Source organism: Sciurus carolinensis, chromosome 19 (assembly GCF_902686445.1).
Source record: "Sciurus carolinensis chromosome 19, mSciCar1.2, whole genome shotgun sequence".
Taxonomy (NCBI): domain Eukaryota; kingdom Metazoa; phylum Chordata; class Mammalia; order Rodentia; family Sciuridae; genus Sciurus; species Sciurus carolinensis.
In genome coordinates, this window is record NC_062231.1 from 27,142,371 (window position 1) to 27,212,703 (window position 70,333).

A 70,333-nucleotide genomic window follows, 5' to 3' on the forward strand; every position below is an offset into this window, starting at 1 on the left:
TGGTGGAGAGCAACCAGCAACATGGGCTCTCCTAGACCTTGGAAGGAACTCTCTGCTACTGCCCTCCAGGTATTTTTGCCAACACAGGTCAGATGGCCACACCCCAAGTCAGGGGGCTGGGAGGCACCCATGGCCACTGTGAGGTCACTGCAGAGATGTGGATGCAGAGATGTGGGGGTGCAGGATTGAGGCCACATACCCACAGGGGGACCAGTGTCTTCCTGGTGTGATACTGAAAGTCCCACATCCTAGGAACTCCCTCTGTCCCTGGCAAATTGGAATCGGTGTGGTAGCTTGGATCTTAAGTGTCCACCAAAGGCCCATGTGTTGGAGGCTTGGCCCTCAGCGTGGCACTGGGAGGTGGTGGAACCTTTAAGAGGCGGGGCCTAGCGGGAGGTCTTTAGGTTGTTGGGCTGTGCCCTGGGAGAGAATGGTGGCACCCTTCTCTCCTCTAGTCTTGAGGAGGTGAAGATCTTTGCCCTGCCATATGTGCCCGCCATGATGCGCTGCCCCACCACACGCTCAAAGCAAGAGAGTCAATGGACCATGGACTGGAACCTCCAACACTGTGAGCCGAGATGAGCCTTGTCTCATGGTAAGTTGATTGTCCTGGGTAACCATCTAACACAGTTGACCACCTTAACTAGTCGGCACTACACTTGAAGTTCTAAGCAGGGAGAGAACTGTATGCCGTAGGAGCTGCTCTCACTTTAAAAATGTTCTTCTCTCTCGAGCACCGAGACCTTAGATAAAAATATTCAATGCAAAATCTTTGGTTATAATGAAGAGGATGTCACAAAATGCATCTTTCACAATTATCTTAACCATCCATTTATAGAACACACACTCCACCTGTATAGGATCATCAGATCACATGTGAATATCATGCATTTTGCTCGCATAGATTTTTTAAACCGTGGTATTAAGAAAATTCAGTTTTAAATATGTGCATCCTGTATCATTTACATATGACCAAGTATGGTCGTAATCCTTTATATTTTGCAAATATCTTTTGCCATTTTCTTCAATTTGTTCATTTTGATCCTTCATCATGAAACCGTAAAAGCAAGATAATATCGTTCCCAGCGCCATGTAACTGACCTCTCACTGGGCCAGGAAGAGCTCATTTCAAGGAGTGGCGTAAACCAAGGATGCTTGGGGGGTATTAATGACCTTGCACATCAAAGCCGAGAGAAGAAATGAATTTATGGGGTTCCACTGTCTTTAGCAGTTACACCGCAAGGGGGAAATCGTCCATCAGCAGAAAGGTTCTGCGAGAATGGAACACTACGGTGAGATTAGTAGAACTACCTGGGAATCAAGGGGCCCGCGTGCCTGTTGCTGGGAATGGTAATGAGAATATCAGAAATGAACAGCTCTGCATCGCCCTTGAAATATCATTACCTGTCGTTCAGAGAGGCGCTTTCCCATTGGTGCTTTTCCCTGAATGCCATACATTTGTCTGCATCCTCCTTCAGTGAAATTGTTTGAAACCTGTCAGACATGTTCCTTAATTCCAGTGGAAAATAACAATGTTGCCCCAGTTCAAGAGACTGTAAGAAGCCACTGGAGCTTAAAGAGACACCCTTTAACAAATGGGGAAGCGGGTAAATCCACTCTCACTCTCAAACCAAGAGGAATATTTATTAAAAAGATACAAAAAGGCATCGATGGAAATTTATCAAAAATGAAATAATTAAGCACAGATCAGGCTTTGAGCATGTTGTCATTCACTATCACTCTGCCACGAGTGATTGAATATTTAATGCGGAAGAAGAAAACCTCACTGCCCCAAAACGACCGAGATCTCCGTGGAACAGGGGTTGGTCGCCCGCCTCTGTTTATTTAGACCAACTTGAGGAGCAGCGTGGAGCCAGCAAAGGCTTGTGGATGGGTGTATAAACCTCACCTCAGCCCGAGAAGTTAGTGAAATACTTGTGCTCACGTTACAGATGAAGCAGGCTCAGAGTGGTCGGGCGATTTGGCCAAGGTAGCACAGCTTGACCTGTGTCGGAATCAATGCTGTGACCCTGGATCCTAATCCAGTGTGCTTTCAATAGGGTAGCAAATTTGCCCCCCTCTGAGGCTTCCTCTGAGGGCCTTTGACATTTACCACTCTCACTTTTTGTCCATCCATGATTCTTCTAAAGGGAAGCTCCTCCCTGCTGCTGGAGTCCTGGGGAGGAGGTGACCAGGGCACCTGCCACCCCCGCACCTGCTCTCCCTGCAGACTGTGCCCACGTGGCGCACAGCTCCTGGGGCCCAGGCCTGCTCCCGTGCTACCCTTGAATTTTCCAAACTGGGATCAAAGAGCAGCTTGCTGCGCCCTCTCCTGCGGCCAGGCCCAGTCGCTCCTTGGAAGGTCACCTGTCTTTGTCCCATCCCCAGACCCTCCGCATTGCCACTTAGAGCCTGTTGACCTAAAAGGAGCAGAAGGGCCCAGGAGCAGAGGCAGCGATGGGAGATGGGTGGAGGGAGGGATCCGAGGATGCCAGAGGGCTCAGCTGCCCGGCCACCACGGCTGCGCTTGCGGTGGGTCCGGCTCCATGTGGCCCTCGGCCTGCGTTGGGTGGAGGGGGCTCCCGCCCCCTGGGCTCTGCCTGCCCTCTGCGCGTCCTGGTCGTGGGACGGCGCGGGCAGGTGTGTGCCCCTCAGAGCCGCCGCTGCACGGGAGTCCCCTCCCACAGCAGCAGGTGCGCCCCTGTGATTGGCACAGCCGCTGGGAGAGCGGAGTGGACAGCGAGCCACTTAGGAAGCCCCTGCTCGTGCGTCAGCGAGGGACCCGAGAAACCTGCTGAAATCCCGCCACCAAGGAACCAGCCAGTGGGGCGGAATGTTTCAGAGCCGTCAAAGTCAGCAGGAGGGAGCGAGGGTCTCCAGGTGCATCCCCTGGGAATGTGACCATGGCGAAATCCCTACCGGCCGGCCCAGGGGACGCGGGCCATCTGCCAGTGTTGAAAATCCCCCAGCCAGGTTGGCGTGCGACCCTTCTGCATTTTGTTTTTGTTTAAAATGGTTCATGATAAACTTCAAAAACTGCTCTGTGACCTGGGTCTTGCACAGGGGGCAGCTGCAGGCTTCAGCCTGGGGAGCTGGCAACAGGCGTCTCCCCTGAATCTCTGCTCTGTCTCTATGGGGAGAAATTCATCAGAAGGAAATCCTGCAAAATATTAGAGTTGTTAGGTCTCGGAGAGAGGCAGATACTTTCCTCAATGCGGAAAAAAAACTTAAATAAACTAAAAATATTAAACACTTAGTTTTTAAGAGCAATTAAAAATTAACAAGGGACCATTCTTCCCAACACCTTTTGCTGCCACCAGAGGAAGCAGGTTCTCGTCTGCAAGCACATGGACTGTGGGAAAGAGGCCAGGTGCGGAGTCCCTCGCAGAGTTTTGGCCGTGGTGATGTATGGGTGTGTTGTAGCCAAGCAACTGATAGGCATCTGGAATGTTCTGCGGGTTCGCCGACGTGAGAGCCATGAGAGCTGAGTTTCCCTCCCTTCTTCCTTACGCCCACAGAACTTCCTTCAGTGGAACCTGCGTCACACACCTCCGGGAAGCTCTGAGGACCTGCTGGCCCGAGTGGCCCCAGTGTCTGAAGCGGCAGGTTGGTGGAGCTACCCGTCCACTGGCCTTTCTGTGATTCGTGTGCAATGCTGGTTTTACGTGTGACCTGGCGGTCTGACCTGGGCAGCCATGGCGGCACCCTGTCCTCTGTCTACGTGTTCTAGCCGGCTTTTTCGCTGCTGTGACTAAAGGATCTGACCAGCACAGTCATAGAGGAGGAAAGGTTTATTTGAGGGCTCATGGTTTCAGAGGTCTCAGTCATAGAAGGCCGGCTCCATTCCTCGGGGCTCCAGGTGAGGCTGGACATCATGGCAGGAGAGCGTGGCAGAGGGAAGCAGCTCACATCATCAGGAAGCAGAGAGAGAGACTCCACTCTCCAGATATAAATATATACCCACAGCCACGCCCCAGGTCCACCTCCTCCAGCCACCCCACCTGCCTCCAGTGACCACCCAGTTACTCCCTTTGGGGATCAGTGCACTGACTGGGTTAGGGTCTCACAACCCAGTCCTTTCTCCTCTCAACCTCCTGCATTGTCTCGCCCGTGAGCTTTTGGGGGACACCTCGCATCCACACGGTAACACTAGGCCACTGAGGTAGGAGAGAGGACAGTCCACCTGCTGTGAGCGGTCAGCCTGCCAGTAGGACAGGGACAAGCTCATGTTCCAGAGTCAGAGTCCACCGAGTGGATGCCCTAGGAGGCATCTGGGGTTGCTTCACTGTCCCCCATGAACCAGGTAGAGAAAGGGAACTCATGGGGGGTTGCCTCTGCCCAGCCTGCCCGCCCACACGACGGGCCAGGAACCCGGAGGCCTGTGGTAGGGCAGTGGACCCTCTGGGCCTGCAGAGCCGGCGTGGGGACGGAAGCTGAGCCCGTGGGCACGGTTTCTCTCTGCCTGGGAAAGAGACAGTCGGCCTCTGCGTCCCAGGAGGAAGAGAGGCAGAAACCAGAGGTGCGTGGCCACGTGGGGGTGTGAGCTGGCAGCAGGCGGGGCCTTGGCTCCAGGCTGGCCGTGACCGTCACCAGCCTGGAGGCCTGTGCTCCTGGGAATTCTGCAACCCAAGTCAGAGGGGCAGGTGGCTGCAGAGAGCCTGAGGGAGGGCCCTGGGGACAGCCATTGGTCCCGGAGGGGCCTGGAGCCTGGCTTGCGCGGTGCAGCGTGAGGGCTGACTTGGTCCTCCTGAGATGAGGTCCGCGTGCTGCTCCCCAGAGGCTCAGCTCCCTGTTGGGTCCTGAGTGAGGGAAGGAGGCAGACCTTGGACTGTGGCCGCCCTCACCAACAGGTCCTGCTTCACAGTCACTCCTGGCTCGCTCTTGTCCTTGGTCTCACCTGAGTGACAGGGAGTGCAGGTGCCGCCCACTGCACAGTACCCAAGGTGACCTTCTCAAAATACAAGTCCAGCGACATCCCCCTGCTCAGAACTTCCCTACGCCAGTTCATCTCGTGGGGAGCAAAGCCGCAAGTCGCCAAGTGACCCCCCAGGCTCTGCAAACTGGCCCCCATCGGCCCACTCCGTGCCCCTCTGCCTCAGCTTCCTGGCTCTCCCCAGCACCCTGCTGGGCCTGCAGGCCTCCCTGTGTCTAGAGCACACCCGGCACAGTCCTGCTGGAACGTTCTTCCCCCGAGACCTGGCGGGTTGGCTTCCTTCCTCTCTGAGCCCCGTCTCTTTCTCTTCCCTGACCACTCTCCAAAAACCTGCAACCCCCACACACCTCTGCCCTTTCCCCCTCCATTCTTTTCCATAACCTGTATTTCCAGTGACCTTCTGGAAGCTTCTGTCATGGGATTCACATCTGTCCCTTCTCGCCCAGTCTTCTAGATTCTAAGTTCCATGACTGCTGGGGCTTCGGCCAGTGTGGCTCACGATGCCTTGACCAGGGAGAACCTGGCACACGGAAGGGGCCCAAGGAATAGTTACAAGAACCAATTAGAACCAGAGGGAAAGGCCTGCAGCAGGTCTCCAGCCCCTCTTTCTTCTTCTCTCCGCCTGTCTGTCTCCAGGCCCCACCTCCCCCAGGGTTCCTGCTCCGTCTCACATGGACAGGAGGCCCACTGCTCCTCCGGGCAGGGCCCCCGCAACACTGTGCTGCTTCACTGGTCACCATCCGTCTCTGTTCTGATGTCTCAAAGACCACGTTCCATAAAGAAAGGGTGGGGGTGAGATGGCGGCTCTGGGCCTCAACTTCACAGAGCCGCAGACGCAGCTGCGGCAGAGTGCAAGGGGGCCTAGGGGTTTCAGGAGCAAGGCGTCCCTAGAAAAGGGACATTCAGTGTCTTTGATAGCTACCCAGATATGAGGAAAACACTTGCCCTTGAGGTCTAGCACACGTCTCTGCGCCCACCCCCTCTGCATACACACACGCACACACGCATGCACACGCACATGCACGCACATGCACGCACACACACGTGTTTCTGAAACAAGCAGACATGAAACAATAGCCATCAGTATTTGTGGTGTTGCATTCTGGCGTTTCCCGTCCTGTTCTATGTCATCTTTTTAAACGTCAGTCAAGCCGACTATAATGGCTCGAACCATAATCCCAGCTCCTCGGGAGGCTGAGTCAGGAGGATCCCAAGTTCAGAGCCAGTCTGGGCAACACAGTGAGACTCCACCTACATAAATAAGAGGAAAGGTAGTCTTGATATCTTCGCTGTGCACCCTCTCCTCTGGGACGTAGCCACCGCTGAATCTAGGCCTAACGTGAGCCTCCAGCTAGAGCGTCCTGCATGCTTCTGCAGCCCAACCCCCCGGAGGTGTGAAACCCTGGTCATTGTGCCTGGCACTTTCCTGCTCAGGAACCTAGGGTGGTTTTATAAACAGCAGTGCATAAACATGGAGGTACTGTTCTGCACTGCACATTGTTGGCTTCTTTAGTAGAAGGATTAAAACTGATGGTTGCAGCAGGTTAAATGTTAAACGTACTCATCTGCTCTTTCACCATCTGAGCCGCCCCTGAGGCCTGCATGCTGGTGAGCCTGTCACTCAGTGAGTTGTATATCAAGCAAATTTACTGAGTGCCTCCCCCCACACTCACATGCACCCACACCTGTGGACCCCAGCCCTTGATCCAGGTCCTGTACCATACAACACTCTGTAACTAGGTGCCAATCACTGAAAGGTGTATCAGCTACCCAAACAGTGGCAATGCCCCCTGAGAAGATGCCCCAGAGCAGAGCAGCCCGGGACAGGTGTGCAGGTCAGACTGTGCAAACAGCCAGTGCAGAGGCTTTCAAAGGCTGGAGCTCGGCTTCAACGGGATTTGGGGGACCACCCTCCTCATACCCGCCATACCCGCCGCGTTGTGGTCAGAGGCTGGCTCAGGCAGCACTGACGTCCACAGGGGAAGGAGGCTGGGACAGAGGTTGTGACTCTCGAGATGCAGATATGGAAAGTGAGCCTCAGAGGGCTGGCCCAACCCTGCTACCCATCTCCCCTCGCAAGAGGGAATCCAGCCCAGAGCTGTGGGTTCTGGGGTGTCGAGTCACCACCATTTGCAGTGACAAAGGACCGGAAGCCCCGTGGGGTCCTTTGGAGAGAGATGGCTGGACCAATCTTCTGTGTCTGCCTATGAACGACCATGCAGTTATTTGGATTAAGGCCTTACGTCTACAGTGACTCAGAAAAGCAAGTTGGAGAAAAATATGTGTAGCATGATCCCATTTTTTGTTTAAAAAGAACGGAAAATAAATATACTTGCAGGTGTCCACAGGAGGTGGGTGAAAGATGCAGATGGACAGATACTAAACCATTAGTATTATTTGAAGACAGATGAGCTTTAGGGACAATCAAGAGAGATGGAAGGGTAGACAATTGGATTTTCATTATAGGATTTCATTTGTTTCCAAAAAAACAATGTTTTGCCACTTAAAAATGTAACAATCATTAAGACAAAAATAGAAAATAATTTTTTCTTCTAGTTCTCTAAGTGCATTGACTCTCCCAAGGTCACTTCGTTTGAAAGACTGGAGTACGTTCTGACCCCGGGGTGTGCCGTTGCACAGAGACACACCAACTGTCTCTTCTACATCAAGCATGTGTATAATTTTGCATCCTTAAAACCAGTGTTGAGTGCACACATATAGCAAAGAACAGAATAATGTCATGTAAGAAAACACGGCCCAAATCATTGTTACTGCAGTGTTCAATGCAAATTTAAGGACGCGAATCAAAGATCGCCACATTGAGGGTGCCCTGCTGATGGAATTTGGCAATAAAATAATGATCACCATGTGTATCTCTGATGAAATGAGATTTAATCCATTTGCCTTCCCAATCGTCTGCCACACTGCATTAGACATAGATACCTCTATTGTCTCCACTACTTGGAAATAGGAAATTCAAAGCAATATGCCCAATGTCTCGAAATAAGCCGACTTAATGAACCAGCAAATTAGACCTTTCTATCTCTTTATTTAACATCCAGTCCTGTGAATGTATCTGAGTTCATTACAAAGGTACAAAATTTTAAAGAAGTGTGACTAAATTCATTTGTGATTAGAACTAATGACTTTGAAAAGGACGGCTCATATTTTTAGAGGGAGCGATTATTTGTTATTGAATTTGTATGAATTGGGGTAATAAACTTTTCATCTTTTCTCAATTCTGTTTTATAGTTTGGATTTGGTAATGAAGTCACAAAAACATCATCCTTGGTAAATAAATCAACTTTTCCCCCCAACACAGCAATGAGATCAGAAAGACATTGGCAAACCATCCTTTGTGACCTGCGTCAATGGTTCTGAATGGGAGGGAGAGGACTTTGGCCCCCAGGGGTCATTACAATGTCACACTCTCTCCAGGTGTTGGGGGGTGCTGCTTGTGTCCCGTGGTGCAGACCAGGGATGCTGGTAAACCCCCTGCCATGCCCGGGACAGCGGTGAAGCACAGGATCATCCCACCTGCAGGGTCCCTGGGGCTGGACCAGGAAACCTGAGCTGGTGAACGGCTGTCATTCAAAGAGCGCTTCACCTACTTCAGTGTTTTCTAGAATAAAATCACTTTTTACCTTGCCACAAAGGCTGAGAGCAAGCCCGCATCAAGCAAGGATCTGGTTCAAATGATTTTCCCCCTAATAATTATACTAATAATGACTTTCGCCTCTGCACTGAGGATGATAGATCACAGTGCTACTGTGGATCCCTTAAATATGGATTAGGGAAATGACTTTAATTGGCCCAAGCATTTGTATTATCTTCAAAGAGCTATCTTTCCCATTTTAAACCCAAAGCATCTGATTATCAGGTTTCAAAATGTTAGCATATGGGTTCAAGGTGTTTCAAAGAAATCTATTTGGTTTTCTGATGCAGATGAGAGGGGCCAGTAATCAGAGGGTCTGTGCGTACAAGGTGGAGGCAAAATGAGTGAAAACCGTGGAATGGCCCAAGTCTGGTTCACACAAGCCTGCGTCTGCCTCGCAGTAGAAATTCCACACTTTCCATAGAGGTAAGTTTGATGATGACAGTATCACAGAATTTCTCTTAGTATTGTGGGCTTGGCTTAGCTCTTGTTTTAACCTATCTCTCATAGGTATGTGTGATAGGTATGTGGTTAGTTTGATAGAATTCAACAATGATCCAACTTTTTTGTGTTCTTCATTTTTTATTTTGATTCACTGTACACAAATGAGGTACAACTGTTGTTTGTACACGAAGTAGAGTCACACCATTTATGTAATCATACATGTACCTAGGGTAATGATGTTTGTCTCATTCTGTTATTTTTCCTTCTCCCCACCCCCACACTTCTTTCCTCTATACAATCCATCCTTCCTCCATTCTTGTCTCCCTCCTACCCCACATTATGTATCATCATCCACTTAGCAGAGAGATCATTTGGCCTTTGGTTTTGGGGGATTGTCTTATCTCACTTAGCATGATATTCTCCAACTGCATCCATTTACCTGCAAATGCCATAATTTTATTCTTCTTTATGACTGAGTAATATTCCATTGTATATATATACCACAGTTTCTTTATCCATTCATCAATTGAAGGACATCTAGGTTGGTTCCACAATCTAGCTATTGTGAATTGAGCAGCTATGAACATTGACGTGGTTGTGTCACTGTAGTATGCTGATTTTAAGTCCTTTGGGTATAAACCAAGGAGTGGGATACTGGGTCAAATGGTGGTTCCATTCCAAATTTTCTAAGGAATCTCCTCACTGCTTTCCAGAGTGGCTGCACTAATTTGCAACTGATCCAACTTGTTATAGGCCTTATTTATTTAAGGAAAAGTTCACCAATATGAAATAGTATCATGAAGAAGACTAAAAGAATACTGAAATCATCCTCATCCAAAAGAAAATAGCATCAGTATCACAAATAAGAAAATATGTGAATCTTAATTTGCTGAACTTCCTAGGAACTAGGTCGTTCTGAAGGCAACCTGGCTATAAATACTTAACATGTGTCAGTACATTCTGTCACCTAACTAGAATCAATACGATGGAAATGTTCATGAAGTCAGGGTTGTGCAAGCCATCTCCCCCACCCTGCGAGGTGTGGTTTAGTGGTTATATGCTTAGGGTCGTGTACTTTAGGAAAATAAATGTTAGTAGCATGTCAACAGCTAGCTTCACCAGTATTACTGCACTCAAAAGTAATGAAGTCAATCTTCACCTTAGACCCAACTCTGTCTAAAAACAAATCCTAAGTGAACAGTACAGGTGGTTCTCAGATGCAGCAAAAATTGCAGCTGGCACACAAATGACTGAGATCCTGGTTCGTCATTCTGAACGTTTTCACTGCAAAAAATCAGAGGTGAACAGAGAATAAGGATACAGCCTGGGTGACCTCAGCACACGTCTTCACGGTAGATTTGACAATAACAGCAAGAATTTACTGACCCCTCGTGATGAGCCCAGTGACATCATATAGTGGTTACTCGGGGGCATTGCCAGGATTTTACTGTTGGTGGTGATCCCTTTAATCCATGCGACAACCCCGCTTCACACATCACAAGCCACAGTGTTGGCGAAGCTCAGATTTGCAGCCGGGTGTTGGCCTCTAGGGTTTACTCCCAGCCATTTGGGATCCTGCATCTCTTGTGATAAAAACAAGCTCGCCCTGTGTATGAAGCCATGTCATGTATTATCTCATTTAATTCTGCTGTGCTCTTCTGCTGAGCTGTGTTACCTCATGGTCGTAGGGGCAGGCCAGTTCAGTTCTCCGTACGTTATATGGAGGGAAGAATTCCCAATTAAAGTTCACTGTGTGTGTGTGATCATGCTCCTAGGCATTGAGTCCGTCGTGTGCGATGTGAACATACGTGTATTAGGAGTGCCTGGTTGAAAATTTCATGCTGATGGAATTTTGAAACTTAATACATACTTTACAGTAACTGCAGATTTTCTCCCCGCTGGGCTATTTCCTTGCAATGGGCAAGTCCACTTGGCAACTTAGCTTCTCCCCTTGAGCCCAGATACACTCCTAAAGGAAGAGTGTGTGCACGCTCACCATGCACACCTGAAGTCCTTCACTCGGCCTATTGTCATCCATGGCTGAAGGACATCGTGGACGTGAAAGTGTGTCCGCCTGGAGCTCATCCCGGAGAGGGAACCAGCAACAGGATGGTGGGTTGGTGCAGAGTCAGCCTCACGTAGCCTGAAGGAACCAGTGTGGTTGGCCTAAGCTGGGCGGTGCTGGGCACAGTGGGCGCGGCACAGCGCTGTGTCCCGACGGAGCTCAGGGTCTAGGGTAGCCACTGGGATCACGAGTCCCGGGCCACATGGGCTTTATCCTCTCAGTGCCTCTCACGTTTCTGGGGGGCTTAGTGATAGCATCCACCTCTAAGGGTTGTGTGGGCCAATGAATTAAGATGCAAAGAGCCAGCCAGGCATGGTGGCACAGGCCTCTCATCCCAGTGATGAGGGAGGCTGAGGCAGGAGGACCACAAGTTGAAAGCCAGCCTCAGTAACCTAGCCAGGCCCTGAGCAACTTAGTGAGACCCTGTCTCAAAATTAAAATGAGCAGGGCTGGGGATGTGGCTCAGTGGTGATGCACCCCTGAATTCAATCCCTGGCATTTAAAAAAAAATAGGTGCAGAGGGATCAGCAGAGTTTTTGGCAACTGTGAAGCACTGTAACCAAAGCTGTGCAGTAGTGACTTTTATGTCAACTTGACTATGCCATGGTACCCAGTATTTGCTCAAACACTCTTCTTTGGTGTTCTAGCACATATGTCTGTGGAGGTATTTTTTTAAGATTCACATTTCAGAAAGTAGACTTCAAGGAAAGCAGTTGCCCCTCTACAGTGTGGGTGGGCCTCACCCAAACAGTTGAAGATCTTTAAAGCGAAAAGACCTGGTCTCCCCGAGGAAGAGGCTGTTTCCAGCCTGGAACTGCAACATCAGTTCTTTTCTGGGGCCTCAGCCTGCTGGCCCACCCTGCAGACTGAGAATTTGCTGGTTTCCACCCTCAGCTAGACCCACTCAAGCCTCAGTCTTTGTGAATGTAAGAGCTGTTTCCTGATGCGCGCAGGGCTGTTTCTCTCTCACACGCGTGTATGCACGCCTGGGCACACACATGTCTGCATACGGATCTGTCTCTCTGTGCACACGCCTCCACTGCTTCTGTTTCTCAGACAACCAGCCTCATACACCGCAGGATGGTGATGGTGGCCCCGTGAGTCTGTTTTATAAGTATTCAGCCCTCCAGAGAGGATTTCCTGTTCTTCCGAAGAGCCACTCGCCATTTTGCACAGAGGATGCTGAGCCAAGCTGGCCAGCCGCGCTGGTTTGCCCAAAGCCATTCTGTCCGTGGGCAGCAGAGGCGGGTTCCAAGTCCGTTCCTGCCCACCCACCCCTGCCGCAGGTGATCAGCATCCCTGTCTAATGTAGTCTAAGAATACTGCGCTGCCGACCTTAGGCAGAAGGTAGACCATATGTGACCTTAAGGAGAAGGATTTGTGTGGCTGGGCTCTGTTTATTTTTACTTTTAAAGAAGCTTTGATGGACAGATCACAACTGCAGATGTCTATGGGGTACAGTGTTTTATGGTGAAAAATGCATCTACTTTTAATTGGCACATAATGCGTGCATGTCTATGGTACCGTGTGCTGCCCTGAGATATGTGTACATTGTATAATGTCCAGATCGGGCAGACGCATCTATGGCCTCAAAGGTTTGTCAAGGCTTTATGGTGAAAGCATTGAAACCCTCTTAGCTCTTCTGAGACACACGCCGCGTTGCTGTTCTCTCTCGCCGTGTTGCTCTGCAGCAGCACCCGGGTCTTCCTCTTGCTGTGTGGCTCTTAGTGCCCCCACCAGCCTTCCCCGTCCCTCCCGCCTGGCCCTGCTGAACACCGTCCTGCCCCCAGCTTGCTGGGACCAGCTCTCGGGCTCCATGTGTGAGTGAGACCATGCAGTGTCTGTCTGCGCCTGGCTTGTTTCGCTTAACACGATCTCCAGTTCCATATGCGCAGTAGCAGGTGACGGGACATCAAAATGGCCAAGTCATGTTCCACTGTGAGCGTTTGTCACGTTTTCCTGTCCATCAGACGGTGGGCTCTGAGGCGCGTCATGGGATGAGCCCGCCCAGCCTGGCTGCATCCAGTAAATCACCCTGTTGACTGAAGGAAGCCCACCCTGTGGCTCACCGAGGGCCGTCAGCCGGTCCCAGCGCCACCGGCAAGCACGATCCCACTGCCCTGCACGATTCCCTCCTGTGCAGAGCTGCGTCTAAAATAACTTGAGTTCCAAAGAGTTTCCAGGGAGTGTTTTTACGATCTGTTCCACTGGGTAACAGACTGAGTGGCGCCTCAGTTGGTGATGTTTGTCTCCTTAATTATCGGCAATAACACTTGAAATTGACAGGGTGCTTTTAACTTTGGGGAGCATGGTCAGGCGCCTTCCTCAGCTGATCCGCTTTGGGTCTTGTGCTCTGATTTCCAACCGATTGTCCAAAACAAGAGGCTGGCGTGTTTTAAAGAAGGGAGTGCTAAGAGGCTCTGCGAAGGTCTCTGGTGTTTTTTCTGAGCACCATCGAGATGAGGATGATGAGATCTAAAGAAAATTTTAGTGTCCAAGATGACGTGTTTAATCTGCCTGATGGTAAATGGACGGAGGACACTATTGATAATATACATTTTTAAAAAATTTGTTTGCGGGCATAAAAATGAAAGCTAGGACCAGATGGGAGGGCCCAGGCACCTCGCTGCCTGTGTCTCTCTGGGAACCCGGGTGATCGAGAATTCACTAAAATGCTTCCAGAAAACACCGAAAGGCAGTTGAGAGCAAACACAGGGCTTTACTCGGCCTTCGAAAGGTTCGCCCGTGACTGGCTAAAGAAGCATCTTTCTTTGGTTTATTAAAAAAACAGATTCTTGTACTTGTCCTCTCGTCCTCCTAAGAAACTAACAGCTGTTGGCAAAGCCTCCGCCATCAGACTTGCTCCGTGGTGTTCAAAGCAGCAGGAGGGCACGTCTCCGCGCAGCTTCTGTTGCTGCTCTGAATGGGAGGAGAGGAGATGATAGGGCATTCTTCACCATGACGTGACACAGGAAGGCTGTTCCTAAAGTACACGAGACTGGAAGCTCATATTTAGATATCTCACTACATAAAAAGGCAAGTTGGCAAAAGGAACTCAGTGGGGGGAGGGTGTGCGTAGGCCATTCTGGAAGTAAATCAAAGAGGTCCGGCCTTCCCGGGCGGCATTTCCAGCCGGGAGAGAGCCGGGCGAGGCATCCGTCAGCGACAGGCCGGTGTGGACGTGAAACAGCGACTGGGCCGCGCGCGCGGGCTGTTCAGGAGGACCGGGCCCGCAGAGCGCCCGGCTTTGGACTGAGTCCACCGACGGCCTGTCGCGGCTCACTGCCATTCCCGGTTCCAGCCCCTCCTGCGTCCGGCGGCTGTGGCGGGACCCGCGCACCAGATCAGAGGTCTGTTCTTTTCCATCTGCTCCGCAGGATCATATGGTCACGGCCTGTCGTCCCAAGAAGGGCCGGCCTGTGCCTCCCCTGCCAGTCTTCAGTCTGCAGTAAGGGCAGCAAGTAGGCGTCCCAGCCCTGCCCAGCTCCGCGGCCACTTCGGGGACGCGCTGTGGACGGGCATGGGAAGGGTGCCCGGGAGTGGACCGCACCCTCTCGAATGAGCTGGAGCCGGGGGACGCAGCGCTTGAGCGGCCGACCTCGGGAGGGCTAGGTTTCTCTCCGCACAGGGCCGTTTTCCTCCACCGCAGCCCTGGTGCTGCTGGGCCGCCAGTCCAGCATCCCGTGGGCTCTGTCAGATTGGACACTGAATGACCCCACACGCGTCCCTATCCACTTCCTGGCCCAACCAGCTGTGGCTACAGATGTGGTTTGTGCAAGAGATGGACGCCGAGGGGGAGCTGGACCCGGGAGCTGGCGGGGCGCGTCAGGCGCGCTGGGCTCTGCCAGGCACCGGGGCTCCCCTTGCTCCCCTTGCCCGGGACGTCACTGACCCCCACGCCCACCGCCTTCATGCCATGATTTCACTATTCACTTCACAACCCGTTAACGCTCCTCCCTGAGCGTGAACTCCAGTTTCCTGCCCCGCTGGAGTCCGGCATGGCCAGGTGACGTACCTCCGCCCACGAAGAGCTGGTGGGATCATGGCCGTCACCCTGAGCGGAAGCCATGCGAGCCTTGGAGCTCTTCGCCCTGCTTGTACTCACGACGCTAACACATCCTGTGCTTGTCAGTCTGATGTCACTTGCGGTTGTCATTTCGTATTTCCTCAGCTTCCCCTTTTCAGCCTTCTTGTTACGTCGCGGCAACTCTTGCTTCTGTTATGTTCTTGTACAGAGTGTGCTGCGTCCGTCTCAGCAGGCAGTTGACTTGGGCCGGCTCAGGTCGTGAGCTGCGTCTGACCTGTGAGGGCAGCAGTCCAGGTCTCCGCTCAGTCTCCTGCCCTCCCTGCAAGCGGCATGGCCCTGCCCCATGCGAGCCCTGCCCAGGAGTCTGGGGCATGGGCAGTTCAGGTGCAGACGTGAGGCCCCGCTGACCTGGCGCTCTCTTTTCTGGGACTCCTTACTTTATAGCAGCTCTGGTTGTCTCAACATCTTTGGTCCTTCAGGCCAGAAAGATGGCGGCTCTCTCATGGAGTTTGAGCCCATCCATGCTGTGAATGCGGCCTGACTTCAGCAGAAGCCATGGAAAGCCTTATGCACAGGTGACCCTGTTTCTCTTCCCTTCCAGAGACTGCTGGCTTCAGCACACTCTCCAGGTACCTGGTCAGAACTGGAGCCAGTCTCCCCAGAAGGGAGAGGGCGCAAGCTCTGTCCAGGCCTTGCTGAGAGGGCCCATAATAAAAGCCATTGAGACTTTGAGGCCTATTTGTTTCTGCAGTGTGACTTACCCTCAAACTGACTAATCAGCTCACTAGACAATCAGCTCACTAGACATTAGTATGGAACCATTTCACACCATGCTTATGAAACCCATTCTAGGACTAACAAACTTCTACATATCCTTTTGAAATCTCATGGAAATGAGATTTGCTTTTCCCACTTAGTCCATTCAGATCCTTTACAATGTGTTCTTTCCTTCTTCATTTCCTCTGCAGTCTTAAAAAAACAATAATATTTCTTAAATTTGAAACACAGTCTTGATTCCATGTTGCCTATCGCAGGAGAAGGACAGAGAACAGAGCCAGCGTGCCCGGGCCTCGGGTAAGTCATTTCTTGCTGTCCACACAGTCCCCACACCTCTCAATGAAAAATCTTCTTCTCCTTTAAATTAAAATTAGTCCATGATTCATCGAAAAATGTTTGAGTCACTCTGGGCCCTAAATGATGATTCAGTTTACAAAAATGTGATTTATATGCAAATTTGAGGGAAATAGGTCCCTGGATAGGGCCATGCTGTGTTTTCCCTTCCAAAGATCCTGTTGAAGAATATAATTATTTTAAAGTTAAAAAAAAATTATCTCATGTATATTTTAGATCCTACAAAGTAATTGCACTATCATTGCTTCAAGGTCAGGTTACCTTCTGAAGGTGCCCAGTATCAGTTTCTTAGCCTTTCCTCACGTCCGACATGGCCACAGCCAAAGACCATGTCAGGAAAAGGTCAGTCGCCTCTGAGGCAAATCAGTTTGCATCGGCAGGGAGGAGAGAGGGTCTTGTTTCCATGGCTTCTAATACAAGCATAGAGGAGTGTAAAAAACTGAAAGCGAGTTTGCAGAGGCAAACAAAACACACTGATCTATAAATATTTCATAATCTCAGCCCCACGCGCTCTCATTGTTTGGCGTTATCTTTATTATGAGTAATCATGGGTGGCTTTTCTGTTCGTCTCTGGCCTTTCCTGCTGATCTCTGCACCATCCATCTCTGGAATGTCGCCCCCTAATTTCTTCTTTGGTCACCTCCTCCCGGTGCGTGGAGGGCTCATGCAGTCGTTGGATAAGAGGTCAGATGCGGAGCTCTGAACGGTGAGCGTACAAAGCACCTTTTTAGTGGTGCGTAAATCCTGGAACCCAGAGGTGAGGTCCTCCGTCCTGTCCCTGTGAGACAGTGGTTCCCGTCCAGGCCATCCTGTTTTCCTGGTGGTCGGGAGGCCCCTCCTGTGGGCGGTGCTGTGGTCTGGACCTGGTCTGGCCCCTCCACCACTCCAGTTGAAATATCCTGGTGAACTGGGAGGTGGGCCAGAAGAGGCGCTCGGACCGTAAGAGGGGTGGGTGACCGGATTAGTTACTCAGAGCGGTTTATTTTTTATTTGTTCTAATTTGTTGTACGTGACAGTGGAATGCATTTGTACCTTTTGATAGATCATACACAGATGATAAACCAAGGCAAGCCCCTGTGCTGCGTCTCCTCCGTGTATGCCCGGCAACCCTCCACTACTCTCCATGACTTGAAGTAGCTTTCAGTTCTCACCAGAAGCCAAGCTGATGTTGCACCGTGTTCTTAGACTTCCCAGCCTCCAGAATGGAATGCTAAAACAAACCTCTTTTCTTCATAAATTACCCGGTCTCATGGATTCTGTTATGGCAACAGAAGACAAACCAAGACAGTGAGGTACGTTGCTTCTGGAGTCTTGGGAGAATGTAAATGGCTCACCAGGAGCTGATGGACAAGCACAGCACGACCCTGCTTTCCTCAGAAGGGGGCACACAGCTGCTGTTGTAGCACAACATCCTCACCTCTGTTCTTGTTAACAGCACCTTCCCTTTCCCTGGGAGAACCTCACTCTCCACCCTAAGTCCAGGGGGTCTGGGTGAAGCCCCCACGTGTGGATCGCCAATGTAACACTCCACGTTCCACTCTGTGGTCATGATGATTGGCTCAGAGATTGGATCCTGGGGCATCTTGGGATTATGGGGGAAGGGGAGGCTTTAGAGTCCCCAGGCTCTTACCACACACACAAGAGGAAGGAGAGAGAGTGCACGCTACAGTCAATATGGCTGCCTCCAACGGAGGCTGACAGAGAAGGCCCAGGCCAACCAACGTCCATGAAGACCAGCCTGCGCCTCCCCAGGCCCTCAGTTTCTAGAATAGTCACCCCTCGGTGTCTGTGGGGACTGGTTTCAGGACCCAGGGATGCTCAGCTCCCTCTCATTCACACAGAGCACACGCTTCTCTTCCGTGGACTTCAGATGGGCTAGACTCATAACCCCTCGCACGGTGTAAGTGCTGTGTGACTAGTTGAACTGCGTTGTTCAGTGTGCTGTGTTTAGTACCACGCAGTTTGTTTTTGTGTTTGTTTTTGAGATGCAGTTTTTGGACAGAGGTTCATTGAACCTGAGGATGCAGGGCCAGCAGATCCAGAGGGCCAGCCACATAAAATCTTCCCCTTTGCTTGGGCGGGCTTGTGTTGGGCTTCCTCACTTACAATGGAAACAGTCCTAAGGAACTGAAAAAGGCAAAAGTCAGATTCTTCAGAACCTGGAGCAAAAGAACTCAGGTGTTTGTGCCGTGGAGCGAATGGAGAGAAATCTGTGGTTTGGCGGGATCTGAATGTCACTGGCAAAACAACAGAAGTCAAATTAGGAAATGGTTAATACGCAAAAACCAGGACAGTGCCCAGCGCTCTGTGAAGGTGCAGTATGTACTGGGAGGGCCCAGGGGCTTCCTCATCCTGGCTGTGTCGGACGCTGAATCTGGGCTTGGCCACATTGGCACTTAGATGGTTGTTGTTATTATTATAATTTCTTTAAATGTGTGTGTGTGTGTGTGTGTAAGAAATAGAGAGTTCAGTGATCCATTTTCAGAGCACAGCATTTAACCTTAAGTGTAAAATCGGGAGGTAAGAAAGGCAGCTGGAGGGGCCATGGAGCAGAGCAGACAGTGACGGGCAGGGACTCACAGATGGCACCACAGCCTATGGACGCGGCAGATCCAAAGTCCATGCACCTGAACAGCCCTTGACAGATGGGAGGTGGGGGACAGGCCGGCCTGAGCGGCAGAGATGGAATCTCTCTGCTGAGATAGTAACTTGGGCGGAGTGTCAGAGTGTAGTCGCCCAGGAGGACTTTCCTGCCACAGGAAAACAACTAACCGTCTATTTCCTTAAATAACCAGCGGGAGACAGTAGAACTAAGCACCTCCAGGAAGACTGTGCACCCCACGGTACCCAGCCAGCGAGGAACTAGGCGAGGGAACTTGCCCACTAGGGGACAATATGCTGCTCGTAAGCGCGCTGGGGGTCCCTGACCACCAGGCACCTGGCCTCGCCAGATGTCACCAAAGCCTGGCTCTCCCCGTACCTCGGTCCATTCCTTGGGTTTGGACAGGGGAGTGTGCTTCTCTCGCGTCTCATTCGTTTGTGTATAGACTGTGCATTTCACGTTTCCGAGGCTAAGAATCTTGCACAGGGATGGGAGGGGCAGGGCTGGGTGGATACAGGTGCCACAGCCGAGCTAGACAGGACCCGGAGCCCAGCAGTGTGAGGCCCACGCACACACTTCATTGCATATTTCAAAATGGTTCGTCGAGCAGACGTGCAGTGTTTCCAGCACAGAGCAATGATCACGTTTGAGGGGATGGAGGTGCTCATCACCCTGATTCGATCATGACACATTGTGAATCTGCACCCACAAAATCACCCCGGAAAATATGCACCATCTCTATGTGTGCATTAAAAACGCTTTTAAACCTTGCACAAAATCGCAGAGCTTACAAACGGGCAGGATGGGTAGGAACATCACAAGGTGGCGAGGGCTCAGTGGGCATTGGGTATGGGGCTTGGCAGAGCTCCCGGCCGTCCAGCGTGGTCGTGACCATGCCCAGGGGTTGGGGGGCTCGTGAGAGGTGGTGCCCGGTCAACGCTCCGCTCAGTTCCCAGCGGAGATTGCAGAAAGCGCTGATTTCAATGGTTCCTATTACTGTTTTATCAGAACTGCTCGGTGTGCCGGGGGCCAGCACCCTCCCTGGGAGCAGGTCACCCGTGTGTGGGTGGGGGACCTGCTGTCTCTCCTGCCGTCAGGCTGTTCAGCGCCTCAGGCTCCAGGCGCCTTAGGCACCCTCACGGGGATGTGCAGTGGGTTCTATCGCACACGCGGCTCACACTCCACTCTGTGGTGGCCCTCCAGCCTCATGCCGTTGCTCTTCCTTGGTCTCCTGTGGCGAGTCACTCTGGCGTGAGCTGCATGACACGAACATGCCCATCCCCGCCTGGCCTCGGGGTGGCCTCACCTTGATCCAGTGACGGTGGTAGACTCAGAGCTGCCTGCAGGCAGAGGGGAAGCAGAGAGCCTGTGGCACTCCTCGGCTTGGGTCATGGAGTCTGTGCCAGAGCGTTGGTTGGGGGGGCCTTCCTGTGCTCACTGCTCAAGGCCGGGCACCTGGGCCTCTGCCTCCAGGGGCCTCTCCCCCAGCAAGGCCCTCGGGAGTCCATCCTCCCAGGGCTACAGGGCGCCAGACTGGGCCATGTCTTCCAAACGTGCTGCTCCCCAGGGTCAAGAGGGACCCGCCTCTCGGGCACTTCCTCCAACCAGGACCCCCCAGCCCGCTGGGCCGCCGCTCTCCCGGGACTTCTCTCTGTGGTTCTTGTTCCTCCTACTTCTTCATTGTGAATGATTCTAGACTCTTCTGTAAGCCGTCGCACAGACAATTCAGAGCCTGCTCAGTACCTTCCACACAGCTTCACAGCAGTCGCACCTACTGTAACCAGAGCGCATTGTCCAGGCCAGGACGTTGGCTTCTGACTGGTACCCTTTCCTTCTGGTGACAGCAAAGGTGTCACGGGTCCTTCCTGTGTCAGGCATCTTGTCCCCTACTCCTAGGACAATTCTACGTGCAGTTGTTATTGTTATGAGCATTATCAGCCCTGTTGTATTGATGAGAAGACTGTGAAATTAAATACCGTACTGAAGGCCGGACAGGCTGGCCTTTGCCTCTGACGTTCTGAGTGGATTCAGTTCACGTTGAACTTCAACTGTGCTTTCCTGGTAGGGAGAAAGGGGTGCATGACCACAGTCCCAAACTCTCAGCACACTTCTAACCCACAGACTGGCTGCGTGTTCAGAAAATCCATCCTAACATCTGAGAAAAGCAAATAATAGCATTTGAAGTATAAAGCAGTACACTGTATATTTTGCAACTTGAATTGCTCACTGGATATCAGGGCACCTTAGGGTTGGGACAAGCCTTCAATAAGAGACAGTTCCAGGACTGGGCATGCAGCTCAGTGGCAGAGCATTTGATTGACATGCACAGGCCCTGGTTCCATTCCCAACCCTGCACAGAAAAAAAAAAAAGAGAGAAACAGTCACAGAGAAGTGTCATAGCTTTTCAGGGAGGTGCAGACTTAAAGAGATGAGTTCTCAGTTTAGAAAATCAGGTTAGGACTTTGAACTTGGCAAAGGTGAAACTGCTGCTTTGAAGAAGCACATACCTGGTGGTGGCTCCCCGGGCACCCTGGTCCTCACGGCACTTTGGCACAGTGTGAGCCCCACATCTCTTTGGGGCGTTCAGGTGCCTATGCCCTTTCCTCCCAGTCCCCCCATGCCCACCTGCACTTAGAAGACACAGGAAACAGAGGCAGTCAGGAAGGGCCGAATTGGACGGGACTCTGGCGCAAACCGGGCCTTCCGCTAAAAACATAAAGAGTCTGAAATCTGGTTTATAAACTGGATATGTAAGAGATCAATTTAGAAATCAGTGATAATTTATTTTAAAACAACTGAACGGTGGAATCAGTGGATATTGAGATGGGGTTCGAGGGTTTTCACTGGCCTTAAGAAAGACCACAATCCCTACAGACTGAGTCCTGGAGACCCGGCCACTCAGCAAGGAGACCTGTTCATTCAAAGTCCCCTGCGAACTCATCTCTTGAACTCTCTGCTTCTCTCTGTCTCTGGCTGTTACGATGGGTGCCTGTGAAACAGACCCACCCAAGAAGGCAGAGGCAGGCAGGCTGTAGTCAGATCACGAAAGCATGTCACTGTGGACCGTTGGCTGGGACTCAATGCTCTCGTTGTGCCGCATCCTGTCCGCGATGAAGGAGGCAGCAGTTTGCTGGTTGGGATGCTCAAGGTGGTTTTCCAGCCCCTCCCACTTGAACCTCTGCTCTCTTTTTGCTAATTCATAGGCCAAAGATTGACGAGTCTTCCGTAGACATTTAGCAAACCCAGACTCTGCCAAGTCGTGGGAAAAGCAACAGACACCCGTGGCTCACGTCCCAAGAGGCCTGGACAGTGCACAGCCTCGAGGGACGTCTCTCCCTGCAGGCACTGTGGAAGAGGTGACTGCAAAGGCTCACCACGTGAGGCTGGGCTCCCCCTGGAAGCAACTGTTGCTTATGTGTTTATAGCCGGGCATGGGGCCGTACGCCTGTGATCCCAGGGGCTTGGGAGGCTGAGGCAGGAGGATCACCCGCTCAAAGCCAGTCTCAGCAATTTAGTGAGGTCCTCAGCAACTCAGAGAGACCCTGTCTCTAAATAATATACGAAAAATGGCTGGGGAGGTGGCTCAGTGGCTAAGCTCCTGAGTTCAATCCCCAGTACTAAAAAAAGAAAAGAAGATGTGTTGATAACTGTTTTTGTGGATGGGTGCCTCCATGCTTTAAAGAACTTCTGAATAGTAAAAAATAAAAACAAAAACAACCCTGAACAAGCAGACAGGAGACCATGGTCTGATCCCAGCCGTTTTCTGCTTCCTCTTGATACTGCAGGTGGTGGGTGACGAGTTCTGCTTCCCCCCATGTTGAAGTCTGCACATCAGAGACGCACGCTGAGGCAAGCATGTCGAGCAGGTTTTATTTAAAGGCAGTGACACAGACTTCTCCCGGAGGGAGAAGGGGGCCGTGGCTGGTATCCTGGTATCCCAAGAAGTGAGAGCACCTGCCCCTTTTGTAGACTCAAGTCTCCTTTGTTCTCCTGCTCTCTGTCCCCTCCCACTTTCTCCTTCCTGCCTACCTGGCTAGGCCCAGGAGATGCCTAGGCCAGGAGTTGGGATGGCCAGGGGTGAGCAGGTGAGCTGGGCCCAGGTGGAGAGCGAGGCAGGAAGGAGTGGCAGCCCAGGGGGCATGGATTAGTAGCTCTGTCTGCTCAGGAGTGGCCTCGTTAATGGCCTCTTTGGGAGGGGTGGTATCAAGGGCTCTGGAAACATGAACATTCCCATCTCCCAGGGGCGGTTTCCAACTTCCTGGACTCAGATCAGCCTCATTTTCCCAACTCAACCCGATGGCCTAATTCTGCACTAACTGCCTGTCTTTAATTCTGGCTTCACTATGAGGTTAATTTTTTTATTATGATTATTCTCGGTTTCCTCATCTCTAAAGCAAGTCAGATGGCTTTTGTTATTTCAATGTCTCTTATATTTAGTAAGTACATGCAAGACTGCCTCTCCAACCAAAGCACTAATCCTAAAGTTAGAGGGAGGTTTTTGTTAAGACTTGAATGTGGTCAAGATACAAGACTGGGATTTGTCTGTAATTTTGCCCAAATATTTTTATACTAGGTTGAACCATGTTGGGCTGATTCCCCCTCACGGGACATCTTTAGTGTGCTACTACAAACTGTGACTCCTTAAGAGGTGTCAAGAATCATTAATTAAATGAACAGAACTTGTTGTCCAGAGCGAGTAAGGGCCCTGAGGCTGGGTATGGTGGTGTGTGCCTGGAATCCCAGCTACTTGGAAGCCTGAGGCAGGAGGATTGCAAGTTCAAGGCCAGCCTCAGCAATTTAGCAAGACCCTAAGCAACTTAGACACTGTCTCAAAAAAAAAAAAAAGAAGGACTGGGGACGTGGTTAAGCAGTTAAGCGTCCCTGGGTCCAATTCCCAGTACCGAAAAACAAGGCCCTGAGTTTGATTCCCCAGCACCGGACACAACTCACATACACTTTTGTGATCATAAAATTCAGAACTTCTCTAAGAAACACTTGGCAGATGCTGCTCCAGAGGCCTCAGCCCAGTGTTGGGCTTACCCTGTGACCTGGAAGCCTTGCCAGGCCACTGGCCTTGGGTGAGCAGGAGCCAAGTCCTCTCTAGGAGTGTGACAGTGAGCACCCCAGCAGAAACAGCTGTCCCCCTGTCCCACAGAAACAGCTCTCCTGAGCCTGTTTCTCAGGGGTCTTCTGGGGGAATAAAGGTCCCGGACAAAAAGCCCCATTGATAGAAGTCTGCCGCTTTGCCCTTGGCCTTGGCCTCGGGTTGTTGGAGGGAGACGCACACAGCAGGCGTCGTCCGGCTACCCTGAGCATTTGTGGCAATACTGAGGTCCGGCACGCGTGTTGGAGGAGGGGCTGTGACAGCCAAACGTCCGGCAGCCGCTTCCGAGGAGTTTCTGTGACCGTTCTTTACATGGTTCCTCTCTCCAAACCTCACTTTCCTGGGCTGGGAAACGGGATGAGGAGAGTAGCCACCCCACTGGGCACCGGCCGGCCGGTACGTGGGGATGAGTGAGTGTGTGAGAGCGTCCCAAACGCTCAGAAATGCCGCTCCTGTCCTTGTTTGTACCGAGAGGTTTCTTATGCCTGTCATTTCCTACACCCATATGTCTTCTTATTTCTTCAAGTGCTTTCCCTCTGTAAGAAGTAGACATCGTTCAGGTTTAAGGGAGAAAACCAGATTGCGAAGTGAAGCCTAGTTGGGTGAGCCAAGCCCATGCATGCTGACCTGAAATAACAGAGGTGAGGCTGGGGATGTAGCTCAGTAAGGCCCTGGGTTCAATCCCCAGCACCACACACACACAAAATAACAGAGGTGGTCACCTAGGCCTGGTTCTTCCCTCGGTTCTTTTCTAGGAGACTTTCTCTTTCTGTCTGGAAAGTTCCCAAATATGCGACAGATTTGCATAACAATCTTCCTTTGAATAAACTACATGATGCATAAGCCTTAGCCTCAGGGCCCATCTTCAATGCTAAAAATGAATATTAAATACATTTAGCATCATAATGAATAAACCCCAAAGCTCTTAGAACCAAATGCTCATCCTGACCCCTCATGTATCTTGTGCTAATTGTTTTATGAAAATGCTTTCTCCTGGATTAATATTTCAACTATTTAAAAATAGATAAACTTTCCTGTACATTATCACTTGAATAGACCAAATAATTTTAGTGCCTCCATAGACAATTGGCTTTCAAATGGAATCTTGGTGATTTATTTTTTTAAATAAAGAGAAATCATCAGCATTGAACTAGGTTAAAATAGATAGCTTATTTAGAATCATAAAAGCAATCCATTTTTCATATGTCACATTTAGAGCACAGTTATTATTTTAAAAAGATATTTGAGATGGATATTATGGGTTTGTTAACAAGAAACGCCACCATGGAATGGGTACCATGATAAATGATAAAAGGTGAAGACGCAAGGAGAAATCCATTTTACTTTTTTTGAACCCATCTAAATGAAACATCATCTACACAAAGACAAACAGGATCCAGTTATGAAATCACCAGGTCCACCTATTATGCTATAATAATCAGAAGTCATAAAAAAAAAGACATGTTCAAAGTAAGTCCTCAAGCTAGCTGAAATTACTTTTAAAAATAGAACTTCCTCTAAAAGAATAATAAGAGTTCTTTCTACTTAGAGAGTGGAGAAAAAGTTCCAGGCTGCTGGTTCACAATGGTAGACTCAACACACATTGGTTTTGCTCCTCAAACTCCAGAGTATTTATTGAGCATCTACTGTGTGACTGGCAGTTGAAGCAGGTGTGCATGTGACAAGGTGACTGTGATCCACTGGCAACCCCCTGACACTCAGGAAGAAGCTGACTTCCACCAGCCCCAGAGAGAGCCCCAAAGTACACCTCACAAGGAGACAGAACGGAAACTGGGTTCCTCTTTATTACACAAATCAGGATTCAGCAGGTTTCTACAGAGGGTCGAACAGTAAATATTTTTGCTTTTACAAGCCAAATACTCATCAAACACAGCGCTCAGTGCGCCATTACAGTGCCAAAGCAGCTGTGGACCATCAGGAACAGGGGGCCTGTCCAGATGAGACCTTATTTACAAAAACAGACCAAGGTCACATTTTTCCAGCCCATTCTAAATTTTTACCATTGTGGCTACATTGTATGAAAAGGGTAAAACACACACACACATACACACACACACACACACACAAATTTAAGGGGAACCTCTCTAGCCAGAATTTTCTTTTTAGCTCTGCTTGGATGTGAGGTATTCCCCAAAAACTCACAGGTGAGCCAATGCAGGGAGGTCCAGAGGAGAAATGACTGGGTGGTGAGTCTTAACCCAGTCAGTGGATTGATCCCTGATGGGATTAACTGAGTGGTAGGTGTGGCTGGAGGAGGTGGGCCTGGGGCGTGGCTGTGGGTATATATTTATATCTGGAGAGTGGAGTCTCTCTCTCTGCTTCCTGATGATGTGAGGTGCTTCCCTCTGCCACGCTCTCCTGCCATGATGTCCAGCCTCATCTGGAACCCTGAGGAATGGAGCCGGCCTTCTATGACTGAGACCTCTGAAACCGTGAGCCCTCAAATAAACCTTTCCTCCTCCATAATTGTGCTGGTCAGATCATTTAGTCACAGCAGTGAAATAGCCGACTAAAACACACACTAGGGACAATTCCTTCCTTGCCTCTTCTAGGATCTGATGGTAGCTGGTGACGCTGGGGCTCCTTGGTTTGCAGGTGTAGGTCTTAGTCAGCTTTTGCGCAGTAGGAGTGCACATCTAATTGGGCGAGCATGCTGGCAAAGACCTATATCAGTGTTGGCTAAAATTGCCAGCAGAGACTGAGTAGTAAGAGGTAACCCTAACGGGGCTCCCCGTCTGTTCCAGGTGCTGTGCTTAGTACTTTACAGTGTTGTTCCCTTAAAACCCTGAGACTATATCCCAAGTTGAAAAAGGTCAAGGGCTTGCTCAGTGGTGACAGAGGATTTCAGTCCAGGTCCACCTGACTCACAAGCATGCACTCTCCTGGATCACGCCTCGACCATCTGCTGGGATGTACGTCTATACGCCAAAACACACAAGGTGTGGTTCTCACGCAGTCCCTCCTGGGCTGAAGTGATCATGAGGCAGTATGAATTGTCTGACGTAATAAAAGAGAACAGAAAGCTACTCTTCAATTTTGATTTCAGTGTTGGTAAGTCAGTCTTCCTACGTTATTTTATGGACTAATCCAAACTCATTCTTTCATCTTTCCATTTGTAAGAATTGAAGTCAGACTCAATTTTCTGACTTGTCCACCAATTCAAAGCACCATATCAAGAGCCTCCACTGCTTTTGTAAAGTGATAAAACAATTAAAAGTCCCAGAGGGAGGCTGGCGATGTGGCGCAGCGGGAGAGCCTTGCCGATAGCACGTGCAAAGCCCTGGGTTTGATCCCCAGCACAGAATGGGGGCGGGGGGGAGTCCACAAAGAAACATGAAAACAAACCAACCCTGTTTTTAAGTATTTCCAACCTTATTTCAAAACAGCCTTATGAAGATGGTTTTCCAAACAGCCCTGTAAGAAACCAGCCACTTTGAAATCTGGTTTTTCCTATGTAGACATAGCCTACTTTCTATGCTTGGAGAAGCAGGGAATACCCAACCTGGCATTTAATTCAATAGTAGAAAATATGAAATAGACCACTATTAAAAAAAAATAATAAAAAGAGCTTCAGGAATGTTAATGTCTCCTTGACTGGTTTTCACATTTAGCCGGCAGCCCTCCCATGCTCCGGTTGGCATGGAGACTGGAAAAGGAAACTTTCCACCAGTCTGCCACTTGCTACTGTTTCCACTTATTTTACTGTGAATCCAATTTTAACAGTTTTTTAAAAGTTAAAAACAAGGGGGGGTGGGGGGGTTCATTCCTTGGTGTTTTCTGTTTCAGGATGTTTCTCAAACGTGAAAACGTGTTAAAAAAAGGCTTTAAACATCAGTCAAAGATTTGGTTTTCTAAATATTCAGCTGTTTAACATTCGGATAATTGCCTCATCTTCTATTTTTTTTTTTTTTTTCCTGCATTTTGTCTGAATGCTTTGGCATGAGGGAGCCCCACAGTCTGAAACTAACTTTATCCCAACTCTCCTTACTGCATTTATTAAAGAGGCTGGAAGACACATCTGCTTTTCAACAACTTGTGCCAGAGATCCTGGCCACTGGGGAAAGCTTGGCTTCCCCAAACCTGGGAGCCAGCAAGTCTGGTGTGGAGATGCTACTTTATCCAGGTGAACGGGGGTTCGTGGGGCTCTAGGGTGAGAGAGGGGGTGCAAACTTGTCACTCATCCTCTCTGGAGTTCTAGAAGCCACCCTGCAATTCTTGTTGGCATGAATGAAAGTATCACAATAGCGCCATATGGCATCCTGAAAGACTGAGGAGTGGTTTTCCTGGCCTGGAAAATTCAAAAGCAAGCGAGCTGCCTACCTGAGGCTTAGGGAGCCCCAGCCTGGCACACGAAGCCAGGCATTCTCATTTCCCCTTGGCATCGTTCTGCATTGTTCTGGCTGAAACTGGCGCGATGCTGGAGTGGGAAAGGAGTGTGGTGAGCGACATCAGGGAGGAGAGGGCTGGGCACAGATGCGAGGCTCCACAGCTGTTAAGGACAAACTCCTGCGTCCTCAGGGTGTGGGACTGGGGGTGCCTTGCGCTCCCTTTGTTCTCACCCCACCCCGCCCCCGCCCCGCCTTGCACGTTCCCAGTCCGTTCGTTGGATGTCTTTCTGTTAAGTTGTTCGGCCATGAGGACAGAGCGGTGCAGTGCCTGGCATGCAGTGGGTGCCTGGAACACACTTGCTGAACGCGGGAACACTTTCAGGGGCCTTGGAGTGTCCCGGCCCGCGCCCCCCGCGTCCGCGGCGCCTGGCACATCGCAGGCGCTCGCTAACATCTGCCCAGCAAATGATCTGCAAGTTGCGGGCGCTGGCACGTGGGGCTTTGGAAACCAGGACAGCGACTGAGCGTCTCGGAGACTCCAGAAGCGCCTCGGGCGTGTGTGGTGGGCGCTGCCAGCGTGGCGCCCGAGGGCGCGCGGGGCGCCGGCACGTGCGCGGCCGGGGCGCGGGCCGCCGGGTGGGCGCGTGGCGCGCGGGGCGTGTGGCGCGCCGTGCCCGCGTGCTGCCGGGCGGGCGTGAGTCACGGCGGGCTCGCCTTTATAACCGCCGGAGGCTCGCGGGAGCCGCCCGCCGCTCCGCGCCGCGCCGCAACCGCCCCAACCGCCGCGCGGCCCAGGGGCGCCATGAGGAGCCCGCGCTGCGTCCCGCTGCTGCTGCTGTTGCTGCTGCTGCTCACGCCCCCCGCCGGGGACGCCGCCGTCATCACGGGGGTAAGCCGCCCGCACCTGTCGCCGGGAAAGCGCGCTGGGGCTCGCCCCGGGGAGGCGCGGGACGGGGAGCCCAAGGCGATGCGCGGCGCGCGGGCAGGGTGGCCCCGAGCCAGCGGGAACACCTGCCTCCGGCGCTCGGGGGCGCGTCCTGGTGCAGCCATGAGGGTCGCCCACCACCTTCGCCACCACCTGCTCCCCGCGACCTCTCCCGGCCCCGCAAGCCTGCTCCTGTGCTGGGTCTGTCTGTCTGTCTGTCTGTCTGGCAGAAAGAAGTTTCCTTCTCAGCCTTTTCAAGTACTTTTTCTGGGAGTTCCAGCAAGAACCTTACATTTTGACTGACGGCCCCTCCCGGAGTTGCAAAAGGAGCAAGAGGGATACCCCAGGTCCCCAGGTCCCAGTCCTGCGTCAAGGGACTTTGCTCCCCATGGGTCCTCCAGGAGAACCCTTGCCAATACCTTGGGTCAGGGCCATGTGTGTGCTTTGGAAAGCAATCCTAGGCACTTCTCCAGGGGTCTGGAGTTGGTCCCCCGCTCCCCAGCGTCTTGAGCTTCGCCCTGTAAAATTTCCCATTTGCGGCTCCTAGAGAAGCACCTCTCGTGCTTTATGATGGAGCTGGGCGACTAGATGCGTTTCAACTTCCAGAGGGCGTCCTGCGCGTCTTTGGAAGTAGCCACTGGTTCGGTTCTCTCCAACTCCCAGCAGTTTTCTGTAGGCTAGCCGAAGAATGAGTTTGCAGTACAAAATTTTTAAAAGCCTAGTCTCTTTTGCCAACATCATTGCAAAACTGCCACTATCTGCTGCTCCTTCAGACGTTCTACTCTTTTTCTGAGTGTATTTTGCTTCATTAAATGCAATTCATTTATTTCATTGTGACTTCAAATATTAAAGTGCATGTTATGGGTTAACATACAACTAAAATATATGTATTTGAAAAAAACAGTAATCTTTAACTTAAAGGGAAGTCATTGTCTTAATAAAGCTCTATTGTCTCTGGTTGGTTAATAGGTCACAGCATTTTGTAAGCCCTTGTGCTCTGACAGCATTTGGTTAGACCCAAAAGATATTTAATTATAAGCTTGTGGTATTTATTAGAGTATTTTTTAACAAGTTATTAGCTTTGTCAGTGGCCAGTCTGTGTGGCTGAACAAAAGTACCTATGGGTCTTTCTGATACATGAGGATTGAAACATTGCGAGTCTTTTTCCTCCCTCTTCCCCCGCTGGCTCATTTTAAATGTCTGCTAATCCTGTGCGTCCAAGGTTCCTTTGCGGTATAAGAATTTTTTTTTTTTTTTTTTTTTTTTTTGTTCTATTCACAGGATAACACTATTTGAATAGGTCTGCATGGGTTCAGGATGAAGGGCATTAGGAAATAGCTAATTAAAAATAGATAACCTTATCCACTTCTTCCTAAAGTTTGTCCAAGAACTGAACCTTTTGTTACAAAATGGAATTTTCTCACCTCGGTTGTCTGTTACAGAAATTTGGACAGGGCTTGCTACATGATTGTCCTATGTGCTGCTGTGGTCGTGGTTTAACTCAGTGTTACAAAAAAGAGTTTTTAAAAACTTCTCTAAAGCCACATGGCAATAAAGTGTCATTTTCTCTCCCTGACAGGAACCATCTGGATTCAAATGAAAAACTCAGTGACTTTTCTAGATACATTGCATGTATGGAGAATGTTAAGCATGGAGTGATTGATTGAAGTTTAAAAGATTCTGGCTAGATTTTTGATTGTCCTCTAAAAAGAGTGGGTAGGGCTTCAGAATTCAGGCTATGGGACCATCTGTCGAAATAAAATACTGGCTGAGACTTCCACCCAAAGTATTTATTTTAGTAATATGTATAGGTATTTTGAAATTGATTCATGTGTTCATAAAAATTTCTTAAAACATATTGGAAAAGGTTGTGGACTGGATATCTCACTTATGGAATGTGAAAGCCGTGTACACATGATTTCTGACACAAATACAAATGTTTGGATATTGTCCCGTGGAATCCAAACCATCCAAAGTGGAAATTGTAGGTTTTAACCTACATACTCACTTTAAATAGAAAGTTCTAAAGGAGGAAGTAAATAAACTTTAAAGCCAGATATTTGGTCACTTTTAATGAAAAATAATGCTAAAGAACATGTCCATATGTTTACATTTTAAGAAGTCTCAGTTGGCCCCAAACCTGAGATCTTAGAAGGACTGTTTTAGTTGTTTACAATCAATGTACATTTAATTTTGTGCCTAAATTATACCCTTTGTAGGCTTTTCTGTGTATAGCATGAGATGTTTTCACCTTATCACAAGCAAAACCCATTATTTTACACCATTCAGACAAAGCATCCCACTTTTTGTTGGTTTTAGGAAAAAATAATAATCACTCTTCAGATCCGTCTCATGAAAGTGCATTCAGACTTGATTGTCTCTGTTCAGCAGAGGATGGATATTCCTGCATGGTTGACTCCTTGTATTTATCTTCAGTTTCTCTATCGGGAGCACGTGCTGAGAGTGACTACCGTGGACACTGCCTTTGTCCCTTGCACTTATTAACCCTGTGATCTCCCGGGACGGGCTGGCTGTGGTACACACGCAGGCACATCCTAAGCCACTCATTTCCACTTGGCAAGCTGCTTGCCTGAAAAACGGGGAGCACACAAGGCAAGAGTCTTGCCCTGTCCATTCTCGGCCTGTAAGATCTCTCCCTTTAAGGAGGACATGGTGATAGTCAAGTCACTGGCGTGAGAAACTTCAAGTCTCATGAACCAAAACGCCAACGTTTGAAAGGGAAAATGAACCATGTCTAAAATTTACATCCGTGCCTTTGTGGGTCTGGCATGCTTCATGCCAGGTTTAGAGATCATTTAAATCTCTTTTCAAAACTAGGCCCAAAGTGTTCTGCAGTTAATCGTCATAAAATCTTGTGATTCGATTTATGTAGTTCCTAATGGCCACGTACAGCGCAAGACTGATGTAGACTCATTCTTCAGATTCAAAGCCAATGCAGCCAGCAAGCATGGGAAGAGGAGAGCTAATTTTGTTTTTTAAAAGGTCTTCTGTTTAAAGTGTTCACAATGTGAAGGCCATTATTGAGTCTACTCTTAAAAAATTTTTTCTGGATATGTGCGAGCAAACGAAGCTAAATATATATAGTTATTTAAAATCATAGCATTTGGGTATTTAAAGAGCATTTCCCTGCTAATTTTAGATTCCCCTACCCTGCGTCTTTCCCGCTCTCTGTGTTTATCTGTTTGTTCTCACACTTCAGGCCTGCGACAGGGACCCCCAGTGTGGCGGAGGCATGTGCTGTGCTGTAAGCATCTGGGTTAAGAGCATCCGGATCTGCACACCCATGGGCAAGGTGGGGGACAGCTGCCACCCGCTGACTCGGAAGGTTAGTATGTGTGTCGGCGTCACGGTGGCTCTCTTACGTTGCCCAGCCACTCTGAGAAAGGCCTTTGTGACCGGAATCGGAGACGGTGTGCCTGAAACTGGAAGTCGGAGGAGAAAACAATGGAAAAACAGCCTCCTCTTCTCTCCCCTTGCATTTCACAAAAACCGTGCCCTCTCCCGTCCGCATCCTAGAGCTAGAAACACTTCATCAGACTAATTTCCCCCGTGTGAATTTGCTTAGAAATGGTTTAGGAAAAAAATATATATGATACTGTCCTATGCTTCTTTTCTTTGCAGAAGTCACAGTATAGAAGTTCTTGAAAAGACTTTTAAGATTAGACCTGCTGACAAGGCAGAAGTAAATAACCTTTGCAGGGGTTTTGTTATTATTTCAGACGTCATGGATTATAACAATATTCTTGTATCTTAAAAGTTCTGAATTTTACCTCTGTAGCTACGGGATACATTGTCCACAGTTTTAGAGATTATTGGTCTGTAAATTTCCAGCTTCCTTATGGATTGTGTAGCAGCTCACTCCCAGTGACCTAAATAAGACTTTGGGAAAGTTGTTGACAGGAGTCAGGGGGCCATGGGATTGTAGGATTGTCTGCATAGGGCTTTAGAGGAGGTGTCCCCAGGGGTCACAGGCTCATCCCTCTTCAGGGGCCAGCAGGTTTGCATTGCTCAGGAAGCAGAGAGACACGGGGAGCAGAGAAGCGTGTGGGACTGGAGGGTCCCTGCCCTTCAGATTGATGGGGTCAGCAAGGCCCTCCAGGGATGCTGGGGTGCAATGCCTTCCTCTAGTCCCCCCTCCTGGTTGCACCCCTCACTGATCTGCAGCCCCGGGGCATTGGGACAAGCCCCCGGCCAGGTAGCCTGATGGAGGCAGAACTTGGACACTCTCATTTGCAATCATGCTGAGTGTCTTCAGACCACAAAGAACTGCACATTCTACCTTACTTTTTCACAGACAAGTTAGGGTTAAAACTGCGACGGAATGAGACCTCTTTCCAGGGACTCCTCCGCCATCCCAGCTAACGCTCAGTAGTTCGACCTTCTTGGAGTGTGCACCGTGAAGTCAGCTGTGGCTTGTTGGCAGAGGGTCCGCTCTGAGCGGTGGGACAGGTTCCCGGGCACGGGCCTCTCCCAAGGCTGAAGTAGCGGCTGGCTTTCCGGTGGCTGCCTTGTGAAACGCTTCCTGTTACATGGTGGCCATGCCCGCCTGTGGCCTTACCCGGCAGGACAGTGCTGTCATTTCCAGGCATGACATGCACCTTTCACTCGTAGACATTTCAAGACAGCAAAGGTCATGAAGGACGAGCTGCCTGTGTCAGTGCCAGGCTCCTCGCGGGCAGGCGGAGCTGCCCTGCCGCCCTGGGCATGCTTTCTCATTACACGTCCTGTGTGCCAGTCGTCTTTGGCACCCGGGAGTCGTTGGCCACAAAGAGGTCACTCTCGCCCCGCGCCTTTAAGGACTGTTGTTCACACGGTGTTGGAATAACTCCACACACCCCAGACCTGAAACCCCGCAGGGAAGTGCCACCCCTGTGTGATCCTGTGCTGGTAACACCGATGGCTGCCACTTGCCGAGGGTCGCGACGTGCCGGACACGCTGCCCTGAGTGGTGTGTCTCTGCACGGTCACTGCCTCCTGAGGGCTGGTTTACTTGGTCACATTCTGCATGCGGGATGGAGCCTTGCAGGCGGGGCTCAGTGGCTAGTCGAGGCTGCAGGCCACACGCAGGGGCACAGGCTGACCCTCCACGGTCCTGGTGGTGCTAAGCACATGCCCTTGACATAACCTGTGTGTCGGGGAGACGAGGGGCTCCCGGGGCCAGTTGACCCTCCCATGTGGGGGCTGGTGCCCTGATGGTTTTGATGAGCTGTTTCAGAAAGAACCAGAGTCTGCTTCCCGGGTTCCTAGGTGACGTCGAGCTCAGGTGTGCCGTGATGTCACTTCTGAGAGCGGACACAGCCCGCCTCTCCTAACCTGTTGCGCACCTCCGGAGTTTTATTTTTTATCCCAGGTCCACTGGTGAAATCTGTAAGTAATAGACTGTGGTTTCCATGGTAAAATTCAGTGATAGAATAACAGAGATCCTAAAAGACACGGTTTTATGTCAGACTTTAACTTCCCCCCATTCAGTTGTCCACTTGAAGTGTGTTTCTAGAACTCAATTTTAACTTTTTTTTTTCCGTCTTGAAAATAACATTTTCATGGTCCCTTTGATGATGTAGGAGTAAGTTTTGGAGTTGTTACTTATGACAGATAAAATTCGCCTATTCTGGAAAAGAAAAGAAAAATCTAGCTCCTTCCAGAGTATCTCTCTGCTGTACTCTCTTCAAAACGGGGCAAAAAATAACCCTGGTGAGCATCAGATCCCATTGAGGGGTACCCTGAGGCTTAGCAGCCCCTCGGTGGAGGGGGAAAATAGAGCCGCTGTCCGGAAGGTCCTTTTTCCCATTTCAGATCAACTTAACTGTGAGCCACCAAAACCTGTCCAACTAAAGCGAAGGTGTCTGCGGAAGAGGCAGGGCTGTAGGCAGGACTCAGTGGCCACCAAGGCCAGTGGGCTCTCATTTAAGTGCGCCAGCTGACCTATAGAGTTCACAGTCACTGCTAAGCTGTTGTTTTTATAATTGCACACTTCTTAACTTTACACTTGACAATTAAAATTAGAATAAAATAAATCCAACAAGAACGAACCTGGTTCAGAACACACTTTTAAGCAGATAATAGCTTTTTAAACCAGGCATTCACTTAAAAAAATATTTTTAACAATCAATGAAGTTGAGTCATGTCTACGGGAAATATCTTCCATTTTTAAAAAACAATATTTTAATTTCAATTAATTGCCATACTTTTTTTTTAGATTATGCTTTTTATAATAAAATTGAGTCATAAAATAATGGAAGGACTTGAAAGACAAGGTTTATGTAAGATCTTATATCCCATTTGGATTAATGTGATCAATACTTACATTTTATTGCTTATTATTTTCACTTTAAATACTTAAATAACTTTTTCTAATTATTTATTTGCTTACGTATTTACGATGCTGGGGGTCCCACCCAGGGCCTTGTTCCTGCTAGGGAAGTCCTCTACCCCTGAGCTGCACCCCGGCCAGCTCCACTTCTTCCATAATCAGTTCCAACATCAGTTTTCTTCTTTTTTTTTTTTTCTTCTAAGTTCATTTTGAAACTTGACCTATACATTTTCCTTTTTTGACGGAAATTTTTAAAATAAAAACCTGAGTCTTGTTTTCTTAAAAAGCATTCATCATAGACTGAAAAAATTATTAGTGGTTTCAGCTTTAAGGCCGGTACATGGACAAAACATCATAAATGCAATCCCAGAATATGAGCTGAAAGACGGAGTAAAATATAACTAATATAACTTTAAAGATGAGTGACAGGTAGGAGAAAGCACAGCACGCCAGTGTCCTCGCGTGTGCCATCGTGCATGTCCCGAGCCACCATCCACGCTGACGTCTTGGGCAGAACCCCCACAGTGGTCCCAGGCTCAGATCAGCAGAGACTCACCAGACCAACCTGCCCTGCCTGACGCGGGTTCTCTTGGCCTTGGCCTCATGCGCCCTTGACCCGGTCTCCCCAGAGGGGGGCATCTGCTGAAGCACAGTGGCGTGTCCCTCGCAGGATTTCAGTGTCGGCTGGGGCCCCTTCCTGCAGGCTTGTCCTCTTGGAGAGGCTTGGTGGTCTGCACCGGGAACCTCTAGAATCTGGAACTTCAGGCTGGGAGGCCCGGGATTGAGTGAGCCTTTGATCCCAGAGCAAACCCTCCAGTTTGGACTGAATGGCTCAAACATGCGCCTTCCGCGAACATTGTCTCAAGCCTGGGTGACGAGACAGCGGCTAGCTCTGTCACGTGACCTGTGGGTCTAGAAGCACAAGGGCCGGTCAAGCAGTGGGCAGGGCCCTGCTGGGTGTACCAGACACCTTGCTGTTTGTCATGAGGAGCCCACGGATGTAAGGGGAGCAGGGAAAGTCCCTGGGCTGTGGGCGGGGGACGCCAGGCTGGGGCGTGAATGAGAAGAGGAAAGCGTCCGGCCTGAGGAGCCCTGCGGCGCCACCTGCTCTGATCACCCAGTCAAGGTCCCGAGCAGCAGATCACACTGAGGACCCACAGTCTCGGTGGCCTGAATAAGGAAAAGGATGCAGAGGTCTCGGGTGCGCAGACGAGGGGCCTCTGCTCTGGAGTCCGGCCGCTTCGATCATGCTGGGCCTCCTCGGCACAGGGCCCTGAGATGGTCATCTGTTGGCCCTCGGGGAAGAGAGTTTGCAGTCTACCCGGGAGACTCGGGGCAGAGCTGGTCAGCATGGAGCAGATAGTTTCTTGAGTGTGACTCGTTTACCAGGCCCGGGGCTGTAAAGCTCAAAAATAGAATAAATGGGCACAGCCCCCTCCCTCTTGGAGAGCCTGCAGCCAGGGGACGGTTGAGAAGAGAGCGACCTCAGGACGGGGACGGGACCCCGTGACGAGGTGCACTTCCCCTTGGCAGCCGGGTGACCGCAGTCGGGTGCATTCAAAAGCCGCCCTTTGCTCAAAACAGTGAAGACCCTGGGCCTGGGGTCCGGGGAGATGTCCTGGGAGCCTCGTGTGGCCTGAGCCAGGCGGTGGGCCTGTCTGTTCTTCTTTTCGCTGGTTCCGTGGTGATCCGTGTCGGGAGGCGCGGGGATCCAGACACGGAGCGCCCGGGCGCTGCTGCATGGCCGTGGTCTCGTGGCATCCATCCCGTGTAGTGGACATCCAGCCCACTCAGGCCCTCGCTGTGTCCCCGGCACCTGCCACAGGCCCTGACGTGTGGGCGTGCTTGAGGGAGGGAAGGAGGATGGCGTCTCCATTCCCAGCAGGCGGGCGGCTGGCTCTGTGGCCCTCTCTGTGGCACCTCTTCTTTGGGCGTGGCTGCCGCTGTGGGCTCTCCTCGACCTCGGCACCCTTGCCCTTTGGACTCGCCATGCTTTGTTGTGAGGGGCTGTCCTGGCCGTTCAGGATGGGGGTGCATTGCTGGCCAACCTCTTTAGAGCTACACACCCGCCTCCCTGCAGCTGGTGGCAAGCAGGTGCCTCTGGATATTGTCGGGCAGCCCTGGGTCAGAACCACCCCTGGTGGGCGGCCCTGGCCTGGGCAGGAGTTGTAGGCGGCTTGTTGAAAAGGAAGCTCCACGTTCCAGGGTTGGGATGGCCTCAGCCAGCACAGCTGTGCCGCCTCCTCCCGGGCTTCGTTGGTGGGGACGATGCCCCCGCAGCACACCCTCCTAGTCACACAGAGAAGGAACCATTCTGAGCACCAGCCTGGGCTGAGTGACGGGCAGTGTGCAGGTAGAGGGTGTGGCCAGAGCCCGGGAGAGTGGCGTGTCCCCGGGGCGGAGGCTGCGGGGCTCCCGCCGAGGCCCCGGCTGGCTGCCCACACCTGCCATTCCCGCTGCCTCCCGTCCTTCCCTCTGTGTGTATTGATCTCGGTCGTCTCCCTGACCCTTCCAGAACCCTTTTGGAAATGGGAGGCAGGAAAGAAGAGAGAGGAAGAGAAGAAAAAGGAAAAAGGAGGTAAGAGGCCGTGAGCGTGGAGCCAGGGAGAGGCGCGCAGAGTGCTCAGGCTTTGGTCGGACCCGCAGGGTGGGCCCGCCTGTCCATCCGTCCGACCCGAGAGCCAGGCTGGAAGGGCCTGCCGCTCTGAGGACAGCCCTGTCCGTGCGGGAAGCGCTGCCCGGAGGATTCCTAAGCTGTCTGGCAGTCGGTGTGGGCGGCCTCTTGGCGAGAGGAAGCCCTGGTTTCGGAAGCAGGCGGGACACAGGTCTCTGCCGTGTCGCGCTATCGAGGGTCCTCGCCAGGGAGCCGGCCTCCCTCCTGCCCCATCTCACTGACCGTGGTGCGTGTCCAGGCCTGGGGTTAGATTTTCTGTGTAGCACGTGTGAGATGGGCAGGTGGTGAGGAAGGCCAGTTCTGGGGAGGGACATGGCTCGGCCCTGCTTGCTCTGGAGGTGACCTGCACCCAGTGGCCTCCACCTGCCCCGCAGAGCACCACCCCTGGCTGAGCCCCTCCCCGGCTTCACTGCTGAGGTGGCTGGGCCCCTGGGTGACTCCAGAGACAAAACCCACCTTTCCCTGCTGGGCCAGCTGGAGGCAGGACCAGTTGGTTCTTTCTGCAAAGTGAACTCGACGTTTTCCCCGGCTTCCTCCGTCCTGTTTTCCGCCTCACGTCTTGACTCCTAGCGTCCCCCTGCCAAGCTGTGAACTTACGCATGGCTCACTGGTCGTGGGTTGACCGCTGCTCGTTGTCCAGATGCGGCCATGCCCCCAGCACTGGGCTCCTCTTAAGGGGCCTCAGAGGCGGGTCACTGTCCCAAGAAGCAAAGGAGGACCGTAGAGGTGAAGAGGCTGGGGCCTGGGGCCTGGCCGGAAGCCGAGCTCCAGATCCAGGTCTGTGGCCTCGGCCAGCTTGCCAGGCTCTGGGCCTCCGTGGCCCACCGGTCACGTGGGCGTGATTAAAGCGTTTTCCACTCCACAAGGTGATGGCAAGGACGGAACAGGGCCATAGGTAGAAAGCGCCCAGTGTCTCTCCGGTCGCCCTTCAGAGAGCCGGCCAGGGGCTTCCGCGCTGGGCCGCTGCTCCGCTGACTCGCTCCCCTTTTTCTTTCAGGTTCCATTTTTCGGACGGAGAATGCACCACACCTGCCCCTGCCTGCCGGGCCTGGCCTGCGTGCGGACTTCATTTAACCGGTTTATTTGTTTAGCCCGAAAGTGATCCCGTGAGAGCTGGAGCTTTCTACGCCAGCCGCGTCGGGCCGCCTGCAGAGTCTGACCTGGATCCCGCCCGCCGGGCAGTGCCAGGGAGAAAATCCGCGCCGGCCTTCCGAGCAACATTTCATCTTCGATTCTTCACTTTTTGTTTCTTTTCGTCGAAAGGGAATTTTAATTTCGGACAGAAATGTGGAGCGCAGAGTATTCCGGCACCAGTTGTCGTTTCTCTGTTTGGGTTAGGGTTTGGTTTGGCTTTGTTAGTGCCAATAACTCACCCGCTGGCACAAAGATGAGAATAAGAATTGGTATTTTGTTACAGGAACATTTTTTTTTTTTTTACTCCACCCCTCCCTGCCCTGTCCCTGCCAGTTGTGCAGTTGTGTGTGTGTACACACTCATGCACACACAACTCACACACACACATACACACACACTTGGTCTTTGTCTCTTCGTCTCAGAAGATTTATAAAGCCCTTGCTTTGTCCCCCATTTCCCGTCTCCCCCGGTGGCATTTTAAAGTGGAAGTTCTGCGACCTGTAGTCTGCCGGTGGACTCCCCGGCGAGAACTAAGCCATCCCCCTAAGCAGGGACCAGTGGGGACCCCTGAACCAGGCACTGCAAACTCTCTTCTTGGCGGAGGCAGGGAGTGCCCCGGGAACTCTCCCGAGCCCGTCGTTCTGGGTGGACCTCAGTTCTGCCCTTGACTGGTGAGGACAAGAATCAGCGGGAAGCCACGCTGATTGGGTCCAGATTGCTAGCTGTGGGGGTTCCGTTTGAATTAGAGTCGTCTTTTCCAATCCAATAGCGTACCTATTCTTTTCCTTTTTTATGAAGTTTACTTTTTTTAAAAAAGCCCCCTCGTTTGAGATGTTCTAAAAAAAAAAATGTCACTTGGGAAAGAAGTGTTGATTTCATTCTGGCGGTAACACTATCTAGCTACCAGGTTTAAATCAGTACTATTATGATTCAAAGTTGGTTTGCCACCAAAAGTTCTTTTGTGAAGGATGGCCCGATATCCTGTCCTGCGTACCCTGTATGAATATTGCAGTGTGAGAATTCTGTATCAGAATAATGGCGGACTGTCTATCACTTGATTTGTTTTGATACTCTGTCTTTACTTGTGTCCTGGTCGTCGGTTTTTACTACACGCAGATTCCCGCACAGGCCCCACGCTCAAGTGGGCGAGGACACCTCCAAAGTTGGCAAAAATCTCCCTCCTGTGATGCGCGTTCTTGCTTTGCATCCAGGAACGTGCGTGATGTTTGCGTGGATTTTAAGGTGGTACCAAAAAATAGACCGCGTGTGCATGGGTGAAGTTTGGGAGTAGGACGGGAGGTGGCCGTGTGCCCAGGCCATGTGCCAGGAGTGGACAGAGGCCCCGCCGTGTGCTGGCTGAGCAGGCGTGACGGAGCCGGCAGGGTGGGTGGGCAGGACGGGCCCTGGGTCCCGCTGCTCAGTGACGCCAAGGCAGTGTGGCCCTGAGAAACTCCCCAAGTGTTGCAAATTGACTTAACGTCACCAATAAACAACATATGAAATGTGTTTCACTGACTAAACTTCCCCCGCGCCAGCCCGCCAACCGTTAAGAACAACAACAACGTCCGTCCATTTTGTAGTTGTGAACCTGGCCAGGGCTCAGGGCCGCACGCGGCGTGTGTTCCACCCCCGGGGCTACTGTGCCCACGGATGTATCTGGGTTTGCCGCACCGGTTGCCACACTTGCTCAGGGAACTGTTGTTTTTGATTAAGTTTGTTTTAAGCGAGTTTGCTGGGGAGAAACAAAATGGGCACTTGGAATTACGGGCAAAGAAACGGGCAGGCGTGCAGCCTGGCTCAGCGTGCTTGCAGCCAAGATTCAAGACACCCTTCTCTGTGCCCGGGGGACACTTAACTGGGTCAAAGGCCCATTTGCACCAAAGTTAAGAGCAACACAAGCTACGCTTATGCCATTTTGCTTTCCCAGATCCCAAACTTGGTTCCCTGAAGGGGTAGAGGGTGCGGCTAGCGTGTCAAGTTAGGAAAGAAGCGTCCCGCGGGCTCAGCACCTCCCAGAGGAGCACAGAGCTTGGTCCCTAGCGTGTGCCTTAGTTGCCAGAGACTAAAGGCAAGGCAGTGCGGTGGGGGCGTGTGGCCAAAGGCCCAGGTCACGTGGCATGAGCACCAAGTGTGTCTCTGAGCCCCCGGGGTTCCACGTGCCGTCCAGCACTGCCCACGGGTGTGAGGCCACTGTCCCCTGCTCCCCACAGGGCAACAGGAAGTGTCCAGGCAGCTCCCACCTGCCAGGTCTCTTGTGTCCAGGGTGTCTGGCAGCGTCTCTGGCCACTGCCCCCAAACGCCAGGGATACCACCTGACTGGGAGGACTGGCGGAGTCTCCAGATGTGGCGGAGGAGGTTGCAGGTGAGGACAGATGGTTTCATCTAAAACTGGTTCGTGTCTGCTCCTCATCGCTTAGTGATATATTCTTATTTCACTTTCAAAAGGTCAAATAATACTTAAAATGTTACACCTTTGCAGAATCATTAAAAACAAGACGTTCTGTGACCAAAGCGGTGAAAGGCAAAAATTTGGCACCGCTTGCATACCCAGCGAAGGAAACATCACTCCTGGATCAACTCCATAGTTTACTGTATCTCAATGTTTAAAGGCAGAGGCTTTAAAGTTTAAGGCAGAGGCTCCACAAAATAAGGCTCAGTCACATGTGAATGATTTCACCTCTTTAGAGTGTACTTCCAAGCAAATTTCCATGTTGTTTATGTCCAAATTTTCATCCTCTTGATTCAAATGTGAGTAATTTAGGGGGAAAAATGTTTTTGTTACAGAAACTCAAACACTTTACAAGCAAAATTAGGGGAAATTGTGTTTTATTAAGTTAGATCTGAGTAACTGTTGAGAAGTTTCCCAAATTGAGTTTCCTTATAGATGTGATTAAGCCTGGCACGAGTATATTTGGCTCTTTCTTAAAACAAGCAAATCAACAAAACTTTTATTATGGAAAATTGTAAACATGAAAGTTTTGAAAATGTTAGGAAGTCTCATCTGTCTTTCATACAGATGTTATTTCCATCTATAATTTCAGTGACAAACTTGTTCCATCTCTACCTGCTCGACACCCACCTCCATCCCTTCTGTGTTGTCATTAAGCAAATCAACTCAGTACCTTCTTGACAGGGCCCACTAGTCACTAACTGTATTAGTGCATTTTCCATTACTATAATGAGATACCCGAGGCTGGGTACTTTGTTTAAAAAAAAAAAACAAAAAAAAACCCCTTACTTACTTAGTTTAAATTTTTGGAGACCAAAAGCACCCAAGCAGCATGGCACCAGCTCTGAGGAGGGGGTCCTTCCCTGTATCACATCATGTGAGATGACATTGTGGCAAGAGGGAGAGATCACATTGGCAGAGTGACAGAGGAGGAGCCAGGCTTGCATTATCATAATAACCCTCTCCACAGAGCTAACCAAAGTCCTATGGGAATTACATCAATTTTTCCCAAGAGCATCCCCCTTAATGACCCAGTTCTTCCCATAGTGCCCACCTCTTAAGCGTTCCACACCACCTCCCAACCCTGCCAGCCCAGTTCCCCGTGGGCTAAGCAGTAGCACCCACCCAGGTGGGCAGGACAGCCACATCCAGTTATCAGTGACGTCAGCCCATCTTCTCATAGAGGTGACTCTGCAGACGTGACCGTGGGCCCCGCCTGAGCAGCCTGTGTCCCTAAGCATCGTTCTTTCCGTAGCGCGGGAGATGGAACCCAGGGGCCGCAGCTGCCAGGCAAGCGCTCTGTCGCTGCGCCACATCCCGGCCCCGAACACTGGCTCTCGTATTTTTGAGATCCCAAAATCTGGGGTTCAGAGTGCAGGAGCAAAATATTTCAGGCCCAGAACGTGCACAGGAATGAATGGATAAGGCTCCCGTATAAACCTTAGCAGATGGCACTCGGTTTCTCGAGGCGCAGGAGGCGTAGAGGAGCGCGGGGCTCTGATTTGGCCGTAGGGAGTCCAGTGCAGGGTGAGACCATGAGTCCCGTGCTGTCAGTGCCCATGACCTGTTGATCTTCTTGCACGTGGTTAGGAGCGGGGGAACTCACTCTTACACAGTTCGTTTTTCCGCCCCTCACTTCCCACCCAACCCTCCTGCTCACTTGATTTAGCTGGGCAAGTGGCCGCCCACCTAGCCAGCCAGAGGCAGCTGCCGGGCGTGTCTGTGTGGCTTCAGTTCCTCACCTACTTACAAGAAGAGGCACCCACTTCCTCTCCAATGCAGAGACACGCCGTGCATCCGTCTTTGGGCCCAGAGAGTGACGGAGCTGGGGAAGGTGGCAGAACTGAGCCCCCAGCCTGGGTCCCTGGATAACCTGAAGCGTGGCCCTGACCAGGAGGGACGGAGAAGCACTCTTGGGTAACGCACTCCCATCTCGACCCTCTTCAGCCAGTGGAATGAGTCCTTCTGAATGTTGGCTGTTTCGTTAGACTTCGTAATTGGTTTTGCCATCTTCGGATAATTTGGCTTTTGTGTTTTTTTTTCAGTGGCTGCCCCACAGGGGCAGGACCAACATACCATGCGCGTAGAAGTGGTTTGGAGGTTGGAACTGAACACTCAGGGGCAGGAGGCAAGATTTGTTGCATGATGGGACTGTCTAGTGAGAGCTGAGCAGACTCAGGTTGGTCCAGCTGAGGTGGGTCTTAGCTTTTATTGCATCTAGGAGGCCATACCAGTGACGGTCTCTGCTGGGGTCAGCTAGCTCGGGGGTGAGGCCAAGTCTGGGCAGGGCTGGGGACTGCTGGGTTCTGCCAGTGTCCAAATGTCAGAAGAAAGCTCTCCTCACTGTTAGAATCCTGGAGTAATAGGGTAATAAGAACTGCTCTCCCAAGCGAGCAGAGCCTTCAAGCTAGAAAGGCCTGAACTTACCCACGAATTTTGATCATGAGAGCATCCGTGTTCCACACCGAGGAGAAGCCAAGGCGTAACCCTGAAAGATGTCAACTGCCCACGCAGGAAAAGCAAGTCACTGAGGCCTGTGAATTTTCTCATAATGTTTAAATGGATTTTAGTCTTGCCAAGAGGTGTTTGCAAGGGAGGGATAAACCTTACATAACAAACTTCCGGGGAACAGCCCTAGCAGAAGTCAAGTAGCACGCCCTTAGCAGAAGACTCACCGGGGCTGTGTCACTGTGTTGTGTTCAGCAGAGACAGGTTGTTAAATACACACCTGAAGGCATTCAGCTCCTCTCCGCAAAACTCACAAAGTAACTCACAAAATTTTTAAACAATCCTCTGTCAGGCCACATGTCACCATTACTCACAAAGCGTTAGAACAATTATGCAAATCAAATCCTAGAAATAGCTCTGGGTATCCCATAATTCCTCAAGACAGATATGCAAAGCAAGCTGATCGTGACTCTGGGTTCACAGAATTACACACTGTACGGTTCCGCTGTGCATGTCACTTTGCACAGTGAACGCCTGGGCGGGTCCCGTCCCTTCTCCTCCTGCCTGGCTTACTGTGAGGCGTGTGGGCCAAACCTCAGGAACAGACGGGAAGCCAGAGAGAAGATGAGAATCTTAAATGAGAGGGCCAGGGGGAAATTAAAATGCTCCTGTGCATTTTAAACTTAACAATTCCAATTCCTAATGTTTAATAAGAGAATATTAGTTTGGCATTAAAACAATTTTCAAAGCCTTTGAAATTAGAACATATGTGCATCTTCAAGAACGTGAAGCCAACTATTGCTCTTTCCAGGTTCAGATAGCACTTCCTGGAGGAAAATAGGATCCCTGTCTAGGAAACCACGCAGATAGGCAGTACTCAGGTGGCAGGCTGGCCTCTTAGACCCTGATTTTATAAATGACCAAATCATTCCTCCCAGAACCAGGCAGGAACAGCTCTAATTCACCTGTCTCCTTAATGTTACTGAGAGAGAAGATTATTGCATGCTTGCCTCGACATTGCAAAGCAAACATTTTTGCAGGATTTCTCTGCATAATTGAAAGTGACTGCAAGACTTCAGGCTTTCAGATGTAAATTGAAGCTGTTTATTTACTTGGATACAGGATTGATTGGATACCTAATACCTCCTTAGTCTCCCCTGGGTACCTAGTACCTACTTAGTTTTCCCCAGATACCTAGTACCTATTAGCTTCCCCCAGATACTTAGTAACTACTTAGCTTCCCCCAGGTACCTAGTACAATCTTAGTCTCTCCCCAGGTACCTAGAACCTACTTATCTCCCACTAGGTACTTAGTCTCTCCCCTGGTACCTAGTACCTGCTTAGCTTCTTCCAGGTAACTAGTACCCACTTAGCTTCCCCCAGGTATTAGTACCTACTTAACTTCCCCTCAGTGCCTAGTACCTACTTAGCTTACCCTGGGTACCTATTACCCACTTAGCTTCCCCTCAGTATCTAGTACCTACTTAGCTTCCCCTCAGTACCTAGTACCTACTTAGCTTCCCCCAGGTACTAATACCCACTTAGCTTCCCCTGGTACCTAGTATCTACTTAGCTTCCTCTGGTACCTAATACCCACTTAACTTCCCCCAGGTACCTACTTAGCTTCCCCTGGTACCTAGTACCTACTTAGCTTCCCCTGGATACCTAGTACCTACTTAGCTTCCCCCAGATACTTAGTACCCACTTAGCTTCCCCTGGTACCTAGTAGCTACTTGGCCTCCCCTGCCACTTGCCTCCCTTTCTCTTGAACAAGAGCACACAATAACCCTCTGAGCTGCACGCCTGCTGTTCCTCCCCTCCTTGGGGTCACTGCTAAGGGTCACTGCTGACTTGTTAGGTTCTGACAGCCCTTCCGCTGGCTCTCCCCACAGCAAGAGTCAACGTAGCACACGTCCTCCATCAAAATGGCCACGCTCCTTACTGGCGCTTGAACATTTGGGTAGAATCGGAACAGAAAACTTTGGAGACAAAATGGTGTGCTTTCATTTCACTTAGAGAAATGTGTTTTTAAATGGATTCCAGAGTGAGGGGAGGGCAGAGGGAGTCAGAGAGCAATGCAATAACCCAGGAGGAGGGGAAGGTGGAACCCGGACCATTTTCCTTCCAGATTTCTGGTTTTCCTTTTCCCTCATTCGGGTTGAGTGGGGACGCCCTGCCCAGGGCCCTTTAAGACACCCCATCCCGTTCCCCTGCCACTCTATCTGGGTTCGTCTCTTGGCATCTGACTTGCTCTGTGGTTCTGGTGTCTTCACCAAGGTCCCCCAACCAGCTGGTGCCTCATCAGCATGAAAACTGCCCCCTCCTTCTCCGACCTGTATCCTTCCGCCCGCCCGGCTCGGCCACTGGCTTCCAGTCAGTGCCACGATCTGTTGATGGGATGGCTGGATTCCCTCAGGCACTTTGCCTGATCCCTGCAGTTAGATTTATGGTATCAGAAAGTTTAAGCATATTTTGATCGAAATTGTAAAGTGCAATTAGACAGAACCGTCCTCGTAATAAATAATAAGTCATGTCAAATCCGTCTCATTGCTTTCCTAGAGGCAGGATAATTCACAGCAGGCGGGACAGGCTGATAGGTGCAAACCTGCATTAGATGTCTAACTGTTTAAAACGTGTGGATGCAGTTCCAGGATATCAAGTGTCTCTATGGGGTGGAGGGAGAGTCATTTCAATTTCTTTGTGGTTACTGGTCCCTCTGTGTTTTAGTCAGCCTTTTCATCGCTGTGACCAAAAGACCTGACAAGAACAATTTAGAGGAGGGCAAGTTCATTTGTGGCTCCTGCTTTCAGGGGCCTCAGTCCACAGACGGCCGGCTCCATTGCTCTGGGCCTGAGGTGGAACAGAACATCATGGCGGCAGGGCCTGGAGGAGGAAAGCAGCTCTGGACATGGCACCAGGAAGCAGAGAGAGCTCTGCTCACCAGGGACAGAATATAACCCCACAGGCACGCCCCAGGGACCACCTCCTCCAGCCACGCCCTGCCTACCTGCACGCCCATCCAGCCCATCCCTATCAGGGGGTTACCACTCCAATCAGGGTAAAGCTCTCGTCACCCCATCGTCTCACCTCTGAACCTTCTTGCATGGTCTCACACATGACTTTTGGGTGACATCACGTATTCAAACCATAATGCTTCAGATAACAGGCTTCCTAAATATTAATGCCTGAAACAATAGTAGTTTTCTCTCCAAGCCAGTAGTCTAGAAATATGAGGTTGGTTCTCTGGTTACAGATCCAGAATCTTAAAAGGGGTGCCGATACTTTTCTTCCTGCCCTGTTCCGTCCACAGAGTCTCTCTGTGCCTTTCAGGGTGGCTGTTAGGCCTCCTTCGCCCAAGAACATCCAAAAGGCCATGAAGAAGGAGGGAAAGACGGCTCTTTATGGGCCGGATTAGAGCCCAAAAGTCTTGTCCAAATTGGAGGAAAAGCAGGAAACCGCCCCTTTTTTTGGATCGAGTTTTGTTTTGCTTTTGTTTAACTTCCTTTTACTCCTGTAGCAGCCAAGAAGCAGCACAAGAGACGAGGGTGTGAGTGGTCACCCTGGCTCCCTGCTGCCTCCCTTGCCGCTCCGAGGGAGAGTCCCGCAGGCCGGCAGTCATGCAGCCCACGTGCAGGGAACACCTGTCAGACGACGGAACGGGGCTTGTGGCAGCTGCACACTTTTTAGTCCTGTACACCTTAGAATGCTGGTCAGACGGTAGGTCTGTGGCTCAGTCACGCCAGGCGCTCCGACCTAGTGACTGAGGTGGTGGCTGGGCTGTCTCCCTGGGGCTGGGATACTCCTCCCTCTGCAGGGGGTGCACCCCTCGCGCAGCCCACCCCGTGAATCTAACACACGCGGGTCAGCAACAGCCTTGGTCGTAAGGAACCAATCCTGCAGAGGCCCGTGGCACAGTAGCTTGGTTCCGGGCCTGCAGAGAGAGCAGGAGCCAGCAGCGTGAGCCAGCCGCAGGCCCTCATGAGGCTGCACAATGAGGGGAGGAGCCCAGAGGAGCCAGGCCGGGCCAGGAGGGCTTCCAGAGGCCTTGGCCCTGCATCCAGCACAGACCCTGTGTCCACCCAGGCTCTGGGGCATGGTGGCACAGACTGGTCTGCCCACGCCATCGCAGCTGTTGCTTGCTGTGACTGTTATTCCTGTTGGAACGAGGGTGGTGAGGAACTCCCAGGCAGGGGGCGATCAGACTTTCCAGGGATGCAGAGACAGGGTACAGTGGAGGAGGGAACAGGCTGAGCCCTACTGGAAAAGCCTGCTGTGACCAGGCATCCAGTCAACCCCACAGGCCCTGGGAAGACAGTTGACCAGTTCCACCAACCCAATGGTGGATCCACCTGCAAAACTGCACCCCCAGGCAGCCATAGGAACTGGAACCTGGGGCCTCTTACGAGGCAGGGCATTTGAGACCTTGGGGGGCCAATACCAAGACCAAAGGCTTGGCAGAAATAATTGTTGTGTTTTATTAGAAAAAGAGTGTGTTGAATAAAAGGGCAGGAAAGGAGGGAGAGAAGGAAAGAAAAATGAGACTGATAGGACAAACCCACAAGACTTGGCAAGGATGAGTGGTAGACACAGAGACCATGGATCGCCACCACGCTCCCTTATTTTGTTTGAAACATTGTATCTTTTAAAACCTGAACACAGTATGAATTAAGTCCCGGAGTAAATTCACACAGCCACACAAAAAAGCAAAACCTGAACATATCTGGTGTCAGCTTTAAAAGATCTAGTCTTTCTGCAAGGGTATTTGATATAAGGTACCAAAGACCTAAAAATACTCATTTTAAAGCCAAAATGTCTACGCCAGGACTTGGCAGATGAAGATTTATACATAGGGTTTTTTTTTTTTTTTTTTTTTTCCCAAGTGTAGAGACAACTCGTTTACCTTACCCTGAAGGAAGGGCACATGCTAAATAAACTTTCCAAATAAACAGGCTATTTAAAAGTCTTTAAATGCATGACCTGTCCTGAGACAGCAAGCAGAGCCTTCGGCACACAACCAGCCTTCCTTGATGATTTCTGAGGGCTGTAATTAACAACCACAGTGCACACTTACAGATTCATTGATCCAGACGGCGACTGAGGGTGAAGGGACTTTTCCACCTTAGCACGGCTTTTTCTTGGAAAGCTCACTTCTCTGCCCCTCATCTCTCTTTTTCCTTTACAGTTGGTCACTATTTCTTCCTTCCCTCAACTGAATTCTCACCGGAAAGCTTGCCTGCTCTTATCTAATCAGATTTTTAAATACAGAAAACAAAAACCAAAGTAGCCAAGCTTGTACACAAGCTGCTAAAGCAGCTCACGTGGGCACAAGGCCCAGATGTTGACGCAGTCATCCTGGAAACTGGTTAAAAATGCTTCTCCTGGGTCCCACCTCAGGACATCCCGGTAAGAAGCTGGACTACTCGTGTACTGAAGCCAGTTCTCCTGGACTCCCCTATGGGAAAGCATCCCAGGAACGCAAGGCCAGGTAGGGTGGTCCAGTCTGTGATGGCTGGTTCCTGTGCCGTGCCAGGTACTGTGTCCCAACAGCACAGGGACTTGGTGACCTTGGTGAACCTGGGTCACCGGGGTGGGTGGAGGTTCAGATGTGGAGAGATTACTTCACAGGCTACTCTGCCTCCGGGTTGGTCGTGATGTCTGGAGAACGGCCCCCGGATGATTGAGGGACACCTGGACTTGTGACATGGAAAGAGATAGGGGTAATCATTATTATACATTCCAAATATGACCATCTCCACAGCCTGATTTAATTTTAACAAAATAAGACAGTATTGCCCATTAGAGATAAATTGGCCAATCCCCATATCACTTATTCCTTTTGGACCCAAGATTTAATCATTAGCATTACATTCAGAATAAATCCCAATATATTCACTGTGCTCATTTTAAAATTTTTTATTATTTTTATCGAAACGATCGCTTGGCTCATACATGTTTTCATTCATTATTTATCAGTGCACTCTTAGGTTTGGTGGTGCTGGGATAGAGCGGAGGGCTGAGCAATACCCCAGCCCACGCTGTTCATTTATAAAAAAAGTTTTAAAGCACTATATATGTTTACTCTTTCTTCCCTTTAAAGAGAAACAGTGCAGGTTTTTACCTTGCACTTTAAAGTTAAAAGGTCTCCCAAAGTCTTGGAAATGCTAATGCTCAAACTAGGAAAACCGAAACTAGCAACAGAAGACTCGCAGTAGTACCAATCCCAGCCTCAAAGACCACCACCACTACTCCAGAGTGAAAAAACTGGTATATTCATGTAATGCAAAGAGAAATACAGATATAAATCCTCAAAACGGAAGGTACGTTGATAAAAACATAGCAGTTTAAGCAAAAAATATTATACAGTACTCGCAGAATGTCTTCTTCCAGTTTTAAATTACACCTAACAGAGAAATAATATTTAAAATGACAATTCTGGTTATTAATTTAAAACGACCATCAGTATAACAGCACAGCTTAACCTAGCAAACACTAAGAAAATGCCTCATCTCCTAGAAGTAGTGGAGCATTATATTCCATCCATTTATTTCAAGAACAACAGAACAGTCTTTAAAGTGGAAATTAGTTTCATAAGACAGAATAAAACCCGGCTTCTCAAAGCACAAGCCATTTCCATAAAAGTGTCCTCACTTTTTGTTGGCAAAAAAAGTGCCGAAAGAATTTACTTGGCTTCGCGCAACCTCACCGTCCTTGAGCCACGATGGATACGTACAAAAGCATGCAGCACTGTATTTTCTCCACACCTTCACGAACCAAAACACTTTGTACTCTTAAAAGTTACAATGTGACTGAGACGTTTCCATTCAAGATTGATATGATACAGAGAGCAGCGGCGGCTGCTGTGTATTTAGTATAAACCAAGTCGTTACTTACTGCTTAAAAAGAACACTGCCTACTGACTCCGAGTTCTGTCAAGTTCAATGTCAACACTGAGCTAAGTTCCTAAGGCTTCCGAAGGATCCCACTGCACAACCGAGGCTGGGCTGGCAGACCAGACAGCACGTAGGACGCTTTCCCCTTCCTCCTGGTCCATCCGAAGACCCCGGAGGAAGCTGACCCGCGAAGCCCCCAGCTCTCTACCTCACTGCACTATGCGATGCCGCTTGAGGGTGTCAAAAATAGCTTCTGTAGAAAACTGGCCATGGTCTTTAGGAAACTGCATGAAGAAAATCAGCCTTTATTCAAAAACAAAACAAAACAAAACAAAAAAAAAAAAAAAAAAAAAAAAAAAACCACGTGGGAGAAAAGGCAGAACCAGTACAAAAAGACTGCAGGGCCACCCTGGGAAGAGGGGGTATGGAGGAGGACGAGTTTGCGGAGTTGCCCCTCCCCCGCCTCCAAGCTGGAGTCCGTCCACTCCGAGTGTGCGTCCACTTTGAGAGTCGCTTTGAAGGCAGCTTATAAAATCGAAAAGGGGACAAGACGGGGAGAAGTGAGGTCACTGTCCAAGCCGGAGGGGACGCTGGGGGCTTGGGGGTGTGGCGGCGGGGAGCCCCTCACAAGCCGATGCCCTTCAAGTCGCAGGGGAGCGTGGCCGGCGCGGTCTGGGGGCTCTGACAGCAGGGGAACTGGGCCCTGAAGCAGTCCCTCAGCTCCCTGTTGAAGAGGAAGCACACCACTGGGTTGATGCCCGCCTGCGCGAAGGTCAGCCACACCGAGGCTGTCAGGTAGGCCTGCGGGACGGCGCCGGGCCGCACCAGCACCCGCAGGTAGCTGGCCACCACGTAGGGCCCCCAGAGCAGCAGGAAGAGCAGCGTGACGGCGTAGAACATCTTGCACAGCCTCTTCTCCGTCTTGAACTCCTCCAGCACGAGCAGGCGGCGCGCACCGCGGCCGGGCCCCGCGGGTCGGATGCCCACCAGCGCGGGCGGCGTGGGCCCGCGGCCGAAGCCCGCCGTCCAGTTGGCGGCCGCCTGGCCCGTGGCGCCGGGGCCGTGGAAGGTCCAGTCGTGGCTGACGGCGGGCACGAGGCGCGCGGGCCGCATCTTGCGGCGATCGTGGATGAAGAAGAGCAGGCGGAGGTAGACGAGGTGCGTGGCGCCCACCACCACGGCCAGCAGCAGCAGGAAGCCCAGCGCGCCGGGGGCGCCGTCGGGCCGCTGCTCCAGGGCGCACGGCGCGTCCTCGTCGTCGCCGCCGCCGCCGCCGTCCAGCACCGGCGGGAAGGCCGCGGCCAGCGCCAGCGCCCAGGCGGCGCACACCAGCATGGCGGCGCACGGCCAGCCGGCCAGGCGCTCGGCGTAGAAGCGGTGGTGCGCGATGGCCAGGTAGCGGGTGACGCCCACGCCGAGCAGCAGGAAGGCGGCGTGGAAGCAGAAGAGCGCGGCCAGGAAGGCGAGCAGCTTGCAGCCCAGCGCGCCCGGCGGCGCCCCCGTGGCGGCCGCCGCCCGCCGCGCCGCCAGCATGACGGCCGGGAGGCAGGCGAGCGCGCGCAGCCCGTCGGCCAGGCAGAGGTCGAGCAGCAGGTAGTACGGGGCGCGGTGCAGGCTGCGCTCCCGCACGATGAGCAGCGCGAACAGCACGTTGCCCGCCAGGCTCACGCACAGCAGCAGGCTGAGCGTGGCCAGCTTCAGGCCCAGCGCGGCCGCCTCGCCGCCGCCGCCGCCCGGCTCGCTCGCGTTCGCCATCGCGGTCTCCGCGCCCGGGCCGCCCCGGCCTCGCCGCCCCGCAGGCCGCCGCCCGCCCCCGCGCTCCGCCGCCGCCGCCGCGCGGCCCTGGCGCCTCCCGGGCCCGGGGCTCAGCCGGCGCCCGGCCGGCCCCGCTCCGGCTCCCCGCGCCGCCGCGCCGCCGCCGCCATCATCTCAGCAATGGTGCGCGCAGGAGGCCCCGGCCACTCCCCGCGCCCCGGGCGCCGCGGCCGCCGCTGCGGACCGGCCCGCGCCGCCGCCCGCAGCCCCCCGCATGCTCCTCACTCCGCCGCCGCCGCCGCCGCCGCGCCTCTGGCTCTGCCCCCCGCCGGGCCCGCCGCCGCCGCCGCCGCCGAGCCCCCTCCCCTGCGCCGGAGCGCGCCGCGCGGCCGCCGCCAGCCCCGCCGAGGCATCCCGCGCCGCCCGGGCCCGGCCGGGCTGGGGGCGCCGCTGCGACAGCCGCGGGCCGGGAGGTGGCCGGGAGGGAGGCAGGGCCCAGGACGCAAGGTGGCGACAAGTCGCGGTTGGCCCCAGGTAACGGGGGTCTGGCGGCGGCGCGCCGGGGTCACCGGGGCGTGAGCGGGGGAGGCCGTCCGGCACCGCGGGGTCGGGGAGGCCTGGGGGCAGGAGCATGGGGGCGAGCTACCCTCGGAAAGCTGGTGAGAATCAACGGTAGTGACACTCAGGGGAATCCCAAGCCCGCTGGGACTCCGGTGAGCCCTGCTTGGGTGGCAGCGTGCCCGGCGCTTGCCAAGCGTCCCCCCAGCAGTAACTACGGAGTTGGCTCCATTCTGAACCCCTCCTTATCCCTGACGAAGGGACATCGGAGGGCGGGGGGCGGTGCAGAGCCCAGAAGCAGCAGAGCTGGGGTGCCGATCTCACTGGGTCGGATTTCCAGGGCTCACCCCGGCGACGCTGCAGCAAGCCTGCCGAGTTACAGCATTGGGCACGCTGAAGACGGACAGACGTCCGGGAAGGACATTCGGCCTCTTCTCTTAAGTGAACCCTATGTACTTTCCTCCCTGGGTATCCATTTGCTGGGCAAGCCTGAGCCAGCAGCCCCTTGTTCTGACGCTGGGACACTCCAAATCCGCCCTGCAGGGCTTTGCGCGGGCTGGTCCTTCTGGACCAGCGCTACACGCGGTTCCCTAGCTTAGTGTCCTCTTTCTGACCAGCCTGGGTCACTCTGCACCTCTGCAGTCTGTTCATTTCCTTGCTAGCTCGTACAATTTGTCATGTGTTTTTACGTCTCCAAAATCCTGTCCCCCTTGCAAGTCTCTAAGCCCCCTGAAGGCAGGGGACCATGTCTGTTTTTCTGTTTTTGTTTTTTTGATTCCACTGTTTCACCAGTGCCTAGCGTGGTACAGCCAGATCAAGGAACGTGGTGTTTCAGTTACTCATTTTTCTTTTATACAGAAAATCTTCTCTTGCCTCCCCAATAATACATGCGTGACAGACACCTTGATGGGCATTTCTAGGACCACGCAGGATCACAGAGGGCCTTGGAGGTCAGGCTAAGTGGAGTCTAAACTTTAGTCTGTAGATAAGAAGGAGCCATTGAAGGTTTTTGAGGAGAGCAATGTTGCTAGAGCTGTGCTTGGGGCAAAGTATTCTGGGGACAGAGCCTGGAGGGCTATCCAGAGCTTCAGTGTGTGCTGGAAATCACTAGGGATTCTGTTAACATGAAATTGCTGATTCCAAAGGTCCAGAATCATCCTGAATGCTCTGTATTTCTCACAAGCTCCTTGGTGACACTAGAGCTGCTAAGCTGTTGTCTGCCCTTTGGGTAACTTGGCCTTTGAGAACTGTTTGGACATTTTTGCAAAAGTCTTAAGTAAGCATCTGCCTCAGGAACCCCACCGTGGAGTGGATAGGGCAAATGGCTGACCGAGCAGACATACAAATATATGCTGACAGAAACGAGACATACATTTTGGAGGGTGTTTTGGTTAGGAATTGCATTTCCATCCTAGCAAAAGGAGTAAACGAGTTTCTTTTCCTCACGTAACAAGAACTGTGGAGGTCAGTGGTTGCTGGCATTGATTTATTAGCTTAAGGACTGAGTCTTTGAGCCCTTCTCTCATGATCAAAGTAGGCTGCAGACAATCTAGCCATTACTTCTGCATTCCACACGGAAAGGAGAAGAGGCAAAGAGTAAGTGTGCTAAGTCAGCCCCTCTCAGAAGAGCTTTCTAGAAGCCCTGTGGTATAACAAGCTCAGAGGGCTGGCTACCACACTTAGCACAGGGAAGTGGAAAATGGTTCTCCATGCCTTTCTTTAAAACCAAACATGGTCCTGGAGGAGAGCCTGCCATGTCCGGCCTCAGCACTTGGGCTACCTCTGCCTTCCTGTAACGCAGGTGGGCACCATCTCTGGATGCTTTCTGGTAGCATGAACCCGGCTTCCAACTACTGAGACTTGCTGTGTCCCAGGCGCTGTGGGGAATACTCAACCTGGATTTAAGCCTCGCCGCCGTCCTGCGTGGGTCACGCTCTCATGCCCTCTGCTTTGCAGGTGAGGCTCAGAAGGGTTCAATTTTTCAGGCTTTTGCCACCAGTCAGCATCAGAGCTGGGCTCACCAGACAAAAAGTCTGACTTCAGAGCCCTCCCTGGCCACCACCACAAACACTGCCTCTTGATGAGAGCAAGCCGTTGAGTTTTTAAAGACAACAAACAAGCAGATAGCAGATGCTTATGCGCACACTGTCAGCCACTTTCGAGAGGGAAGGCTGTTTCAAAACGGCCAAGTCCGACGTGTAGACTTTACAGAGAGAGACCAAAGGGCCTGGGGGTGGGCTCTCGCTTCCCGCTCCTCCGTCTGTACCTCCCACACCTGGTCACATTTCTGAGATTGCGTCTTGTAATGAGCACGTGTCCTCAACAAGCCACTTCACCTCTCAGAATCTCAACGTTCCCATTTGCTGGGGGTCTTGGGTTCTGCAGTTCAGTTTGTCCAGGAGAACATGGAAGGGAGACGGTCATGTACCACAGATGGGGAGAGATTTAGTCTTCAGAAAAGGCACCAAAGAAGACCATTAGGTCCTTACCCTTTAAATGTCTGGGTTTTCTATTGCTATCTGTGGCCCCGTGTGCTTCTAGTTGGGTTTTGAGATTCCGTTTAATCATTTGCACAGAATCAAATACCAGAAGCAGCGTAGAAAACGCTGGCTGTCTCACAGCATTTATGTGCCTGCATCTTTCATGCTCAACATTTGCTCAGTCGATCAATACATAAGAAAAAGCCATTAGCATGTCACTGGCCAGAATCCACTGAGTTTCCTTCTGCTGGTTCTTGGAAGTTTCCAGCAGGACTTTTTCATGCTTTCAAGCACGAAGTCAAGAGCCTGCAGAGCAGAGCAGAGCAGAGCAGCTCTGTGAGATTTTCCCTATTAAAAAAAAAAAAAAATTCCATTTTGCTAATATCCCATCTTTTCCTTTTGCACATAAACCCATCTTTTCCTTTTGCACATAGATTTAAAGTTGGGACTTCTCCCCGATCAGTTGTCAGCTCTTTGATGCACATGCAGATGGTGTGGCTGATAAGGGAAATCCTGACCGTCCAGGGGTCAGCTGGCTGGCTGGCCTTGATGGGTACAGCCAAGGCCATAGATCCTGGGGCCACGGAGCCATGGTGGCCGCTGTCTCCTGTCCAGCCTCGTCTCTGCCAGTGAGCACAGTGAACTCTGGGTTAGAGACGGCTGATTACTTAACCGCAACCCAGCTCTTAGAAAATAGAGCCAATGTCTGAGACCAGTGGGTGCTATTATCAGAGGAGGGCCCTCGGGTTGGCCCTCCCCAAAAGAGACTCAAAACTTCGAGAATGGAAACGGGCTCTGGAGTCAGGTTTACCTTGGTTCATACCCAGGTCCCACAGTTACTAACTGTGCATCCTTGGGAAAGTCCTTTGCCTACTCTGAACCTCTGAATCTCAGAGGCCTGTAGGGAGGGAGATACAGTGAACCTATTAAGTCCTGAGGGTTCACTGCTGCAGCATTTCAATGAAATTGACAGAGGTGCATTGAAATAAGGTTGGAAATCATAATCTAGAGCTTATATATATAGCAATTAATATCACTTATGTTATTATACTATTGTTTTATTGTTATATCATTAAATTATACACTGCATATTATATTCAAGTTTTTATGTGTGTTCCACATTTGGGATGATGGGACATTATGGGTTCAATGAGATCTGCTTACAAAGAGTGTAGCACTAGGTGCGCACTCGGGTGGCATGATATAAACGGGAACCGTGATTGCTCTTTGACAGACTATAAATGCCTTGGCTGCTGGTGGCTTGATGGGCTTGTGTCCCCGCCGCCAGCCCAGCCTCACCTGCTTACCCTGTGTGTGGCAGATTCTCATATTTGCATGGCAAGAATGAATGCAAGTCCATAAAACCAAGAGTGTAAGAATACACCTGTGTCCTAGAAACCTAATCTGACTGTGACTTGCCATTTTATCTTGCTGGTAGGGGAAAAAAAGTCCCCTTGGTGCTGCTTTGCTCTGGCCGCCTGCGTCTTCATCACGTGCTGATGCCAGGCAGGTGCCCATGGTACCTGGGCATTCCAGATAGTAGGTGCTGGTGGGGACATCTCACCTGGCATTGGCTCCTGGTTGCCACCTTGCTTCTGACCTCAGCCACTGAGGGTGACAGGACTTGGGAGTGAGAGGCTGGGGTGAGGTGCCGGTGACTACAGACACGCCCACAGCATCACCCTGAGGACTGTGTCCAGGAAGCAGGTGCAGGTCTGCTCACAGTGCCCACTTCTCCCTTTCTTCTTCCTCCACATTTGTCTCCAAGGACTCCCTGGAAGAGGGTGATAATCCAGTTCTTTCTTGTTCTTCTGGACAATGCAATTAGCCAGTTACTCTGGGAATTTGTGGATTAAGGTGTTTCAGAAAATGTAAGCCAGGAAGTTCCTTGTCATACATCCCTCCGGGGCTAGGAAACCAAGAGCACACTTTCTGCTTGAATTTTTGGAAGGAAAGGGGAAAACAGAGGAAGAAAAATGATCAATTCCTATCTCAGAGTCGTGTCCTTGCTGCTGTAGTGGTTGAGTGGCGGAAGGACGCCTTTACGTGTGTACGCATGGCATGTCGTCACCCTTCACGGAAGCCAGGTATGGTCTCATGAACGCTTTTTAACACGTGGTTTTCTCCATCTGCAAAGAAATGCAGTTGGACCCCTGCCTCACGTCACACGTAAAAATTGATTCATAATCAACGATAAGCTAAAAGTTAAAAAATCTCAGTAGACAACATGGCAGTTCATCTTTATGACTGTAAGCTAAGCAATTGTTCTTAGATCTGACCCAAAAGGAGAGGTGACAAAAGAAAAAGATAAATGGAATTCATGACATCTTTAGAAGTTTGTGCTTCGATGGATGCCATTGACACAGTGAATACACAGCCCACGGGAGGGAAGAAAATGTCTTCAGATCATGTAGCTGACGGACAGTCTGTATCCAAAACACATGAGGACTCTTAACTCAGTAATACAAATGCAAACAACCCAGTTTTTTAGATGGGCAAAAGATTTAAGTAGACATTTCTACAAAAAGATTCACCAATGGCCAGGAAGTACAAGGTTGGCATCATGGATCAATACAGAAAGCGCAAAACCTTCTGCAACAACAAGGGCCTGTTGTCAAACAGACAGGAACAAATGGTGGCCCTGCTCTGGAGGAACTGGGACGCTGGGTGGGAGTGGTGGGCGTCCAGTGGAGCAACTGCTTTGGAAAGAGTCTGGCAGCCACTCAGAAAGCGAAGCACAGAGTTGTCTCCTAAGCCAGGGGTCCATCCCTAGGGACCGACCCAGGACAGGCAAATCCTCACGATCACCTGTAGCCTTTGTGCCTGGCAGCAAGATTCCTCGAGACCAGAAGAAAGAAGCGGTGCAAGAACCCACCACGGGATGAATAAAGAAGAACGGCTCACAGTGAGCAAAGAGGACGGGGGACAAAGGCCACACGGCCATACCATGTCATTCATTCACAGGATAGTAACAGTAACCCACAGAAGGGAGTCCTGGCTGGTGATGCTCCAGCAGATGCACCCGGAAAACATTATGCGCAAGGGAAAAGCCAGAAACAGAAACCACATACTGTCTGAATCCATTTGTAGGAAATGCCCACCATAGGCAAAGCCACAGAGACGGAAAGCAGTTTGGTGTTTCCCGGTGGTTGGGAGAGACTGGACAGGGACTGATTATGGGTACGGTACGTGTTGGTGGGGGTGGTGAATGTGTCCTAGATTAGGTGATAGTTGCCAAGTTCGGCAGATAGTTGCCAAGTTCTGTGAATGTGCTAAGAAAATAGGGAATCGTAAAAAACAAAACCCTCATGCCAAAGTGAAGTCACCTCTGTGGCCGCCGAGAGCGTCCTTATTAAATGGTGGTTGAAGCTGGTAGTGTCTGCTGAGTGAACGAGCCCCTTCAGGCTGGATTTCTTCTGTCTTTCTCCAGGCTGGCTCCTGGACTGTCACATCTTGCCGCGTGGCCGTGAGAACCAGGTGGCCTTCAGCATACTGTTGTGCTTTGATGTCCCAGTGTCCTTGGGAAGGGGGGCGTTGTGGTTAAGATGTGAGGAGTCCCCCAGAAGCTCACGTGTGAGACAGTGCAAGAAGGTTTAGAGGTGAAATGATGGGGTTACGAGAGCCCTAACCCGGTCAGTGACTTAACCCCCTGATAGGGGTTGACTGGGTGCAACTGCAGGCAGGTGGGGTGTGGCTGGAGGAGGTGGTCCTTGGGGGCTGCCTCTGGGGCATATATGATCTATATTGGGTCCCTGGGGAGGAACAGTCTCTGCTTCCTGTTGCCATGCCTGCTTTCCTCCTCTGTGCCCTTCCGCCATGACGGTCTGCCTCACCTGGGCCCAGAGCCATGGAGTCAGCCATCTACAAACTGAAACCTCTGAAACTGTGAACCCCCTAAAATCTTTTCCTCCCCTAAAATGGTTCTCAGCAGGTCTTTTGGTCACAGTGACCAAAATAATCTGACTAAAACAGGATTAAGGAATTCTTGTTCTGCAAATAGCTTTATCTCTCAGTGCATCCATTGCAAGAGCTAACTTTTTTTTTAAGGTTCAGTAATGCACTAAGGTATTTTGCATACTTTATCTAACTCGTGCCTACAAAATGCTGTAGTTGCATTTTAGAGGTGAGGTAGCTCAAGTCATAGAGCTGGAATGACATAGTTCCAGGTCATGTAGCAGAGAGTGCCAGGACATAAGGTAAAAGTCCAGTGGTCTGGCCCCAGAGTCTAAAGTCTTCATAAACACACAGGGATTGTGTTGAGGAACACATAACTGAAGGGAAAGCTATAGTGTGACATAAACACTAAACCTCGCAGAGGGCTGCCGCCTGGGCACTTCCTCCCGGGGCACACCTCTCTTCACTCCTTAGGCCAGCGCTCCCCTTCCCTGCCACCCACCTGGTCTTCTTCTTCTTGGGTTCTTTTGTTTCATTTCCCACATTGCCAGTACACTAGCAGCTTCCTGAGAAAGGTAAGCATTTTAGTGTTTTACTCACCTGAAAATGCCTTACTTTAAATCACACATGATTGATAGTTTAGCTGGGGATAAAACTCTCCTAAGTTGGACGGAGGGACTGATCATGTTGAACATTTTTTTCCTAATGCTGTTGACATCTAGATTTCCATCTAGGTATCTGCTTTGCAGATTTATCTGTTCAAATTTTCTGTGCATATTTTTTAAAAGGTCATTTCTTTTCTCTCCTTTCTCCCCCCTGTGTGTGTGTGTGTGTGTGTGTATGTGTGTGGTGGTGCTGGGGATTGAACCGAGGGCCTTGTGCATGTGAGGCAAGCACTCTGCCAACTGATCTATATCCCCAACCCCAGACCATTCATTTTCTTATTGAATTTTGAGAGTTCTTTCTATGTCCTAGAAACAAGTTCTTTTTCAGATATGCCAGTTGCATATTTTTGCTCTTGATATGTGGGTTTTTGTTCTTTAATAATGTCTTTTGAAAAGGCAAAAGATTTTAATTTTGATGAGGTCTAGTTTTTCTACATGGATTATGATACGAATCATGCTTTTGTTGATTCTGGCCTAAACCATAGTCACAAAGACTTTATTCCCCCAGTTTTATTGTTTGAGATATATATTTTGCATTTAATTATATTTTCATGTTTAGTTAATTCTTATAAATGGTATGAGATATAGATTGAAGGTTGCCATTTTTTTCCCACATGGATATCCAATTGTTTCAGTTCTCTTTGTTAAAAAAAAAAAAAACTTATTTTTTATTCAGTTGCCTTTATACCTGTGTCAAAAATGATTCCATATATGTGTTGATCTATTTTTAGACTCTTTTCTATGCAATTTTATCTATTTGTCTATCTTGATGCTACACTTGTGTTGGTTATTGTGGCTTTATAATGAGCCTTAAAATCAAAAGGTTTTATTCCTCCAATTTTGATCTTTTCCCATTGGATTTGGCTCTTATAAGTCATTAGTATTTAAATGTGTTTTAGAATCAAGTTATCAAATTCTGAAAAAAAAACCTGGGATTAGTAAAGATCAATTTGAGGAGAATGACATTCTACTGCGTCCTTCTACACACAAGCAAGGTGTATCACTCTATTTATTTGGGTCTTCTTTAATTTCTCTAACTAGTTTTGTACTTATCAATGTTCAATTCTTATACATTGTGAAATTTATAAGCATTTCACGTTTTATACTATTCTAAATGGTAATTTAAGAAATTTCACTTTCCAATTGTCTATTGGTAGCATAGAAAAATAGAGTTGATTTTTGAATATTGACCTTTTTTGAAATTTTTCACAGCATGCCTATTATAATAGCTTTTTTTTAAAATTCCATCAATTTTCTACATAGATGATCGTGTTGTCTGTGACTGAAGACAGTTTTACTTCTTTCCCAATTTGGATGCCTTTTAATTTCTTTTCTTGCCTTATTCCATGGGCTAGCACCTCCGATATAGTTCTACATAGAAGTGATGAGAGCAGACTGCATTGTTCTCTTCCTTTGTATCAAAGGCAAAGCATCCAGTCCTTCACCATTAAGTGTTATATTAACTATAGATTTCTATAGATGCCTGTAGATAAAGATGTTCCCTTCTATTCCTACTTTGCTGAGAGTTTTTTTTTTTTTTTTTAATTAGGAGTGAATGTTGGATTTTCACAAATGTTCCCTGCATCAGTTGATCTTATAGATTTACATTTTTGGTTTGGTAAATTGTTAATTATATTGATGAACTTTCACAGGTTAAGCCAACCTTGAATTTTTGAGATAAATCCCACTTAGCCACAAAGTTTTATCACTTTTATAAATTCTTGTATTATACTTGATAAAATTTTTTTTAGAATTTGTTTATTTACATTTGTGAGGGGTATTGATCTTTGATTTTCTTTTCTTGTGTTGCTTTGTCTGGTTTTTGTTGCAGAGTAAAGACTAACCTAATGGGGAAGTATTTTCTCCTTTTCAAATGTTGTGAGTCTATGTAGAATTGGTATTATTTTTTCCTTAAATGTTTGGTGGAATTCACCAGTGATGCTATCTGAGCCTGGAGTTTTCTTTGGGAGAAGGTTTCTAAACTACATTCCATTTCTTCTATAAATACATAGCTGTGATAGCTGTTTCTAAGTAAACTTGGGTAGTTTGTGTCTTTCAAGGAATTTTCCCTGTTACTCATTTTGCCAACTTATTGGATGACATTGTTAATAACATCCCTTTGTCTTCTCCTACATTTCTAGAGAAACTGTATTTACATCACCCATCTCAATTCTGTTATTAGCCATTTTCGTCTTCTTGGATTTTCTTAGTACAATCTAGCTATAACTTTATCATTATTATTTTTAATCTCAAAGGATCATAATTTGTTGTCATTGATTTTTCGGTACTGTTTTTCTGACTGCTCTTGCCGTTATCTTCCATTCCACGTGTTCTGTTCTGATCCTTCTTTCTTCTCTGTGAGTCCAGTAGGCTGCTGCTTTCCAGTTTCCCGCTGTGGGAGCTGAGTTCACTGACTCGAGGTCTTTCTTACACCATCGTCTTGGAGTTGTCCTCTGAGAACTCTTCAAGCAACCCCGCTTGACTTGATATGTGTGTCTCCTATTTGTCCATTTCGGGATATTTTCTAACGTCCCCTTTGATTCCTCTTTTGGTCCATGGGTTGTGCAGAGATGGGTTGTTTAGTTTGTAAGTACTTGGGGATTCACAGAGCTCTGGGTCTTCATCATTTCTGATTTGATTCCATTGTATCTGAGAATATACGTAGTTGACTTCAATTCTGGTAAACTTGAGACTCTTTTGATGGCCCGGAACATGAGTTATCTTGGTAACACTCCATGTACACTTGAAAAGAACGTGTGCTGTATTGTGCTTGGGAGGAATGTTCTGTGAATGTCAACCAGGTAAAATTGGTTGATTGCGTTAAGATCTTCTATGTTCTTACTGATTTTCTCTCTATTTGTCCTTTCTCTGACTATAATTCCACATCTCTTTCTCTTTACATCTACTATTTTCGCCTCATGTATTTTGGGGCTCTGTGATCAGGAGCAACAATATTTGGATTTATTCTGTCCTCTTGGTGAGCCGACTTGTTACTGATGGGCCTTCTTTATTCCTGGTCATGTCCTTTGTTCTTAAAGCCACTTAGTGTGATTTTAGCATAGTCTCTCTAGTTTTCTTTTGAGAGTGTATCTTTTTCCATTCCTTTAACATTAAATCCTATTTTATTGTAGGATATGCTCATGAAACACAGGAAAGGATCAAAATCACTTCTAATTTTGTTTATGACCTCAGTCTGGAATTTCAGGGTATGTGCCTGTGTTTTTGTGAGTCCATGATGTGTGGGTTTTAGTGAATTATCACAATTCTCTTGCTCCTTTAACAGTCTTTCTGGAAAATAGTATGTGCTCAGTAAATAGTTGAAAGTTTTTATATAGAACACAGAAAGAAAAGTATTGTGTCCTCTATTTTTTACCATGTCTGTGCTTCAAGTTCAAGTGCATTCTTGTGGAAAGCATCATGCCGGGTCTTGCTGTTTATCCAGCCTAACTCCCAGGAGTCCACCGGGGTGTGTAGGCTTTGCCGTGGACGTGAACACTGGCACGGTACGGCTTACATTTAGCGTCTTGCTATGTTTTCCACTCGTCTTGCCTGCTCTTTGTTCCCTTTTCCTATTTTCATGCTTTCTGTCAGATGAATTCACTATTACTTGGACTTCTTTTCCGTTTCACTGCTGGCTGCGTAGCTGTGAATCTGCTGACGGGGTTTGATTTGGTGTAGGGCGCACCTGCAGGGGACGGTGACCATCCGCCTCCTGGACGAGCCCTGGCAGGGGCACCCTCTCCTTTCCTACCCCGACCTTGCTGCTGTCCTTGTCACGTGTTTCTTTTGTCTGTTATGAAACCCACGCTACATTGTTACTATTTTTGTTTAAACCATCCATTGTCTTTCAGAGGTTTTTAAATGATGAGATTCTTGCCTTTGCCCATGTGGCTGCCATTCCAGTGCTGTGCGCTCCTCCTGTTGGTCTTCTGGTACCCTGCGCTCCCGCCGGGGTCCTGTGACCTTCCTGTGGTGTCGGTCCTCTGGTTAGGAACACCTGCAGCTTCTGCATGTCCGAAAGCCTCTCTCTCTCTCCTCTCTCTCCTCTCTCTCCTCTCCTTTCTCTCCTCTCTCTTTCTCTCTCTCCTCTCTTCTCTCCTCTCTCTCTCCTCCCTCTTTCCTCTCTTTCCTCTCTCTCCTCTCTCCTTTCTCTCTCCTCTCTCTACTCTCTCTTCTCTCCTCTCTCCTCTCTCTCCTCTCTCCCCTCTCTCTCCTCTCTCTCTCCTCTCTCCTTTCTCCTTTCTCTCCTCTCTCCTCTCTCTCCTCTCCTCTCTCTCTCTCCTCTCTCCTCTCTCTCCTCTCTCTCTCCTCTCCCCTCTCTCCTCTCTCTTTCTCTCTCTCCCTCTCCTCTCTTCTCTCCTCTCTCTCTCCTCCCTCTTTCCTCTCTCTCCTCTCTCCTTTTTCTCTCCTCTCTCTCCTCTCCTCTCTCTTCTCTCCTCTGTCCTTTCTCCTTTCTCTCCTCTCTCCTTTCCTCTCTCCTCTCTCTCCTCTCCTCTCTCTCTCTCCTCTCTCCTCTCTCTCTCCTCTCTCTCTCCTTTCTCCTTTCTCTCCTCTCTCTTTCTCTCTCTCCCTCTCCTCTCTTCTCTCCTCTCTCTCTCCTCCCTCTTTCCTCTCTCTCCTCTCTCCTATTTCTCTCCTCTCTCTCCTCTCCTCTCTCTTCTCTCCTCTCTCCTTTCTCCTTTCTCTCCTCTCTCCTCTCCTCTCTCCCCTCTCTCCTCTCTCTCTCCTCTCCTCTCTCTCTCCTCTCTTTCCTTTCTCTCCTCTCTCTCTTCTCTCTCTCTCCTTTCTCCTCTCTCCTCTCCCTTCTCTCCTCTCTTTCCTCTCTCTCCTCTCTCTCCTCTCCTCTCTCTCTCCTCTCTCCCCTCTCCTCTCTTTCTCTCTCTCCTTTCTTTCTTCTTTCCTTTCTCTCTCTCTCCTCCCTCTCTCCTCTCTCCCCTCTCCTTTCTCTCTTTCCTTTCTTTCCTCTTTCCTTTCTCTCTCTCCTCTCTCCCCTCTTCTCTCTTTCTCTCTCTCCTTTCTTTCCTCTTTCCTTTCTCTCTCTCTCTCCTCCCTCTCTCCTCTCTCCCATATCCTCTCTTTTTCTCTCTCCTTTCATTCCTCTTTCCTCTCTCTCTCTTTTCTTCTTCTCTCTCCTCTTTTTACATTTTTTTGCTTCATTAATTTTTCTCTATTATTTTTCTGTCCTTGATTTCAAGGACTCTGCTCTTATCTTTGTCTTCTCCTTCCTTCTCCTTGCTTTTGGGTTTGCATTTCTCTTTTTTCCTAGGGTTTTAATGTAGGAATTTAGATCATGGATCTGAGACTTCTCCTCTATTCTGGTGTAAACATTCGCTGCTATAACTTTTCCTCTTGGCAATGCTTTAGCTGCATGTGACATATTTTAATATGTTGTATTTTCATTCATATATTTAAATTTCCTCTGATCTTTCCTTTTCAATCCATACGAATATTGTGTAATTTTCAAGCATTTGGAAATTTTCCTATTGTTTTGTTATTTATTTCTTTTAAACTTCCAGATCTCACCACATAACATCCCTGATTTTATGCCAAAATTTTTTTCACAAAAAAGGGAGGTGTGTATTTTTTTAAATTGTACTGGCGTTACTTAAAATTATTTATTATTAAACTGTCTTTGGTGTAAGATTAGGGTGCACAGAATACTCACAAATATACCTTAAAAATGAATAGTCCAAATCAATGCACATTGTTTCTTCATGAAAGTTTAGCAAACATTTTTCCAGTCTGAAAAAAACACATTAGCTGTTATTGATTTGCGCGTGATAGTTACAGTGCTACACTTGAGAAAACTTAGCACTGTGTTGTGAAGTGTGGACTTAGAAAATGTAATCTTGTGCCTGAAGATTCTGCACTGTGGTTGCTGGTTTCGTTGTCTGATGCTCCACCCTCAGCGCCCCTCATGTGATGTGTCCACGGTTAGTACTGCAGGCTCTAATCAAGCTGTGCAAGCCAGCTTTTGGAAATACAGCATTGTGCACACATGCTGAGAATTCCAAGTTCACAGCTCATGGTGTGTGAGAGGATGAACATGCATCCTTGTGTCACTGGTGAATACGTCGCTGCTCAGTTTACTTTGAAGCAGCGTGCTGAACAGAATTATAGCATGCAATGATTTTGCAGTGGAAGGCGATAAATCAATTTTTGGACTAAAAAAGAAACAGTGCAACAGTTATGCCGGAGTAAAGGTTACGTGGTGAAATGCAGTTATAGAGATTTGTTTATTATCTAGTATGCAGTCTGTCTTCGTGAATGTTACATGAACTCCGGAAAAAAAATATGTGTTCCGTTCAAGTCCTGAATATGGCTATCTGATCCTGTTGGCTGATTTCTTGACTCATTTCTTGCGTATCTTTGCTGATTTTGTCTGTCTCTGAGAGTGGAGTGTTGAAATCCTGGGACATCATTATAGATTGCTTGTTTTCCTTTCATGTCTGCCAGGTTTTGCTTTGTGTATTTTCAGGTGCTGTTGTTTGGTGCATATGTGTTTAGAATCTCATGTTCTCCTAATAGGTGGATCTTTTCACAATTGTGCATCATTAATCTTGGTCTCTGTGAACTTTGCCCTGAAGTCTGCCTTATCTGAGGTTGATGTCACCACTTTTACTTTTTTTGGAGGGAGTTATTATTCACATGATGAAACTTTCCCCAACCTTTTCCTTTCCACCTACCACGTGGTTTTTGGAGTGTGTCTTCTGTAGATAGCCTTTTGTGAGATCATGGTTTTCACTGTCCTTTGTTACTCCACCCTGCCTGCTGGAAGTGGATGTCTAAGCCCTTGCCTGGCCTTCGTGGCTGGGGCATAGTGGGATCACAGTTCTGCCGGTGTGTTTGGCCACCGTGGATATGTCTAGGAGGTTTTCAACTTGCTGAACTTTTCCTTTTATGGACCCTTGGCTGGAGGAAGCAGACTTTTTTGGTCTCTGCTCATGGGCATTTCTGGGTTGCCAGTTTCTCCAGTTTAGGAGACATGAGACAAAAAGGAAACCCAGAGAATTCACCGTGACATTGTACCTTGAACCCCAAGGTCCCTGGCTGGATTTCACCCTTTTTCAGCATCATTTAATGTTTCCCTCTGTACCGTGTTCAGGGCTTTGTTGTGCTCAGTGGGAGGCACCTGCCAAACCTGTCCCTCCATGTCCACTAGAGCTTTCTTCTGCACTTTATTTATTTATTTTGGTACCATGATTGAACCCAGGAGTGCTTAAGCACTGAGCCACATCCCCAGCGCTTTTTTACTTTTTATTTAGAGCCAGGGTCTCGCTAGGTTGCTGAGTCTGGCTTTGAACTTGCCATCCTCCTGCTTCAGCCTCCTGACCCGTCTGCACTGTTTTGAAGAGCTGTTTCTTGAGTTGCAGACTCTAGACAACAGTGTTTTTCTCTCCCAGTACTTGGAAGATTATGCCATTACCTTCTTGTCTGTGTTGTTTCCTGTGAAAAGTTCTCCAGCCTTGCCTTGTTCCTTGGTGTATAGTACGTTGGACTTTTTTTCTGATATTGACCCATTTCATTATGCTCTGCCTCGATGTGACCGAGTTTTCGTGTGTCTTGTTCTTGGGGTTCGGTGAGTTTTTTCCCAGGGCTGGGATAGAGTGCAGGGCTTCACGTGCTAGGCTGGCCTCTACCATGGAGCGGCACCCCAGCCCTTATTGACATTCCTGGGTTTGTGGCACCTGCAGTCCTTCTCCACAAGGCGAGTCCTAGGTGGTTGCTGGCTTGCATTGGCCAGTCCCTCTGCTTTTCCCCGAGTGGGTGTCCGTGTGTGAGGACACCAGCCATGGAAGCACTTAGGGCTCTGATCCGACTCTAGGGGCTGTGCTTCCAGTGCGTCCCTGAGTCCAGGGCCCTCCTCATTTCTCAGGACACCCCAGGAGCCTGGCGGTGTCCGCGGTGCAGGCGTGGGAGCGGGATGCCCCTGACGCGCCTGCCTGCCTCGCCGAGGCGGGGTGGGTGAGAGGCACTTGCAGGATGGAAGTGAGTCGCCTCCATGCGTTTCTGCAGTGAGCTCTAGTTTGCAAAGTACTTCCGGGTTCACAGCAGAATCGAACCACCCCACGTGTCCGCTCTCCTGCCTTGTCCACATCCCACACCAGCGCCAGCGCTCTCTGTGGCTCAGGAGCCCACGTTGGCCTGCTGTCATGCACAGTCCAGAGCTTCCTTCAGGGTTCACTCTTTCAAAGACTAGAGATCTCTGTTTATTTTCACGTGGCGCCGAGGATGGAACCCAGTGCTCACGTGTGCAAGGCACGCGCTCCGCCTCTGAGCTACTGCCCGGCCCCAGGGTTCGCTCTTGGTTTTACACGTCCTCTGGCTTTGGACAAGCATATGATGACAGGTGTCCCCCCTCACAGGGCCACAGAGACTAGTGCAACGGCCTGAAAACCCCTCTGTGCCCCACGTACTCCTGTCTCCCCCTCCCACGACCCTGGCAACCACCGATGCTTTGTCTCCACGGTTGTCTTTTCTACGTGTTTGGAATCCTACGGTTGGTGGCCTTGTTCTGCTTTGACGTCTTAAAGGCATTGAAGGCTCCTGCCCGTCTTTGTTGGCTTGGTAGCTCATTTCTTCTCAGCAGTGCATGATTTTCCACAGTCCCCGTTCACCACCGTTTACCCACCTGCCCACCTGCTCCAGGACATCTTGCTTTCAAAATCAGGGCACTTACGGATACAGCTGCCTTACAGGTTTGTGTGTGGGCTTTTGGGGGACACGTGGCAGCTTCTTGGGGTGTCTGCTGCTCATGTGGTAAAGCACTGCCCCACACTCTTCCAGGCTGGCTGGACCAGTCTGCATTCCCAGCCAGCAGTGACTGAGTCGCTGCTCACATCCTCACCGCCCCCGGGGCCTGTCCGTGCCTTGGGTCTTGCTGTGTGGAGGTGTCTCACTGATGCTTTGCTCTGCAGTTCCCCGATGACCCATGACCTGAACATCTTCAAACACACCGTTTCCCGACTGTGTGTCTTCAGTGAGTCTGTTCCAGGCTCTGCCCATGTTTAAAACCAGGTGTGTCATTTTCTTATTGTTGAGTTTTAAAAGTTCTTTATATATTGTGGAGCCGTTGGTGTTTTTATTTGGATCATTGTTTTCTGAAGTGCTTGGAGAGGGGCTTCCTTGAGACCTCAGCATTCTAGGCTATAAAACACATACAGAACTTTCTTTTCTTTTCCGGAGGGAGGTGGAGAAATGATCTTCACCTGAAAACAAAGGAAAAAGACAAGATGCTCCTCTCAGTTCCCTTGATCTGAAAGAACTGCAGACTGCTTGTGGAGCAGAGCCCACAGAAGGGGCTGGGCCCCACGTGGATTGGCTGACAGGCCTGTCCATCAGGCACTGCCAGTCTCTGGGTCTCCAGGGGACTCTGGGTAACCAGGGCCTCGCTGGCATCAGGGGTGGGGACGTCACACCAGGAGCACGTCCAGGGAACTGTGCTGGCCTGGGCCGCCAGATGCAGGAGCTAGTGCTGGGGAGGAGGAGTGTGCCCATGCCCAGGAGGTGCCCTCTGACCTCGGGCTCCTCCCACCCCTCCGCAGGGCCTGCGGTTCCTGTGGTGGGACCCGTTTCCACTAAGTCTTTTCACTTAGGCACCAGCTCCTCTGCAAGTGATTCTGATTCTCCAACGAGAGTGCGCTCATGGCCAGGCATCCTTTATAAGATGAAGGACGTGCTTGTTTTCATGCAGATTTGAAAGAGACAGAGTGGGTTCCAGCCAACGCTTCCTCCCCACCCCGGGAGATGGGCACCTCCTTGGACCGCCATCCTGTGTGATGGGCATGCATCCTGTTGCCATGACAACTGGCACTCACCA

General features: G+C 50.2%; 2 protein-coding genes across 2 annotated transcripts; one reads left to right on the plus strand and one right to left on the minus strand.

Moving 5' to 3' along the window:
* The first annotated feature begins 29,071 nt into the window (after positions 1-29,071).
* Positions 29,072-40,182, plus strand: Prok2 (prokineticin 2). The gene is made up of 3 exons (XM_047534825.1): positions 29,072-29,199; positions 32,456-32,581; positions 39,238-40,182. The coding sequence occupies exons 1-3, from the start codon at positions 29,113-29,115 to the stop codon at positions 39,340-39,342; spliced, it is 318 nt and encodes a 105-aa protein (XP_047390781.1). The 5' UTR covers positions 29,072-29,112; the 3' UTR covers positions 39,343-40,182.
* Positions 40,183-51,532: 11,350 nt separating this feature from the next.
* Positions 51,533-52,939, minus strand: Gpr27 (G protein-coupled receptor 27). Its single transcript, XM_047534819.1, has one exon. It carries the CDS (start codon positions 52,914-52,916, stop codon positions 51,786-51,788), a length of 1,131 nt encoding a protein of 376 aa, XP_047390775.1. The 5' UTR covers positions 52,917-52,939; the 3' UTR covers positions 51,533-51,785.
* Between the last annotated feature and the right edge of the window lie 17,394 nt (positions 52,940-70,333).

Bases quoted from the DNA above. Each gene is read 5' to 3' on its own strand.
- Prok2 (XM_047534825.1), top strand. From the start codon at position 29,113: ATGAGGAGCCCGCGCTGCGTCCCGCTGCTGCTGCTGTTGCTGCTGCTG. The intron at 29,200-32,455 runs GTAAGCCGCCCG...CTCACACTTCAG, and splicing joins ACGCCGCCGTCATCACGGGG to GCCTGCGACAGGGACCCCCA. The intron at 32,582-39,237 runs GTTAGTATGTGT...TTTTTCTTTCAG, and splicing joins GCCACCCGCTGACTCGGAAG to GTTCCATTTTTCGGACGGAG.
- Gpr27 (XM_047534819.1), bottom strand. From the start codon at position 52,916: ATGGCGAACGCGAGCGAGCCGGGCGGCGGCGGCGGCGAGGCGGCCGCG.